Source organism: Acomys russatus, chromosome 12 (genome assembly GCF_903995435.1).
Source record: "Acomys russatus chromosome 12, mAcoRus1.1, whole genome shotgun sequence".
Classification (NCBI taxonomy): Eukaryota; Metazoa; Chordata; class Mammalia; order Rodentia; family Muridae; genus Acomys; species Acomys russatus.
In genome coordinates this window covers 26,935,476-27,001,262 of record NC_067148.1, presented here as the reverse complement: position 1 = coordinate 27,001,262, position 65,787 = coordinate 26,935,476, and the positions used below count along the sequence as shown (strand labels likewise).

General features: G+C 50.3%; 2 protein-coding genes across 2 annotated transcripts; both read left to right on the top strand.

Moving 5' to 3' along the window:
* The first annotated feature begins 9,814 nt into the window (after window positions 1-9,814).
* Wnt6 (Wnt family member 6) lies at window positions 9,815-23,922 on the top strand. Its single transcript, XM_051154075.1, has 4 exons — window positions 9,815-10,040; window positions 21,468-21,688; window positions 21,915-22,249; window positions 23,162-23,922. The coding sequence occupies exons 1-4, from the start codon at window positions 9,961-9,963 to the stop codon at window positions 23,621-23,623; spliced, it is 1,098 nt and encodes a 365-aa protein (XP_051010032.1). The 5' UTR covers window positions 9,815-9,960; the 3' UTR covers window positions 23,624-23,922.
* An 8,474-nt stretch (window positions 23,923-32,396) lies between these two features.
* Window positions 32,397-44,022, top strand: Wnt10a (Wnt family member 10A). Its single transcript, XM_051153719.1, has 4 exons — window positions 32,397-32,862; window positions 33,881-34,143; window positions 41,068-41,447; window positions 43,448-44,022. Exons 1-4 carry the CDS (start codon window positions 32,750-32,752, stop codon window positions 43,943-43,945), a joined length of 1,254 nt encoding a protein of 417 aa, XP_051009676.1. The 5' UTR covers window positions 32,397-32,749; the 3' UTR covers window positions 43,946-44,022.
* Window positions 44,023-65,787: the final 21,765 nt, after the last annotated feature.

The following is a 65,787-nucleotide window of genomic DNA, read 5'->3' as shown; positions in this document are numbered from 1 at the left end:
AAGGACACTTATCCTTGTGAGCTGACAATGTTCTCCTAATCAGTTCCCCCCCATTTATCTTTTTTCCTCCATTAAATAACTGATGCTTTGATAACAAAAATTAGCAAGGTTGGGGATGTGGCTCAGTTCATAGAGTCCTTGCCTACCATGTAAGAGGTCCTGTGTTCAAGTCTCAGCATTGCATAAGCCTGGAATGGTGATGCACACCTGTAATTCCAGTACTGGGGCTGTAACGGCAAGATGGACTAGGAGGCTCAAGGCCAGCCTTGACTACTTACTCAGTCTGGGCTATGTCAGACTTTGAAAAAAAAAAAAGCATCACATGTGGGACTCTTTTCATCACTTGACATTATTTTAAGTGAATGTTCCTGGTTCTAATACAATAAACATTTTTCACATTTTAAAGCCTATATAATATTCTCTCTCTCTATCTATCTATATCTATCTATCTATGTATCTATCATCTATCATCTCTGGTTTTTTAGTACAGGCTTTCTCTGTGAAGCCCTGACTGTCCTGGAACTTGCTCTGTAGAATAGACCGGTGCCCGTGTAATGCTCTACCAGGTGTCAGGCCATACTTGTGTATAAACATGGTTATTTCCAGCTATTCAAACATCCATAATGTACTCATAGTTACAATGCCACATATACACAGGTTTCCCCCTTTTGAATAACTTCTTTTTAGTATCAATTTGGAAGCCCTATGAGGTATCTGCTCACTGTGGGTGGCACAATCTCCAGAAAGCACAGTCATATTTACAGCTCCCCCCCCCCCCAACACACAAGGACTCTCTCCTCACCTTTCAGGCATTAGTATTGCAGCCTAAACTGCATTGCTAACCTTACACATTGGAGTTACTTCTAGATTCACCGTTTTCTGTCCTGTAGACAAGCTTTCAGTCTTTAAGGAACAGTGTGTCATTTGCCAGGAGATGGCGCTGTGGCGCTGTGCTACGACTTCGTGAGCACGCTGTTGAGAGTTAAGGAGGGGAGGGGTGTCTATGAGCCTGGAGAGGACACTGCCTAGGAATCTAGTGGGCTCTCCAGTTTGTCATCTAAGCTCAGATGACCTGGTTGGCTGAGAATACACTACTTTCTACTAAATTGCCTTGGGTTACCGTTCCTTGCAGGATGTCATCCCCTCTGTGGCAATTCGACAGCAGTTTGTATTTTGTTTTGTTTTTAAATTTTTTATTATTAATTTATTCTTGTTACATCTCAATGGTTATCCCATCCCTTGTGTCCTCCCATTCTTCCCTCCCTCCCCTTTTCCCTTTATTCCCCTCCCCTATGACTGTCCCTGAGGGGGATTTCCTCCCCCTGTATATGCTCATAGGGTATCAAGTCTCTTCTCGGTAACCTGCTCGACAGCAGTTTTAAAGTGTCACCCTCAGGCCAGAGACTCAGCTCATAGTCTCTAACACATAGCAAAGGGGAGAAACATATAGAAGAAAGCCCTTCTAGATGCTGCATTTTCTGCAAAGCAGAATGAAAGTGCTGTGGGTTGCTGGGAAATGGAGAGGTTGTTACTGACATCTAAAATCTTGAAGGAAGTTGGGCTTCGGGTCTGACTAAGAGCTACTTGTAAGGCCAGGACTCTTCCTGGAGACAAATGCAAGATAAGGCTGGGAGACAAGCAAGAGGCAAACTGGGATGGGGCGTGGAATGCCACGTTAAAGCACAGGTTGTATTTATTTGGCAAGCCAACCAGGGCCGATGAAAGCTTCACAGCAAGGAAGTCTTAGGCTGGTGTTTGGCTTCAGCAAAAGTGGCCTGGAGTGTAGCCCGCTTGGTATTTTTATTTTATTTTATTTTATTTTTTGTTGTTGTTGTTGTTGTTTGTTTTGTTCTGTTTGTTTGTTTCTTTTAAGACAGGGTTTCTCTGTGTAGCCTTGGCTGTCCTGGACTCACTTTGTAGACCAGGCTGGCCTCGAACTCACAGAGATCCACCTGCCTCTGCCTCCCGAGTGCTGGGATTAAAGGCATGCGCCACCATATCCGGTCTGCACTCAGTGGTGGTTTCTTCCTGCTTTCTAGAACACATTTTTATTATTGACCTCCCAGAGGAGTTAACAGGTCCATCTGTTTTCTGCCTCCTGAGGCAGCCCTTACCTTGGATTCCCTGAAACTGCCATGCTCTTTGTTTTCTGCCTGCAACCCCTCCTCTGTCTCCTCCACATCCTGGTCCCTCATTTAGCCATTATTGACCATCCTTCCTCAAGGCTACTTTCAGCCCTGTACTGTCCTCTGGGAAATCCAGGGTAATTGTACCTTACATCACAATGACTCAGCCCATATATCTAACTAATTGTACCCTACACACCTCTGCTCCGGATCCACATACCTAACTGCCTTGCCTGACAAATCCTCATGAATGTTTTGGAAGCATCTCGAATTCACATCCCAACTCTCCACACACACACCCCGCCCTCCCCCCCCCCCCACCCCCCGGGTGCTCCACCTTGCCAAATGTCAAGTGTTCCTTGTAGGATGAACAACACTAGCATCCATTCTGTTACGGGTTAAACCTCTGAGGCATCCTTGAGCTACCCTCCTGCTTTTTTTCATGGACTCTCCTGGGTCCACTCCAGGTCCTTGACTCTGGTCACAGTGTCCTCTCTTCCTTTTCCCTCCACCACAAACCCAGGTCAAAGCCACATTGTTTTTACAGGCAGCCACAGAACCTTGTAACTGGTCTTCTCACTCCCACTTGAGCTTTTCTCTGCTCCTGTCACCAAAGTGAGTGCCATAACCCATCTCTTCCCCTCCCCTTTCTCTCTGCCTTCCTTCCTTCCTTTCTTCTTCTTCTTTTTTTTTTTTTTTAGACAAGGTTTCTCTGTATAATAGTCCTGGCTATCCTGGACTCGCTTTGTTGACCTCGAAGTCACAGAGATCCACCTGCCTCTGCCTCCCGAGTGCTGGGACTAAAGGCGTGCACCACTATACCTGGCTATAACCCATCATTTCGAAGCATAGGACTGACCATGCCCTATTGCCCGAGTGAAATCTCCTATGTTGGTCACACCTCTTTTTACTCCTGTCACCTCACTGCTGGGGAACTTTGTTTAGTGTGGCCAAGTAGTGCAGAATGTATGTTGGAGGAGGAAGGGGTCACCTCTGGGCTTCTGGGAAAGCCAGAAGACACCTATGATCCTCAACCTCCTAACATTATCAAATGTTTCTCTACAGCGGTGCTTCTCCACCTATGGGTCAAGGCCCTTTGGGGGACCGAATGGCCCTTTCACAGGGATTACCCAAGACCATTAGAAAACACAGATATTTTTACATTCTAATTCATAACAGCAGCAAAATTGCAGTTACAAAGTAGCAACAAAATAGTTGGGCTCACTACAACATGAGGGACTGGGCTGTATTAAAAGGATTGTATGAGGAAAGTTGAGAATGACAGCTTTATAGAATACAGACAGGTCTCCTTAAAGGTCAGCTCTGTTTCCAGCTAAACCAGTCCCATGAGGCTCTTATATACTTGGTTCAAGGACCATGTAGAACTCTCAAAAGATTGTATATATTGAGGACTCAGGATATTTCTAGGCTAGGGGTGTGGTGTAGCATGAGGTCCTGGGTTCAAACCTCAGCACCACAAGAAAAGGTAAGAGAATGAATTTCTACCTTTGTGGCTTTCCTATTTATAGAAATAAATCTGACTATGTGTCTGTATAAACACACACACACACACACACACACACACACCTTTCCCCCAATGAACATAATGAGTAGAGAAAAGAGAATATAAAGAATGTAAAATTGCTTGCACATCGATGAAATGAGCTTCCATGAAAAAGACAGTCTTTTACTATAGATCTCTCTCCACAGGCTCTTAGAGATGCGACTGCCCCCTTCTTTCAACCCCAGAGCAACTGCCCCAGACTTATATGGCGGCCATTAGCTGCTTACAAGCTGCTTTGGCTCACCCTGATTACCAATGCTCGCCTTCACAAGGGCATGAAGTTTCTCTGCATCCACAAGACACTGTTCTTTGAATCTCGTGTCTTGAGCTAGTCATATGCAGCAGGATGCCCTCTTCAGCTCCTGAGCAGCCCCACCAGGGGGAAACATGAGATGATCCTTCCTCTATGCTGTGCTGTCTGTATGTTTTGTATGTTGTGTTTTGCAGGTTTAAAAAAAAAAAAAAAAACCCTTTATGACTATAAAGTACTCACCTGTGTGGGCTGTACCCATTCAGTTGTTCCACTCTTCATTTCAATGCAGTATACATTATACGAAATAGCCAGTTTATTACAAAACAAGTGAATGATGAAAGGGTTTTGAGCATTTTCATGAGGGACCAGGATGAGCTACGTGCTCAGTAGGTTAGATATACTGAATGCATTTTCCATGCAGGACATAATCAGGTGATAGAGGGTTTGTCTTACTTGTAATTTGCCTGTAATCTAAACACGCTCCTAAATACTATAACACAGCTTTGCATCTTTTGTTCTTTTTATGTGTCTCTTGAACTATGGAGATCTTACTTCATCTCCTTTTCTTCCCTTTGGCAATGGTTTTGACCTGTAAGTGTTTCACTACGTTTTTTGGTTTGTCTGGGTTATTTTTGTTTTGTTTTGTTTTGTTCGGTTGGCTGGTGTTTTGTTTTGAGACAGGGTTTCTCTGTATAACCTCCCTAGCTGTCCTGGAACTTTCTTTGCAGACCAGGCTAGCCTCAACCTCACAGAGATCTGCCTGTCTCTGCCTCCCAAGTGCTGGGGAAAATCACTACTTTTAAAACAATAATTTAAAAAAACCCACTTCCGTGATTAGCAAGGTTTTCTTGATCTGATAGCCCCAAATCCCTGTGGGCCTAGTTGCCTCCCAACTTTGTTTGCCACATCATCGCTTGTCCTCCCTCCGTGCTCCTAGAAGGAATTTTACAATGACTGTTCCCTGCTTAAAAATGCCCTTCTCGGGCTGGAGAGATGGCTCAGCGGTTAAGAACACTGACTGCTGTACCAGAGGTCCTGAGTTCAATTCCCAGCAACCACATGGTGGCTCACAACCATCTAAATGTGATCTGGTGCCCTCTTCTGGCCTGCAGGGGTACAAGCAGGCAAGATGCTGCATATGTAATAAATAAATAAATAAATCATTTTTAAAAAATGTCCTTCCCTCTAGATATTATCCTCTTAGACATTAGCGGGAGCATTCCTCTTTAGAGAAACCTCCCTATTTTCTCAGTGGCTCAAAAAATGAGTTGCTTCCTAGGTCCCCAGGTGCTGTCAAGGCTGTAGTCCCCCCCCTTCTTAAAAAGATGCCATAACTAGTCAGACTCGAGCGCAGGTGGCACCATTGTCTCCCCACTATCTAGTTTGGCTGCCCAGCACATAGTAGGCGTTGCCTGCTGCCAAGGTGAGAGAGCCAACCCCACCCAGTCCCAGAGGTACAACCAGGACAGAGGCTAGACTCTGGAGCTTTGACTGGGCTGCCTCCCACCTCCCAGTCAAAACCACAGCATCTGGACGGTGGGATGAAGCTTAGAGGTAACGTGCTTTCCTGAAACAGTTAAGGCCCTGAGTTCAAGCATCAAATCCACTATCATAAAAAACAAGGACAAAACAATGAAGAAGAAGGAAAAAAAAAAAACCAACCAAACAACAACAACAACAAAAACAAAAGGGAAAAATCATGCAGGTTTAAAGCAAGATGGCTGTAGAGGTTCACTGGAGCTAACCCTTCCTGTTGGTCAGCTGGGGTTGAACTAAGTGGAAGCCAGTGTTCCCATGGCGTCCCCCCAAATCCAGCCTCAGTGGGAAGCAGCTCATCTGTCCTCAGCCCCCACCTCCTATTTCAAGATTCTTGTAGGCAGGTTATTTCTCTCCCTGATTTGATTGGAGGCTTGGGAGAAAGGGTAGAGAGAGATAGAAAGAGGTAAGGTAGGTAAGCTCTGAAGTGAGAGGCAATCTTCTAGGAGTTGGGCCTCTGAGGCAGGTAGCACAAGGTGAAGGGTGGGCACACTCTTGGGCTACTAGGCAGGCTGTGGAAGCTGAATAAGAGAGCTGCCTGGGCTACCCAGAAGGAAAAGAAATGAGTCTCTCCTTCCTTTCTCTTTTTCCTTCCCTCTACCTCTCCAGAGGGCTGGCCTTTTCTCTCTCTGTTCTCCTGGGTCCCAGAGACCAAGAGCTGGTAGGAATTCACAAGGTTTATCGCCTTCCTGAAAATGAGAGTTAGATCCTATTGCTAGAGACACAGGGAAGAAGGGAAAAATGGAGGTTATTGGGAGGGGAAAGGTCACAGGCCGAAATTCCTGGGCTCCAGCAGCTTCAGTCATCCTGAGGAAAGAAGCTGGGGTGTGGGAGGGGGGGGACACTACAGAATGATTTAGAGACCAAATTCTGTACACTGGGGGGGGGGGTGGTGGTGGGATGGGTGGGTGAGACATGAAGACACAAAGTCAGTGAGAGAGAATCTAGTGGTGACAAAGCGCTCTGCTTTCGCCTGCAGCGGTTCTGATGTTATCTGTCTCCAGCTGCCTCTCTCCCCCTCCACAGTCCCCACCTCTGCCTTTCCTTCCTCTTCAACCCCACAGCCAGATACCCAAGTCTTCCCTGAAGGGTCTTTGCACCAGAGCTTAGAAGTGGAATTTACAAGTTCACAGCATTAGGGTGGAGGATGGTGGGTGAGGTAGAGGCTCCCAATGCCCACACTAACATCTCTCAACTCATGTTGCTCATTTCTACACTCCCACCATTTCTGTTTCAGTCTCATGAAGAAGTGTTTCTCTATATGAGCGTATATGCAGAGGTGCGCGGGCGCGCACGTGTGTGTGTGTGTGTGTGTGTGTGTGTGTGTGTATGTACATGGATGTGGTTGGCATAGAGGTCATCATGAATTTCAGCCCCAGCCAGCCCACCATCTGTACCTGCTCCTGAATATTAACTAGCATTGTGGTGGTGGGGGGAGGGGGGGAGGAGGAGGAGGAGGAGGACGAGGACGAGGGGGATGAGGAGACAAGGGTGTGGTTTTGGTGGGGTGGTCCATCTGATGGTATGTCTGAGTGTCTGTAGCTGTTTCTCTGTGTCTTTGTGTGTCTCAGTCCTCTGCTCTCTGGAAAAAAAATCTACTAAGGTAAACAGTAGTGACTTGAAACTTCCAGAATCTCCACACTCTGGTCTCTGAAGGCTTGAGGGGGTATAAAGATGAAAGTCACTGATCTGACTCTGTTCAGATAGCAGCCCAAAGGGCAAAGGGGAGCACCTGTAGGGAGATGCAAGGCAGGCAGGGTAATCCCAGAGCTCTGTTTTCTCTGATGACAAATACAAATACCTTGGGACTAAAGTTCTGGAATAGGGGCCCCAGAAGGTCTGCCTCCACCTTTGGTGTTCTGAGGCTTCTGCAAGCAATGCTTGGAGAGCCCAGGGATGCCTAAAGATTCTGCAAGATCTGGCTGGAGGAGCACATTGCAGGAGGGGAGGGGTGGGACCACATTTGTGTGTTTAGAGGAAAGGTGGGGGGGGGGCAGAAAGGCCGCCTGCGGGGGAGCAGGCTTCTTGGCAAACGCCCCAGTTTCCTGAGCTGATCCCTGCTCCCTGCCACTGCTCCCAATTCTGTTGTTTCAATAACATCATTTTTATCCACCCCACAGAGAGACAGTGTCTTAGGAGGGGGAGGTAAGGGGCAGAGCTAGGGCACGGGGGTGGGGGGGGGGGAGAGAGGTGGGATAACTGAGAAAGCCTGGGGTCTGGAATCAGCAAAGACTAGATTTGGGGCGCTCCCTCCTCAGGGGATCCCAGAGCCCAGGTCCCCTGATGACAAAGACAAATACATTAAAATTCTTGCCTCGGAGAAGAATGCAAGACAAGGGGAGTATTTCATAATCTGCAATAACAGTAGCAGGGTGGGGGTAAGGGCCTTGGAACTGAGGCACTGGCTCCCAGGGGGGCTGGTCATTGGCCACCTGCAGCCTCAAGAGACCCCCAATACATCCTAGCTGCCAGGTGGCACCAACTCTAGCCTCAGTAGTCACCCAGCCTGGTATACCTTCGAATGTGCCAAGTCCACTGGTATGATGGTGTCCACTGTGCTTGGCACCGACTAATACAAACGGGGCAGTGTATAAAATTGCTGTGCGCTGGAGCATTACAGTGTATTGGAATGGAAGGAGCAGTGGTTGGTCCATAATCTGGTAGAGCACTACTTCCTTCTCTCTCCTCCTCTTCTTCCCCTGAGTGCCCGCAGTCTTCAAAACTCGGTACCCAGGGCAAGGACTACACTGCTACACCTGTGACACCAGGGCTCCCAACTTAGAGCTCCCGGAAGATCCAAGGCCTTATCTTTGAGTCTAGGCTAAGGCTTCTCCATCCCTTTCCTCTACCATTCGTCTTCTTTGCCCTGATCTGCTGCATCTCCTGATGTAGGCATCCGTGGTCCTTCTCTCATGCCTGAGTTTCATCTTCACCCATTGGCCCCACTCGCCGGACCTTTCCTCTTCTTGCTCACCAGTGGTGTTTGTCTATTTTGGCAGCGTTCTTAGTTTCCACTTCGAAATTCCTCCCCACCCCAAACGACAAGGAACTTTCCCCTCTGGTGTGAAATTTCTGCCACATGGGCTCAAGGTCCTCTGTTTAAGGTTGATGGGCCCTTTAGATAGCGGTGGCAGGGAAATTGGCTCCTGCTTCGGAATGTCCCGCACCACCTGTCCCTCAGCACTTCTGGGGCACGTCGGGGGGCCTCTGCCCCAGGCCAGAGCAGCAGAGGCTGCCGCCCCGCTGCCAGCCGCTTGGCTTGATGAATGGAGCTGTCCCTCCTCCCCACGAGGCCTTTGATCTCCCCCCCTCCGTGGGAGGGGGTCAGGGGCATCAAAGACATTTTTGTGGCATTAGAGAATCAGATAAACGCCATCTCACCTGCAGCTGGCTTTCCCACCCCTTCTGCCGGGGCCAAGTTGGGGGAGGAACCCGAGGCAGGGACCCGCGGACAAGTGAGACCCAGTTACAGCCAGCGCTGACCCCTCTTCCCTAAGAAGTCTGCAACCTCGGCCCTCCGCCTCGCTTCAGAGTAGCGAATGCTGGAGCGCAGGCCCTGGAGAGGCTCCGCTTGCTGTCTTATCTCCCCTATACTGTCCGCCCCCGAACACCGGCTGGCCAAGGTTGCATGGCTAGGGAGCGAGAATCCAGGCCTCGGGTTCGCTCCCTTGCTGGGATAGAGGCTGGAGAAGGGGCAAATGAGTTGGCTATCCGCAAGAGAGTAACGCCTCCAAAGTGCGTTGGGCGGGCGGTGGGGATTGGACAGCCCTCTACCGAGCATCTCGCGCCCCCGGCCGACTTCCTCCCAGGCCCCCATCTGTATCTTCCTGCGTACTGTTCCCTCCCTCCAAACTCCCTCATTCCTGGGAAGTTTTCTCTCTTTACAGTCAACAAACCTGTCAAACGTCTCGCAGCCAGTCCCCCTTCCTCAGTTCCTCACCCCCCTTTACCCTTCTCTATGATTCTTCCCGCTCCTCCGTGCCCCTGGTCCGGGGTTGGCAGGGGACAAGCCCGCAGAAGCGAGGAGTAGGGCAGGCGGGCGGGTCCCGCACCCAGGAGCTCGCGCGGGCCCCGCCCCAGCACCCGGCTCCCGCCCTCCGCTGCGCTCTGCGCCTGCCGCCCCGGGGCGCACAGCTCCCTCCCAAGAGTCCCGCCGCCTGACTGTCGCAACTGCCACCCCCGTGGCCCCCCTGTCCCCCTCCCCCGCCCACGTTCCGGCCCCGCTCCCCTCCCACCCCCGCCCCCGGCTCTGATTTCTCTCTCCAGCAAGCTCCGCAGGAGACACAGGCGCTGGCGGCTGGGTCCGTTCTCCGCCTCCGCCGCGCCCTCCTCGCCCGAAATGGGCCCCCCCGCCGCCACCGCCGCCGCCGGAGCCCTAGTCTCTCGGTCGCTTTGCTTGTCCTGAAGCTCGGTGCCCGCGCGCCGGGGCTCACTCCGCAGCCTCACCGCCGCCCCCGCCAGATTGCGGTAGAACTCTCAGGATGCTGCCGCCCGTGCCCTCCCGCCTTGGGCTGCTGCTGCTGCTGCTCCTATGTCCCGCGCACGTCGGTGGACTGTGGTGGTGAGTGCTGAGTGACACTGTCCCGCGTGCAGCCTCAATCGCTAGAGGGTGGGGACACTAAGCTAGTCTTGGAACTCGCCACCGCGATCCTACTGCCTCTGCTTTCAGGCTGTACCCGCTCCAGGATCCCAGTTACCGGGCGGGCGGTTGCACCAGGACTCTTGCAGACAACTTTCCGGTCTCTGCCGGAGCATTTCTGAAGTGCCACTTTGACGCTCTCTAACCCTGGATATTCTATTGTGTTTCTTCCCCTGTGTTCTCCCTTCCCCCAAAGAAATGTGTCCAATTCACATCACCAAGGAATTGGCAGATAGGTAGGGAAGAGCTGCTGGACGTCATGCGATCCATAGCTAGAGATTGGGTGAAGGCGGGAGAAAGAGCGAGGAGGGCTCTGGAGCTGGATTTGGGGAAAAGACAGGAACAAGGTGGACAGAGTAAAACAGCTACCCCTCTCCCGCCGCTCCTGGCCTATAACTTCACCATTGCTGTCTGCTTCAGCGTGGGCGGGAGTGGAGGAAAAGGGGATGTAAATAGGGAAACTGAGTCAGGATTCTGACTTTCTTCACTGTACACTACCGCGCCCCCCCCCGCCCCCCGCAGCAAAAAAGACAGGAAGGAGATCCTGGAGGCCGGCCCTTCCAGACGTGGGAAGTAAATGTGTGGCGGTGGAGATGTGGGAACTGGGGCTTGGGAGGGGGGCGTCCTGCTGAAGCCAAATAGGGTCCTGGCCAGCCAAGGGATGAGGTAAATTCTCAGACTCGAATTCTGCGATTGGATTTAACTAGAGCAGACACCTAGACTTCGAAGGTTTCCAGAGCTCTGAGCCTTGAGGGGTAGGACAGGGGAAGGGAAGCTGGGGGGCCCGCCAGGACAGCTCAGATCCAAATCCTCAAGACTTTTTTTCCTCTTAGTTTTTAGAGCCACAAACACCCGCCCGGAATAGCTCAGTGTTCAGAGAGGAGGGATTTGGGCAGCAGTGCTGACAGATTAGCCAACCCTAAGAAAGTAAAGACTTCTATATTTGCATGTTCCCCTGTCATTGGCTGAATTCTTACCCTCTTGTCCCTCTCTCACCCGCCTTCGCTGCTTTGGACCCAGGGGTGGGGCAGGCCCATCCCTCTCTTCGACCGAGATTGAGTACTATGCCCACACAGGAAGCTGCTGGCTGCTATCCTTCCGTGATGCGGGAGAAACATCCTTGTGGGTGTCAGTGAGAGGGCAAACACAAGACCCAGGTTCGAGGTGGGGAATGTGCGCCTTTAGTTCTCGGTTTAGCGGCAATGTGGTACTTAGCAGCTTTGACAGACTTTAAATCTGTGGTCATGGGAGTGTCACTTTCCTATCCTGCCCTACAAACTCTCAGTTATTTATTTATTTATTTATTTATTTATTTATTTATTTATTTATTGTGTGTGTGTGTGTTTTTAAGACAAGGTTTCTCTTTGTAGCCTTGGCTGTCCTAGACTTGCTTTCTAGCCCAGGCTGGCCTCGAACTCATAGAGATCTACCTGCCTCTGCCTCCCTGAGCACTGGGATTAAAGACGTTAGCCTCCACGCCCGGCTTAAACTCCCAGTTTTAAAAGAACAATGCCCCTACCTGGCAGACTTGCCAGGTGTGGGAAGATCTATAACATGACCTGACATTAAGATCCTTTTCCGAAGCCGGGCATGGTGGCGCAGGCCTTTAACCCCAGCACTCTGGAGGCAGAGGCAGGCGGATCACTGTAAGTTTGAGGCCAGCCTGGTCTACAAAGTGAGTCCAGGGCAGCAAGGTTACACAGAGAAATCCTGTCTCAAAAAACCAAAAAAAAAAAAAAAAAAAAAAAAAAATCCTTTTCCCAATCCAGCTTCTCATCTCCTAGTTGCCCAAGGGATGAAAAGTGGGGTTACTTTAAAATCAGAATAAAGACTCAAAAAGTGGTAGCTGGCCAAGAGCTCTCTGTCTCCTCCCTCGCACACACCTTTCCTCATTTTACCCTTTCTTAAGATGTAGGACAGGGCTGTTCCTGCCTTCCTCATTGATCTAAATTATTCTTCCTTACAATTAAAATTGTAAGAATGTCCTTCCTTCTCCCACAGAGCTGTCATTCTGTCCGCCAACGGCTATACGTGTGCTCTCACCTGTGCTCTCACCTGTGCTCTCACTGTGCTCTCACCTGTGCTCTCACTGTGCTCTCACTGTGCTCTCACCTGTGCTCTCACTGTGCTCTCACTGTGCTCTCACCTGTGCTCTCACTGTGCTCTCACTGTGCTCTCACTGTGCTCTCACTGTGCTCTCACCTGTGCTCTCACTGTGCTCTCACTGTGCTCTCACCTGTGCTCTCACTGTGCTCTCACCTGTGCTCTCACTGTGCTCTGAGCACCGCGCAACTAACTACGCAGCTACTGCATTTAACTGTCAACTGTCTTCCCTGGGGTCTTTTTATTCTGTTTCTAGAAGGCAAAACCTTGTCTCAGAGTCTTAGAAGCCCAAGATAGTGTAGGTACTGGACACAGGTTTTTAATGGAGTGTTTCTTTCTGGGTTTGTGTCGGTGAGGATTCCTTTGTTCAGGAAGGACTGCTGGGTGGGAGCCAAGGCAACGGGAGAGGGGCCTGGGCCCGCTGGAGACTGACGCTGAAGTTGGGAATCAGGGAGTGGGGGAGGAGGGCAGGTGTGGGAGAACACAGGGGCCTTCATGGCCACAGCTGCAGTGGGGAGCTGAGTGAAGAGTGAGGGGCCAGGGTGATAAGGTGGCCAGGGAATGCTTCTCTCAGATGTGTCTCCGAGAGAACCTGCTCCCCCACCTGCCTTGGCCTCCTTTCTGTCTATTTCTGACACTTAATTCCTATGGTCTGAACCCAGGCTGACTTTCAACTGGGCTTATACTCCTGTTCTTTCATGGCCCTCTCAGGCCAGGCTCGGGCTGGTGGGTACACCCTGTTGGGTTGTTAGCCTGAGGTTCTTGACACTTTCTACCCTACCTCCCCTCTATAGCTGGGTTCTTCAGAAGTAGTGTCTAGGACCTGCTTTGCTGCCCTCTTCCTCTTCTTCTCAGAGGATGATGGCCAGCTTAGTAACTCCATGGGTGGCCGGGCAGTGGTGGCGCATGCTTTTAGTCCCAGCACTCAGGAAGCAGAGGCAGGTTGATTGCTGTGAGTTTGAGGCCGGTCTGGTCTACAAAGTGAGTCCAGGACAGTCAAGGCTACACAGAGAAACCCTGTCTGGGGAAAAAAAAAAAAAAAAAAAAAACCACACAAAACAAACAGAAAGAAAGAAACTCCATGGGTGGCCAAAAAAGCAATGTGACCTACAATAGCCACTTTCACAATCTAGCCATGATCAGGATCAGGACTGAAAGGATTTCAGGGTCTCTGAGTGACTTGACTGTCTAGGTCAGTAAAAGCCACTAAGAGAGGCTTCTGGAGGAGAGTGGCCCAGGCCTCGGATTGGCTCAGGAACAGAGCTCCTGGTTCCAAGGAAGTTTTTCTTCCACCTTTCTTTCCCCTCCACCACCTCCTCCCAATGCAATGCAAGATTTCTATTTTTAATTTTTCTTGTTTAGTTTTGAGACAGGGTCTTGCTATGTAGCAATGCATGCCTTCAAAACTGCCGCCAGCCTCTGTGTATCTCTCCAGTGTAACCATATCTTCGTGAATCTCAGAAGCCCAGATTCCAGGACACTGGCCAGGCCCTCTTGAGGTCATCTTGTCCAGCCCCTGCGGGGTGGGGTGGGGTGGGGTGGGCGGGGGGGGGGCGGAGGCATCCAACCTGTGCTCTGCCCTCCACCCAGGAACCCTATCCTGAGAATAAAGGCTGGAAAGAGGCTCTGGCTCCCGGGTTACAGGTCCTCCTCTTCCTCTTCTGATCCCAGCTCCTCACTCCACAACATCCGGTCCATCTTATTGATACCTTCAATCAGTGGTGGCAGAGAACAGCGCACTCTCATAGTAGAGCCAAACCAACCTCCCTCGTTCTTCTCTCTTCCTCTTTCCTCTCACTGTTTTATATTTTCTGTGACAGAAACTAACCCTGGTCCACTAGGAAGAAGCCGCCCAATCTACCCCCACCCATCTTACCTTGTTTCCCTCTTTGCAGGGGTGGGGGGTGAGGGCGGTGGGGGTGGGATGGGGTGGGGGGAAGAAACCGGAGCTAAAGGTCAAGGGCAGCCTCTCTGCTGACCCTACAAGGAGGCAAGGGAAGGGCCAGACCTTATCCTGGCACTCAGGTTTTCTAGCTGCCTCCTGCCATACCTTTGTGTGGCCATCCTGGTCCTGGTCATTAGGCCATCCTGTCTTTAACTGGGGCTCCTGACCCTTCGTGGTCAATGCTGATGCTGCTTCTCATCAAGCTCCAGAGGAGGGCTGGCTTGGGGGTTGGGTAGCCCTCTAGTCCCTTTTCCAGGCCTCAGCCTTGGCAGCTTCCCCTCCAGGGAGACAATGGGGCTGTGAGCAGAAAAAGGCAGGGGCAAAAGGAGGCTGGCTTGATCCCGGCCGGAGCATGCCCTGGGCCCACCAGAGTCCTGGCACTGTGACATTTCCTGGGGGGGGGGGGATGAGGCTCCCTCCTGCCCCATTCTCATCTGAAGCCAGGAGTTGGTGGCTGGAGGTCAGTGGGAGGCCCCATCATCAGGGCCCTGCAAGGGGGATTCCAGAATGTGTACTTTGATGGGGAAGTGCAGCTGTGGAGGGAATGGGGCAGGGCAGCAGCCAGCCCAGGCCAGCCAGCAGGAGGCCTCAGGGAACCAGATGCCTGCCTCCTGCAGACTGATGAGAGCGCCCCCTAGCCTGGTATTTCTTGGTCAGCTAGGAGCTTGTGAAGAGAAGTGTAGCCAGGAGGAGCTGCCTTTGGCTGGTTCTACTAACTCTGAGCCCTCTGTTTAATCTAGAGTTTGATCTAGAAAGGACTGAGTGGTAACCTAGTCTATTATGGTCACTGGTGAGGGTAAAAGGTCCAGGGACAGAAGGGGACTTGCCTGCATGTTGGGAGCTGAGAGTGAGGCTGAGTCCTGCCTCCTTTTCAGTGACCCCCTCCTTGTGTGCACTGGAATCAGGGTGAGAGCCGTGGCCTGCACTGGCCCCTTTGCTCCCTCATCCCACCCTCAGATGGGTGCTCTGCGTTCTACATGCGAGAGTAGGAGGGATGACAATTGCCATTGCCGACCAGCCATCCAGTGAAGGGAATTGGCCCCAAAACTTTGGCCAATGGGGAGCCCTTTTGTACAGTGAAGTCTGTCTGCGAAGGTAAAACCCGTGCCTCTTCTAAAAAAAAAAAAAAAAAAAAGGTAGAAGACAAAAGTGAGAGTAATGACGCAGAGAACCACATTTCTTCTGTGTGGGGAAGGGGAATGGGGGCTACAGGTGGGCAGTGGGGAGGCAGGGGTTAATGGGAGCTGGGGCATCTCAGGCTTTGATGTGGTGGTTGGGACGGGGGTAGGGACTGGGGGGAGGGGAGCAGTAATTACTGAGTTAGGAGTTAGACAGAGCAGGACAGGACAGGCGGGCGGGCACAGGCCCGGCAGCCTCAGCAGCCGTCAGGCAACATTTTTTCTGCCCCCTTTCCATCACCCACCTCCCCACCCCCACACCCCCCCACCCACAGCCCCAGGGCTCAGAGCTCCCTCTGCTGGCTCCTAGGAGGTGGGGTCAATTGAAGGCTCTTAGGAGGTAAGGAGTTGGGGGAGGGGATAGAGAGACTGGCTTGTGTGCTGCTATGAAAAGAGGTGAGGTACTCACGTGGTCTGTGGTCCCTTTAGCCTCAGTGATCTAGCTGGGCAAGGAGATAGGCCCTAGAGGGTGTTCTCGTCCCTGGGTAGGCTGAATGAAAAGAGAGACCTGGACAGACTGGACAGGAAAGACAGAGTTTTAGAGAAAGAACATTCTTGGGACTCCACACTTACCACCTACATCCTTACTGTTTGCCCTGCACTGATCAAGCCTAAGAATACAAGCTCTTGTTGGGAATCCACCCTCTTGTACAGGCCATTATACTTGGAGTGGGATTAAAATGATTCCCATTTTCCATCCGAGGAACTGAAGTTTAACTTTTATCATCCGTCCGACAAATATTAAGTGTGTTTCACGTGCCAGGGTCTCACTGCACATCACCCAAGCAAATGGCAGACTCCAGACCCAGCCAAGCCTGATCCTCAAAACCCTGAGTGTGCTCCACTGATGACACCGTGCCCACTTGTGGGATTCCTGCCTTTAACAAGACTTCTTTCTGATTGAGGAGACAAGACAAGGAATCATGCGGGCAGGACACACTCAGATGAGAGACAGCCAGAAGGTTGTTGCTGGGGCCAGGGCTGGTGCTCCTGGGACAAGAGGGAGCTGGGGGTGACATTGGCGAGGTGTTGGCTAAGGATGTTGTCATGACTTACAGTTGCAGAGGATGTGGCCTTGAGTCTAGAAATGTAGAGGTGTGGTCTGGGCTGGACTCAAAGCCCTGATAGCAGGGATGAGCTGTGTGGAACACGCTATGAGTGGACACTTGGGGTCTTCCTATGACTCAGGCAGCCATTTCTTTCAGTCCTGCTTTGGGTGTTGTCATTTTTTTTTAAACAGTATCAGTGATTAAACTCACAGCCTCAAGCATGCTATGCTAGGCAAGGATTCTATGACTGAACTTCTTATTTTTGAGATAGGGTCTTACTAAGTTTCCCAAACAGTCCTTGAGCTTGTGATCCTATCTCAGCTTCCTGAGTAGCTGGAATTATGGCTATGCACCACCAACTCAGCTCCTGTTGGTGGATATTTGCTGTTGTTGAGACATGGTCTCACAAAACTTGTTATCTAGACCAGGCTGACTTTTAATTCACAGAGATCTGCCATCTGCCTCTGCCATCCAAATGTTGGGATTAAAGGTGTATGCCACAATGCCTAGCTCTGTTTACATTTTAAAATTACCTAGCTTGTCTTGCAATAAGGACTCCTTCCAATAAGCGGCCAGTGACCGTCAACTTCACTTGTTTTGCTCACCTGTGTGACTGGAAAGTAGCTGAGGGGTCTAAGCTGGGTCTGACACTTTCTTCTACTCTCTGAATCCAGAGGTAAAAGAGTAAGCTGAGCCAAAAATCTGGGATCTCTGGGGCTCATGTCTGTAGACATTGCCTATAGTTGCCTGTCTGGCATCTGATGCCATCTTAAAAAAATTTATATATATATATATATATACATATATATATATATATACATATGTATATATATGTATACAGTGCTCTGTCTGTACATACACCTGCAGGCCAGAAGAGGGCATCAGATCACATTATAGATAGTTGTGAGCCACCATGTGGTTGCTGAGAATTGAACTCAGGACCTCTGGAAGAGCAGACAGTGCTCTTAACCTCTGAACCATCTCTCCAGCCCATCTGATGCCATCTTAATAGGCCATTGATGATGCATCAAGCATGATCCTTGAGGGAGAATTCTCAGTGCAGGCCAGGACAGTTAGAGTGGCCTGCTAAGCTGGTCCCTTCTTGTCTGTATGTTGAGTTCTTCTCAGGGCGAGCCATGTTCTCTGTACCCAGAAGTGGCAGTATGATTATATGCCAGAGCCTCCGGTCATCTATCTATTCCCTACCACCATGCACTCCAGGCTTTAAAATATATATATTGCCCTAAAAGTGTGCATCTTCTCTGGGCTAACCCCAGGTCAGCACTGATCCAGACTCCCCCCCAAAGCAAAGCTCATTATGTAAGGAAACAAAAGGGCAGGAAGCAAAGTAAGGGGGGGCGGGAGTAAAGAGGAGGGTGGAGAATTGTTCTTGAAGCAGAGTCAAGTATTTAAGATTTATTTATCATGTATACAGTATTCTGCCCACATGTATGCCACAAGAAGGCACCAAATCTCATTACAGATGGTCATGAACCACCATGTGGTTGCTAGGAATTGAACTTGGAACCTTTGGATGAACAGATGGTGCTCTTAACCTCTGAGCCATCTCTCCAGCCCCCAGAGTCAAGTATTGACTACCGAAGAGTGGAACACTTCTTACATCAATTCGTCTTTTTCATTGTTCTTTTTCCTGAAGCCCATAGAGGCAACTGACTTGTCTGGAATGGCTCAGCCTGACAAAAACCAGGGCCAGAGGTAGGGCCGGGTAGTTTGCTCAATGACCCCTGTCTTTTCTGGAGTCTTCATTTCCTATGCATTTAGGATGGGAGTGAGGACAGAAGGGCAGGGAACAGCTGGTCCCTTGGGATTCTAGTGTTATCACTGCCCATCCCTCCTTCTGACCAGCTGGTAAACAGGACTAGTTCCCAGGAAGTCAGCCAGCCCCTCAACCCTGTGAAGGGCCAGCCCCACCTCCTGGGGGCTTTGCCTTTCTATTCTTTCCTATCTGTAGCCCCTGGGAAGCAGACAAGGTCAAGAAGGTTTTGCAGTTCTCCCTTGCGGGCCCTCAACTTTTTCCTGCTTTGCTATGGGGTGGGGGCAGCGCGGGGGTGGTGGTAGGACAGAGTGACCTTGGGAAGATAAATCCAGTCAACCTTGGGAAAATAGGGAGTGTGCAGAGGGCAGGGGTGGGCTGGGGGTGGGGCTGGGGAACTTAGCAGTCTGGGCTATGGAGATGGGGAAGGAGAGTTTTCAGAACCCCACAAGGTCAGGAAGAGTTAAAGTGTGCAGGTGGTAGAAGGGGAACTGAAGAGCTGCAGAGAGGCCTGCTTCACTCCTCTCATCTCAGGGGGAAAGAAAATGTTTGAGGCTATGACACGAGGAGTCACGAAATGATACCAGGTCCATCAATGGGCCCTGGACTCAAGGCGGGGGGGGGGGTGGGGAGGCTCGTGACTCATTCAGTTAGACACATATGTAAAGTACCCATTGCCATTATATAGCTGTAGCTATTCATCTATAATGTAGAATTCACGACATGCAAGTTTTCAGAATAAACATTGCAGGGATATGAATTGGGTACCAGAAAGCTTCCAGAGAAGATAAAGGGAAAAAAAAAAAAAAAAAAAAAAAAAAAAAAAAAAAAAAGATAGAAGAAGAAAGTTGTCCCAACACTGAGGGACAATATTATCAACCTACCCTGAACAACCATGCTGGAAAGCACTCAAGTCCAAATTCCTTTTTAATGAGGTAGATAAGTGGACATATTTATTAATAAAGATGTGTGCAGAAGGATAAGACTGAATTCTTTTTGCAGTGCAATTTTCAGTCTAGACCCTGATATAAAGAAGGGGACACAGACACAGAATGGAAAAAGAGCCAGTGGGGGAATACTGGTCTCAGTTGGGAGCACAGTAGACAGATAGGTGGATGAACAGATAGAGACTGATCAGTTCTCCCAGGTCACTAGGCCATTGGAAGCAGGTTTGGTCTGTCCTACTCCTGGCTCACCCACTGCTCAGTACTCCATCGGTTCCTTCTCTGGGGCTGAGGGAGGCATATGGTTTAGGGTTATTGGCGTTTGGAGCTCAGAGCTCAGTAGAAAAGAACCTCTACTATGTGTTTCTGCTGAGAAAGGATGCTTGATCCCTGAACTATTTAAGTAAGGATGTCAGCGACCTAATCTTCTCTCTCTCTCTCTCTCTCTCTCTGTGTGTGTGTGTGTGTGTGTGTGTGTGTGTGTGTGTGTGTGTGTGGATGGGTCGGTGGGGAGAGAAAGAGAGAGAGAGAGAGAGAGAGAGAGAGAGAGAGAGAGGAGAATGTGTATAAGCCAGAAATCTGTAAAAGAAAAAAAAAAAGAAAAGAAAAAGAAAAAAGAACCGCCCCCCCAAAAAAAGACGAGAAGACGAGGCTTCCACATCTTTCTGCAAACATTTCTCCGAGCACCTCATCTTCAGCACTGAGAGTTTTACCTTAAGACCTAAATTCCTCCCGCTGCTATTTAAGACCATTACATCTCCGGACATGCCTGGGCAGCCTGTGCTTGTGGAGCAGATGGGGACACTGGGGCGGGTATGCATGGAAGCAAAGCTGAGAAGTAGGCCACCCTGACCTTTCACACTCTTCTGCCAACATTTCCCTTTACATTTTATACTCCGGTGCCTCCTGTGTGCCAACTTCCCCCACCCCCCACATCTGTCTTTCTCTGCTCTCTGCAGAAGGGTTTTTGAATGGTCTCAAATTAACCTCTGTAGCTCTGCCCACATATCCCTTCAAGCCTGAGTTCTCAGCTATGTTCAAATAGGAGCCATCTGATTCAAGTGGTTTCCCCCCAGGTGTGAATTCCTGGCTGACAACCTATGGAAAGCAAGTGGCAGCTCTCTTCTCAGGTGGAATGAAGGTGGGCCGGGTAAAGAGGCTGCTGACAGCGAGCAGAACTTTCCATCAAGTCTTACCCACCAAACCAAACATCACCTCCCTCCATGCCCCAAGTTGGTTATGTCACCCTAGCACACAGGGCTTGGCTTGATGCCATCTCTTCTCTCTCTCTCTCTCTCTCTGAAAGCCAGCTACCCTGGAGCAAGAGACAGGTCAGCATCACCAATTTGCCAACAATGCTGAGGAGCGAAGTTTCCAGCTGCTTCCTCCAGGCAGCTGTTTAGTTCAGAAGAACAGGGGGCAGCAGGATAAAGGGAGCCACCTCAGCCATCTAAGCTACATTTTCTCATTTTACAGAAAAAGTTGAAGTAAAAGGGAGGGCGTGGCTTTTTTCAGAGGCTCTCTTCGCTAGGCATTCTAACACCTCATGGCTGTTTTGTCCTTCAGATGGCCTCTGCTTTGTGCTGGGGCTGTCCAGGTTGCAGCCCGCCAAGGCCACGCCCTTCCTGATACTGTCTACTTTTCTTTAGAATACTTTCTTTATGAAACATGCTTCTCCCCTCCCCTTGGACAGCTTTTTGATCTTTCTTCTGCTAATTTCTTCCTTGTCCCCCTTTTGGGCTAGGCCCATTGAATTTTAACCTTGGCCTCCCTAGCGCCAGCTACCTTCACCTTGAGTGAAGTTCATATGCAGGCTTATTAAGATGTACACAGAGGGATAAGACTGAATTCTTGTTGCAATGCACTTTTCAGTCTAGACTTTAGTAGAGAGGAGACATGTTGGGATTCTGCTTCAGTCTGCCTACCTATGATGTCATCGCCTACCTGCTATGGGGGCGTGGCCCTGCCCAGGACTATATAAGAGGACAGACTGCCCTCTTAGCTCCCTCTTACTCTTTCTCTCTTTCCCTTCTCTTCCTCTGCCTCTGTCTCTCTGGGGTACCCCTCCCCCTTTCCTTCTCTCCCCATGCTCATTTAATAAACTCCTCTATAACATAATATCTTATGCCTTATATATTATCTTATTGCCTTATATATTATATTTTTAATTATAAAAGGACACAGACATGGAATGGAAAGAGAACCAGAGGGACACTATCAGTCTCAGATGGGAGAGACTCCTGCAGCAGCTGGCTGTGGGCTGAGTGGGGCTGGCTCCATCTTCTCTGCCCCACCCCCACCCCAGGCCTTTTGTATTTTGGGAGGTACACTCCTGACCTGAAGTTCTGCTTCCCAGGGCCGTGGGCAGCCCCCTGGTCATGGATCCTACCAGCATCTGCAGGAAGGCCAGGCGGTTGGCAGGACGGCAGGCTGAACTGTGCCAGGCGGAGCCGGAAGTAGTGGCAGAGCTTGCCCGGGGCGCGAGGCTGGGGGTCCGAGAATGTCAGTTCCAGTTCCGTTTCCGACGCTGGAACTGCTCCAGTCACAGCAAGGCCTTTGGGCGCGTCCTGCAGCAGGGTTAGTGTGAGAGGGGCCACGGAGGGAGGTGCTTTCTCCTTGCTAGAGGGAGCAAATTTGGGAAGGCTGCTTGAACCCCATCTCCTGATTTACCCCTAGGCACTCTGCCCACCTTGCCTCTCCACACCTAGGTGACTCAGGTGACTCAGGACAGGTCCTGGGGGACCCTACTTCCCATCTAAAGTACTGGACACTCACTGGCCTCTGCTCTCTTCTCCCTCTGCAGACATTCGAGAGACAGCCTTCGTGTTTGCAATTACGGCAGCCGGTGCCAGCCATGCGGTCACTCAGGCCTGTTCCATGGGTGAGCTCCTACAGTGTGGTTGCCAAGCACCCCGAGGGCGGGCACCACCTAGGCCATCTGGCCTTCTGGGCACTCCTGGACCTCCAGGGCCAACGGGCTCTCCAGATGCTAGCTCAGCCTGGGAGTGGGGAGGCTGCGGAGATGACGTGGACTTCGGGGATGAGAAGTCAAGGCTCTTCATGGATGCGCAACACAAGCGAGGACGTGGAGACATCCGTGCACTGGTGCAATTGCACAACAACGAGGCGGGCAGGCTGGTGAGTATGGGCAGAAGAAGTAGGTGTCATGCATGAGTGTGGAAGTGCAGGTGTGCAAGAGAGAGTGTGGGTGGCAGAGTGTGAGTGGCAGCATATTTGTAGTAGCATGCACACAAGTAAAGGTGTGGATGTGTAGCAAGCAGGCTGTCTGTGTGTGGACCACAAGTCCAGTAGGAAGTCAGTAGAGGCCAGGCCAGCCCAGACCCCTGCCTCAGACCAGCAAACAAGGAAGAAGATTACGGGGTTGTGTTCTCTGTAGTGCGTTCAGATGGCCCCTCCTACATCCTATGTCTCCGCTCTAGAGCAGTCGAGGAACATCCCTCCACATATTCTGTGTCCTTTAGGGTTCAGCCCCTGAGGCGTCAGGCAGACAGGGAGGAGGGGGCCTGGGAGAGGAATGTCCGGACAGGCCCACATACCTGTTGAGAGGATTGGGGAGGGGTGACAGACAGACGCTCAGGCGGCTGGCTGTGTCTGCTCAGCTCTGCCTGGGGCCGCGAGGGGCAGGAATGAGGAGGCTGGGTTGGCAAGAGGGTTAGGCTGCGACAGCTGCGACTTCTCCCAGCTCCGAAGAGTGGAGTATCTCACCACTGCGTCCGTCCGTTCTATTCTCTCCCACTCCCTGGCTTCGGACCCTGGAATCTTTGCTCTATCTACTATTCCCACTCTCTTACTCTTCCATCTTTTCATTCTTCTTTCTGAGCTGACGTTTTCTTGATTTCCGTCTTCTAAACTTGTGCCTGCCTGCCTACGTGTCTGCCTGCCTGTTTTTCTTCCTTCCTTCCTTTCTTCTTTTCTTGCTTCCTCGCCTCCTCTCCCCACTTCTGCACCCTTTGCTTTCTGTCAATCCCCCGTTTCTCTTCGTCCCGCCCCTCGCGCCCCCCCCCCCCCCCCCGCCTTCTGCTCCTTCAGGCAGTGCGGAGCCACACGCGCACCGAGTGTAAGTGCCACGGGCTTTCGGGTTCATGCGCGCTGCGCACCTGCTGGCAGAAGCTGCCTCCGTTCCGCGAGGTGGGCGCACGGCTGCTCGAGCGCTTCCACGGCGCATCTCGCGTTATGGGCACCAACGACGGCAAAGCCCTGCTGCCTGCGGTCCGCACGCTCAAGCCTCCGGGCCGAGCCGACCTCCTCTATGCCGCCGACTCGCCCGATTTCTGCGCCCCCAACCGGCGCACAGGGTCGCCTGGTACACGCGGCCGCGCCTGCAACAGTAGTGCCCCGGACCTCAGCGGCTGCGACCTGTTATGCTGCGGTCGCGGACACCGCCAGGAGAGCGTACAACTCGAGGAGAACTGCCTGTGCCGCTTCCACTGGTGCTGCGTGGTGCAGTGTCACCGCTGTCGTGTGCGCAAGGAGCTCAGCCTGTGCCTCTGACCCGCCGCCTGCCTCCGAACTGGGCAGAGCAGGTTCTAAGCAATCTGCAGGACCACTGGATTCCAGCAGGGGGCGCTGTCTGGACCCAGCTGCTCCCTAGGAAAAGTACATATCTAAAGCCTTGGGGAACTATAGGGGCCAGAAACTTGGGGTTTATACCTAACCACGAAGGTCTGAGGACCCTGCCCCTCCAGCATTCCCCAGAAAGGCTTTCTGCTAGTTTCTGCGGGAAACTAAGCAGGCTCTCCCTCCCCTTGGTCTCCCAGATGGAAATTAAAAAAAAAAAAAAAAAAAAAAAAGCCAGACTCTGGCCTCTGGAGATGGTACTCCTCAGAATTACTGGGGTGGATGGGTGAGTTTAATATCAATAAAGACATTTAAACCCACAGTTTGAGAGGAGGTAGTCCTAGAGGGCCAGGATATGGAAGGAAGTCTGTCCTCCAGAACTAGCATTTCAGCCTGACTCTATCAATTCCACGCACCTCGGGACAGGGCGGGGTGATGGAGGGCTACTGAAAACCTTGTCTCTCTCTTTTGGAACACTTTTTCATTCTTATCCACCCCAAGCTCTTGAATCCTGAGAACTAGTGATTCCACTTTAAAGGCACATAAAGGGCCCTGAGGCTTGAGTACTGTGTACAGTTGTCAGGCCTTTGTGTTAATGTTTTAGGGCATTATGTCTGTTTCTGTGACTCCTGAGGAAATCAAGGGTAGACTTTTGGCATCATGAGATTAAAGCTCTTTATAAACTGTAAAACACAGTGAAACTACTTGTGAGGAACACCTGTTTTTATTACCATCAAAACTAACCACCCATCAGTTCTGTTCCCTGCTGGGAGATCACTCAATCAGGTAAAGTGTTCCTTTTGTAAGGGCTGGCCCTGAGTTCCACCCCTGGAACTCACATTAAAAAGCCCAACATGGGCTGGGCATGGCGGCACACACCTTTAATCCCAGCACTCAGGGGGCAGAGGCAGGTGGATCAGTATGAGTTCAAGGCCAGCCTGGTCTACAAAGTGAGTCCAGGACAGCCAAGGCTACACAGAGAAACCCTGTCTTGAAGAGAAAAAAAAAAAAAAACCCACAAAACAAAAAGGAGAGAGAAAGGCCCAACATGGTGGTGCCTTGTTTTGTTTTGTTTTTTGAGACAGGGCTTCTCTATGGAGCCTTGACTATCCTAGACTTGCTTTGTAGACCCAGCTGGCCTCGAACTCATGGAGAGATCCACCTGCCTCTGCCTCCTGGAGTGCTGGGATCACAGGTGTGTGCCGGCGCACTGCGCATGATGGTACACTTTTAATCCCAGCACTGGGGAGAGGGAGACAGAAGGATTGCTGGGGCTAGCTGGCTAGCCTGCTGATTTTCCAAGCAGTGAAAGACTGTCTCAAAAGGCTTGGGGCCTTCCAGATGAGCAATAGATAAAGGTGGGTGCTGCCCCTGAGCCTCGTGGCCTGAATTTGATCCCCAGATCCAGCGCAATAGAGGGAGAAAACAGATTCTTGCAATATATAAGAATAAGTGTATAATAGCTTCAAAAGACAACACATACACACACATGCACGCACACACACATGCACGCACACACACATACACACCATGTAGAATGACCAACACGGTGTTTCTAATCACAGTCAGAGCAAACTAGTTTGTCCCAGGATCTTATTTGTACCCGATTCTGCTCAGGAAGTTGATTTCGAGGGGTTAGAGGACACGTGGGTAGTTCTGGATGCTCTAGAGATGAGGCTTGTGCCTTCATCTTCAAGCCAAGGGAATGGGATGTGCAGCCCAGCGACGGAATATTCTCCCAGGGAGAATGCTGCAACTGGGAGGTGACTCTTCTTCCCTCCAGCTAAGCAGGAAAAGATATGAGCTTTTGATTCAGATAACTGAGTTTGAAGCCAAAGTGACGCCGGCCAGTGTGGCCCTGCTTCTCTACCTGTGGGGTCTTTATTTCAATTATCCACTGCTAGCAGGGCGCAGTAGCCCATGCCTGCAATCCCAGCACTCTGGGAAGCTGAGGCAGGCAGAACCCTGTGAGTCCAAGGCCAGCTTGGTTTACAAAGTGAATTCAGGACAGCCAGGGCTACAGAGAAACTCTGTCTTGGAAACAACGACAATGACATAATAATAAAATAAAATGAACAACTATTCATTGTTAATGTAGCAGCAACCTCAAAGTAACTACTCGACATTCTTTTTTGGACCGCTATGCATCAGGACCCAGCTTGGTTCGTATGGAAGACTATATGCAGAGTGGCTGGGGTCACACTGCTAGAAGATGTGCTGGTGTGTGTGGGGTGGGTTCTTAACGGTTTTGTTTCCATGCCCAAGGACTCAGCATTTCTCCAACACTTTCTTCTCCCTGTGGCTATCATGGGCTTTCTTCCATCATGGTGGCCTGAAGATAGAAAGACTTTGAGAAAAGACAGTGTGTCAAGCCTCCAAGCAGAGTTGTTTTTTTTTTTTTTTTTCTCCCAAGAGTTTAGCCACTGTTGTCACTCTCCTTTGGTTGGACCAGATCACAGAGTCTGCCGAAGTTTACAGACAGGAAGTAGACTGCCTAACAGTGGGAGGAAAGACAGAGACTTTGCAGCCATCTTGACCCACCCCCTCCCCCACCTTAGGAGGACTGTTGGGAGGGCTTCTTTCTTCTTGAGATATGAAAAACATCCAAAAGTCCGGCAATTGACACATAAGGCATATCATGTGTATGTTTCATAAAGGGCAGTTGGTGTGAGAGCGGGGACAGAGAGCTGCCGGCTTGCAGGCACTGGGCAGCTCCGGCTGCAACGAAGACATCCAACTTTCAGACTAGGCTGAAGAGACGTGCAGAATTTAGTCTGAATTCAGCCACAGCTGAGTTGAATGTACCGACTTCAGCAATCTCGTTACAGGTTTCTTCTTTGTCCCTCTTCTCGTCCCTCAGTCCCCTACATCTACTGCTGCAGCTCACTATGTCTACCATCTTTTTCTCTCCCCTTGTACATTTTCTCTATATGACAGCTTTGTGACTACATGCTTAGGACTGATGATTTTTTTTAAAAAAACGATTTATTTATTATGTATACAGTGTTTTGCCTGCATGTACACCTGCACGCCAGAAGAGGGCACCAGATCTCACTATAGGTGGTTGTGAGCCACCCTGTGGTTTCTGGGAATCGAACTCAGGACCTTTGGAAGAGCAGACAGTGCTCTTAACCTCTGAGTCAACTCTTCAGCCCCTGACTTTTTTTTTTTTCCAAGACAGGGTTTCCCTTTATAGCCCTGGCTGGCCTGGACTCCCTTTGTAGATCAGCCTGGCCTTGAACTCACTGTGATCCACCTGCCTCTGCCTCCTAAGAGGTGGGATTAAAGGTGTGCATCACCACTGGCCAGCTGATGATTTGTTTTTGTTTTTCGAGTCAGGGTTTCTCTGTGTAGTCTTGGCTGTCCTAGACTTGCTTTGTATACCAGTCTGGCCTTGAACTCACAGCGATCTACCTGCCTCTGCCTGAGATTATAAGGCATGTGCCACCACTCCTAGCTGATTTTTTTTTTCAAGAGAGGGGTGTCCCGGAGAAATTGCTCAGTGGTTAAGAGTACTTGTTGCTCTTCCAGAGGATCCAGGTTCAGTTTCCAGCATCCATGCAGTGGCTCACAATCATTCCTTAACTCCAGCTCCAGAGGACCAGGCACCATTTTTTGGCTTTGCAGGCACCAGGCATCCACATGGTGCTCAAACATACATCCAGGTAAAACATGAGTTCCCATTAAATTTTGGTTTTGTTTCTGATTTCTTTTTTCTTTCCCTGAGATAGGATTTCTCTGTGTAACATCTCTGGCTGTCCTAGAACTAGCTCTGTAATCCAGGCTGGACTCGATTCAAAAAAATTTTTTTAGCCTCCTCAATGATAGTCCCCAAAAAAGATACTCACTAGTTCAGCCCTGGCCATTTGTTCATCTCTGAACCAATAATACTGCCCAGGGAGAGATGCTACTATGTATGCCCCATTGGCAGACTCTTAAGACCACAGTGAACGGGGGTACAGAATGGGAGTACAGAGTTCTTTAAACAGAATAGAGGAAGGGATCCTCGGGACAGACTCTACTGGTGACCTCCAGTATGTCCATCAACTCCCAGGGTGCCCTTCAACCACTGGATCTGGGCTGTGCCCTCAAACATCATGGTAGGCAGGGGATATCAGGCTGTGGAAGAAGAAAGGGGCATTTGTGGTTTCCTTTCTGTCTCTCCTGGCTCTCTTCCATCAATTGCCTGAGCTTCGTGGAGAATTTGAGCTCAGAACTTCCTGACCTAAGCAGACCCTAGCTTCTCAAATGGGAGTGTAGAAATGGCTTGAAGGGGCACGCAGAGAAGATACCTCTGAGGGGCGGGGCTTATAGTCACAGATCTGCCTTCCCCTAGAGCTTGGGGTGGTAGTGGTGCTGCTGTTCCTCCCCTCTCCTCCCCTCCCTTTTCCTTCCCTCTCCATTCCCGTCCCCTCCCTTGTCTCTCCCTTTCCTCTGCCCTCCTTTCCTTCTCCCTTCCCCAGTGCAGACCCAAAGCCTAGTGTAGGCTGTGCTAGTCACCTAGGAACTGACAGTGACCGCCCAGCCCCCGCGCCTTTTCAATCTCTTGAGCTTCTCAAATAGACCGCCAGAGGGCGTGCAGAGTCCAACTTCTCTATTGACCGAGAGCTGCAGGAGGAGCAGGACATCTGGAGAATCCAAGAGTTGAAAGCCTCGGTAGTAGGACCCATGAACAGCTTGGGTCAAACCGCTAGGGTTTCAGGCTGTCTGGGACTTCTAGACTGACCAGACCTAGGTCTGGAACTTCAGTCTATGAGTCTCTACTGAGATGAGATGGGTGACATCGAGGTATCATCCTATACAAAAAGCAGACTGGGGCTGGAGAAATGGCTCAGAGGTTAAAAGCACTGTCTGTTCTCCCAAAGGTCCTGAGTTCAATTCCCAGCAACCACATGGTGGCTCACAACCATCTACAATAAGATCTGGTGCCCTCTTCTGGCCTGAAGGCACACATTCAGGCAGAATACTGTGAAAATTAAAAAAAAAAAAAATGCAGACTGGAGTAAATGATGTGAACCGACCCCACTCCAAGCATTTCAAAAGGAAGGTAAGATGTAGTTTTTGTTTTTGTTTTAAGGCTTTGGTTAAGTCATCTAAACAGCTAACGTGTCTGCCTCAGTGACCTGATCACAAAATTGGGCTGAAAGCTTTTTGGCAGATGGTAAGAGTATGCTGCAGACTACAATCTTTAGGGGAGGGGGTTTGAGACAGTGTTTTTCTGTGGAGCCCTGGCTGTCTGGAACTGGTTCTATATTCCAGGCTGGCCTGGAACTTAGAGATGCGGCTGATTCTGCCTCCCTAGTGCTGGGATTAAAGGCATGCGCCACCGTGCCCAGCTGGAACTGCAGTTGAGTTGCCAGTCACATAGCAGGGATCTGCCTTCTACTACCAAGTCCCACAAGGGCCTCGGCACTCCCTAGCTTGAGGGGTGATAATGCCGAACAGGAGGCGTGGATGGAGGTCAGGAGTCTACTCCTCTTTAAGCTTCTGTGTTCTTGAGCACTGCTGCTTGAGAAACAGGGTGAGAGACAGCACTGGGGGGGGGGTGCCTCCCCTCCCATGGCTTACCCAGCTGCTCAGCCTCAGGCACTGGCAAAGTCCCCTGCTGGCTGAGGGGTGGGGGACATGTAGAACTTAGACAAAAGGGAAAAGCACAGAGGCACCCCAGATGTGTGTGTGTGTGTGTGTGTGTGTGTGTGTGTGTGTGTGTATGTGTGTGTCCCCAAATCAAGAAAAGGCAGAATACAGGCAGATGGGCCAGGAGGTTGAGGGGAGGGCCTAGGATGAGTCTGAGGCCAAGGGCTCCCAGCCCATTTCTCTTTCCCTTTGAGAGCCACACCTTAGGAATCTGGGGACATGGGAGGAGCAAGCTACTTCTCCTTACCTTGCTGGAGGCAGGCTCCACAGGATGGAGGACCCTTTATCCATCTAGAGTGTCTTTCTATCGCCTCTTCACCAAGCTCAGCTTCGCCAGCCAGCGGAGCATCAAGAGGGAGCAGGACTGGACTGGGCTAAGCTGGGGCTAACTGAGGGTCCCACCTGTTCCCACCCTGGGCCTCCCTCAGCCCTCCCTCTGTGAGACCTCCCCCAGAGTCGCCACAGCTGGAACCATTCTCTCACTGCCTTTCATCCTCCTGGCTTTCCACCCCCACCCTCAGTGGCCCCTGTAATTGTGGTCTCTGGCAGGCGGCTGCGGGGGCTGGGGCTGGGCTGAGGGCCAGGGCCCAGGGCAGGTCTGAGGTGGAGACTGGGGGCTGCTGGTGTCGGTAGAGGTTGGGCCGTGACATGGGTCATCCAGGTTAAGGCCCTTTGTCTTTCGGTCTTGGTCTACACATAGGCCAGAACCTGTCACTTAACACACTTGGACGTTGCTAGGCCTCATGACTTCAGGCCAGACCCAGGATGGGGGAATAGGCTTCAGGCATTGGTATTTGCCTTCTAGAATCTCCAAAGGGAGGAGAGGGAATCCTTCTTTGTCTGCTGCACTTCTGTTTCATGAACAGCATGAGCCCTGCAGCAGAGACCCTTCCTTTCTCTCCCCCAGAAGAAGCTGAAAGGAACCCTGAATAGCCACTCTTCCAGGCCAACAGCAAAGGTAGTCTCCCCTAAGCATCTGGGAGATGAATAGGAACGCAGATCCCCGATCCAGTGCCTTGAGGCCTAGAATCAGTATTCCCACACTATTCTACCTCAGGGGATACATATGCTGCTTCAAGGGTGGTGAACATTAAGGTGAGCACTGGATGGGGAGCAAAGAGATCTGCATCTTGAGTATGGCCTCCTTGCCTGGGTTGGGTGGGGGTCTATTCCTAAACTACTCTGGGCTTTAGTTTCCCCAAGAGCCAATCAAAGTGTGGCTCTCCAGCCTGCAGATGCCCATCCTTGGCTTGTGCCTCCTTCCCTACTGCAGTGTCAAGTGGGGGGGGGGCGAGGAGGTTGGGAGGGAGTTGGGGTGGGGAGAGTGAGGGTTGGGGGGTTTGGGGGCACCCCTGTTCCTGCAGCACCACGGTCTGCTTGGGAGAGAGTTAGGAGGGCAGGGGTGGCTAGGGTCAAACCAGGCTCTGGTGACACAGGCTGCTTCCTGCCCCCGGCTGTTTTCCTGCTGTCCAGCCAGGCTGCTCCCTCACTGTCCCACCCCAACCCCCCCCAAGCTCTTAATTCCTGACAGCTGCCTGCCTTGGCTGCAGGCAGAGACGAGGGAAGGAGGGGGAGTGTGTCACCCACCAGCCTGCAGCCCTTCAGGCCACCCCCACCACCTGACAGTCTTGGGGGCAAGAAAGGCACCTCCTTTCTAATTTTCCAAGGAAGGTCAATTCCTGGAATGGGCCCCTTCTGTCTCTGGGCCCAGAGGCTATGACAGTTTTGTTCTTAAGCCAGGAGGGGGCTCTCTTCAGAGAGAGAGGGGGCCACAGGACATGAGGGATGTGGGTGCGTAGAATAAATAGGAGACTTGTGCCCATTTCACAGAGGATGATTTGGAGGACACTCCAGGAGTCAGACTCACTGTCTGGACCCAGATAAGAAGCAGGACCAGCCAGAGCCCTTTCCATGGTCACAGACACATGCTCTACACAGAGCAGGGGACTAGTGTTCAACCAGGGCTGTGAGGGAAGCAAAGGAGCCCAGAGGAGCATTTAGACAGCCTGTATAAGACCAGGACCAGGGCCAGGGCACATCTCAAAGCATCCCTGGCCAACAAGGAGCTACTCTCAGTGTAGGGAGCACAGCTAGTGTGGTGGGAGTCAGGGCAATGAAATCCAGGTTAGATCTTTAGCCGTTTGCTGTTATACATTACATGACCCTCTCTGGGCCTCCGTATTTTCTTGTGAAATAAAAGGGAGGGGGAGGGGCTAATAAAATGTTCTGACTGCACATTCCTGAATTAGAAGGTTCTCTATTACCTGCTCCCAGTTAGAGGCATCTCAAGGCACCTAAGTCCCAAAAAAAAGCATTTACTAGAGTTCTGATCCTTTTGCCTTCGGCAACACACTGACTGTATGAGGTGGGCCCAGTAACTCATTTCATAAAGGGGCAGAAGGCAACTTCAGGTACACCTGTGGAAGGTCACAGAGCAAAGCAGGAGAAAAGTCAGATGCTGCTAAACCCCTTCCTGGGAAACACACACACACACACACACACACACACACACACACACACACACACACACACACACACACACACCTCTGTCTCTCTAGGCAAGCTGGGGGAAGTCCCTCCTGAAGCAGAAAGGCAAAACGGAGGGGCCCCAGCTTCTCCCCTCCAGCCCCGCAGGTGTGTGCTGAGGTGGGGGTGGGACACTCCCCTGCAGCTGTGTCTCAGCTTCAGTGAGGCACACACAGCTCAGGTTAACACTCAGACCAGTGCCCGGACATCTCCGGGTGTTTTTGGTGCCAATAGCCAAGCCGCCAGTACTTCTCTTTCCTTCACCCTCTGCACGCGCTCCCTTCCACCCTTTACCCGCCCCCCCCCCACCGCGTGCCAGTCCTAAGTGGCCTCAGTGGCCTGGGGACCCGAGCTCGCCACCCTTGTCGTGACGTCACTTGGGGTAGAACCCAAAGACACCACATGGAGGGGGGAGCAGAACTCCCGAGCCAGGACAGTCACTCTCCAGGCGGTGGGGCTGGGCCAGACAGTACCGCCCCCACCGCGCCCGCCTCGTACACCCTGGGGAGCTCAGGCTTGCAGCGCAGCGCTGGGGGTCGGGGTGCTCCCCAGTACCTCAGCATCAAGTCCCCAGCCCGCTGTTCCTCCGGGGGCCCCCCCTTACCCTCTAGAGGCACCAGGAATTGTCGCAAGGGGCCCTCGGGAAATTCCCTGGACCCCAGTGCCAGGAGGTGCCCGGTTCGCCCGCTCCCCATCCACCCCCCCCGAGGGCGGTGCCCGGGGGCGCTGCCCCATGGAGCGGGGAGGCGGGCGCCTTCTGCTGCGGGAGCCGTGACCTGAGTAGGAGCTGTGTGTCGCAGCCGCCCCACCCCTGCCGATCATGCGCCGGCGACCCTGGTTTACCAGTCCCACTGGGCTGTGAGCCCCCTACTCCCGGCCTGTCACGGCCCACGCGCCATGGGCAGCGCCCACCCTCGCCCCTGGCTGCGGCTCCCACCCGGGCCCCAGCCGCGGCCTGAGCTCTGGGCGCTCCTGTTCTTCCTACTGCTGCTGGCTGCCGCTGTGCCCAGGTGAGCCCTCACCTCATGCTCCGCCCTCTTGAAGAGCTAGGACCCCCAGGGCCCTGCTCGGGTGCTCTTGCCGGGGAAGGGATCCTGAAATGAGCGGGGAGAAAGGGTCACAGAAAAGCGCTTGTGTCCAATCAAAGATAGTGAGCTACCTCCAAGGAAGAGGTTGGACTGGTGACAGGATATGGGCAGTCCAGGTCGAGATAGGGAAGTGCCCAGGTGAGTGATGGTAACTAGTTCAGGAGGTGGGTATTGGGGGAGGGGGTAAAATAAATGCCAATTAGGAGTTTTTTTCCACCCTGGGGGCAATGCACCCCCATTCCAAGAATAAGTTCAAACTGCCTCATTCCACCTTGCAATTCATCCTAGAGAGGAGCAAGAACAGAGGGTTTGGAGGGGGGTTCCCCATTTCAGGTGGGGGTCAAGTGAGAGACTGATATTAAAAGCTTCTCTCCCTCTCCCTCTCTCTCCCTCTCTCTCTCTCTCTCTCTCTCTCTCTCTCTCTCTCTCTCTCTCTGTGTGTGTGTGTGTGTGTGAAGCTGAGTTTGGCAACCAGCAGTTTGCATAAATATACACGTGCTAGAGCTTATGGGCCAGTGTGTGAGGACAAGCGTATGTGTGAGTGTGCCTCTGTGGGTGTGTATCTGTAACTGTCTGATGAAGTGTATGTCAAGGGCTCTGGGTTTCTGCTTCCACTATCATGTGTGCAGAGGTGTGTCTGAAGAAATGCCAGTTGCTGAAACACTGCTTTGGGGTAGGCTCCCAGGGCACCCTTTGAGGCATCTGTGCCTGGGAATGAACTAAAATACTGACTGAGTATGTGCATTTACCTCCATGGGTGTGCAGCTGGGTGGGTCATGTTGGAATGGATGAGGAGAGGCATGTAGTCCTGGGCCCAACTTTAAGAACCAGGAGCTGGGGCTAGAATGATTATGGCCTGTAGGACAGAGTGTGTGTTATTAAACAGGCTCTCACAGCCTCCCAACAAAATGCTTATCCACTCCACCCCATATGCCTGCAGGTCAGCACCCAACGACATCCTGGGCCTCCGCCTACCCCCAGAGCCTGTGCTCAACGCCAACACGGTGTGCCTGACATTGCCTGGCCTGAGCCGGCGGCAGATGGAGGTGTGCGTGCGTCACCCTGACGTGGCCGCCTCTGCTATCCAGGGCATCCAGATCGCCATCCACGAGTGCCAGCATCAGTTCCGGGACCAGCGCTGGAACTGTTCCAGCCTGGAAACTCGGAACAAAGTTCCCTACGAGAGCCCCATCTTCAGCAGAGGTAGCTGCCCCTCCTTCCAAACTCCCATTCTTCCCACTCAGAACCCGTACCCCATAACTGCTAGCTATCCCTAGTGAACTCTCAAGGTGATAGCTTCTTAGATCCCTATATCTGCAAACCATGTTGCTGTCTGGTCTCAGAAAAGTATCCGGAATTGGGCCCCCGCCCCGAAACATGGACCAGAAGCGCCTCTGATTGGGGGTGGCAGGTTCCACGACTGAGATTTAGACTGTTGGCTTATCCCTCTCTGTTATGTGGCTCATGATTCCGACCCAGAGCATCCTTAGCACCTTCCTCAATCACCCTTTACGTAGTTAGCAAGCGACCTTAAGGGACCTTAAGGGTCCCAGCCTGTGTGTCATTCTCACCGCCCCCCCACCCCCCACCTCCCCGCAAACCCTCTCTGAATCAGAACACTGATCTGTGAAGAGTGGCTCTTGCCGGACAAGCTTAACAGCCTTGTCAACCCGTCCCTTCTCCCCTCCCCCTGCGGCCCCCCCCCCCCCACGCAATGCAGTGCTCTGAGGAAGCCTGTCCTTCCTCCCCAACTTCTGGATGACCCAGGCCCACCTAGACAATCTCTAGAACGGTTAAACTGTGGGAGGCAGGTAGTTTGTTACTTGCTTCAACTCCCACTCACCACCTAGCTGAGGCCTTGAATCAGGTCTCTGGGGCAAGATTGCTGCTTGGATTTGTCTAGGTGGGTTTTCTTCTCTCAGCAGCTTGTCAGGACAGCGTGGGGGACCTAGTAGCCCTGGCTTCTTAGGGTTAGAGAGACTCTAGTTGGTAGTGGAGGAGGAGGAGGAGGAGGAAGAGGAGGAGGAGGAGGAAGAGTATATAGACTTAGTGCCTCGGGTATCTGCGGGGAGCAAGGCGTTAATGGACCCAACTTCAGAAAGAATCTAACCAGGTTTTTCCCTTTCCAGTAAGACCTCTTGGGGTTTGCACCCCTTGGGCCTCCAAGTTAGGGGCCACCTCAGCCTCCCCCTGCTCAACCCCAGGCCGCTGCCCCGCCCCTGCGCGCTCCCTCCTGCCTCCCCCGCGCGCCTGGGGCGCTGTTTCTACCCGGCCGAGCCCAGCCCGACGCGTGTGGCGGCATGCAGCCGCTAACTAATCCCCGCGGGCCGCGGCAGACTGCTCCGCGCTGCTCTCTGAGAGCACTCCCGCCCTCCTTTCTTGCTCCCGCTCGCGTCTCTCCCGCCCCGCACAATCATATCACCATCCCTTCTTGCTAGCTGGGGGGGGGGGCGGCGGGGGGATGCCGCAAGTGATCCCCTCTCCCCGCCGCAGGCCTGCTCCACTCCCTCTGCAAGATATCACCCACCCCTCACCACCCGCTCTGCTCGCTGACACCAAGTGGCAGACAGGTCTCAGCATCTTCCAGGCTCTGGCTGGGCTAGGCCGGTGCTCACCGCCTCCGAACCACCCTCTGCCACCCTCGGGTTGCTAGGTCACGTATGCTGCATTTCTTCCTGGCCTGCTTCTTCAGTTTCTGCACACTGGCGGTTCGGGCAGGCTTGAAGGGTCTTTCCCTTGCCATCACCAGAGAGGCTAGCCGGAGCGAACTCTTCAGTTCTCTCCTTAGCCTCAGTGTCCCCCCACTAGCCCTGATCTCTCTAGTATGAATCTAGGCAGGCGTCCCTGATAGGGTCCCAGTCAGGCCACTGCCACCTAGTGAAGCTGCTAAGGTCTTTGAAGGTTAGGGGCGAGTTTGGAACGATAGAGCCGCACGGGTTTGGCGCAGGGCCAGGTGCTCTGGGTTCACCTGCAGTTTAATAAGCGGGAGGTGAGCTGGGGGGGGGGGTGGACGCTGGGGAGAGAGGTTAGGGGTGGAGGGGGAGACTTGCCAGGGCTAGCCAGGGCGGGGCGGCACCCAGTGCTGAGAGGGGGCGGGGCTGTGGCTCCTGGACTCCGCCAGCCAGTGGGGCTGGGTTCCTTCGCTAGGCCTAGGAACCCCGCCCTACCTTGGTGGCTTCTGCCCCACCCCCACCCCTTACCCGTTGCAACACCTCATTTCTACCTCTCCCTCCTTAGTGGGGACGGCTCTGGGCTTTTGGAAAGACAATTGCCATTCTCCCAACCCCTTTTGCCTCACCACTGCGACTGAGCCTGCCTTCATATCTGGTTAGGTCCACCCTCCTTCTCCTTCCGGGCTCATTTTCTAGTACATTTTGGTCCTCTTCTCTAGGACTAATTAACTAAATTTGAACCCCACCAGCCAACTCTTGGTGGCGGCCAGCCCCTGGCTCCGTGGTTCCTTCCTCTATCTCATTCTGATCAGCCTGGCTCTACACACACACACACACACACACACACACACACACACACACACACCCCAATATCCTATCAGGGGCAGGACCCTCTGATCCAGCCTGCTAAGAAGGTTCTTTTAAAACATATTCTGCCATTAATAATTCCAGGGACTGCTGAGGGTGGGTGGGTGGGTGGGTTCCTTAGGCTTTTCTATGGCACTGCCGTTACTGCCACACTATCCTCCTGAAAACTTCCCAGAGATAGGTTGAGAGTTTGAAGAAGTAAAGAGAGAAAAGATACAAAGAGGGGCAAACCTGAGAATGTAACTAGGCCTTATCTAGCCAAAGGGAGACACTGCAAAGCAGAGGGAAAGTGGGGGACAGGCATGGGAGTCTCCAAGGGCCTTGACAGAGTTAGGAAAAAAAATTGTAAGAGGGCTCTAAAATGGTACTAGCTTCTTGGCACATCCCCAAGGGCAACCACGTCCTAGTGTCAAGGGTTCTGGTAACCCTCAATTGAATCTTATACTATGAACCAGACAGGTTCCCTAACAGTGGATGAACAGAGAACCCCTCTATCTGTCCCTTCGGAGGTGATAAAAAGGAGATTTGAGGAAGGATATGGTGGCAGCGGGGACTGGGCTTAAGTCCTGGTGTGCCAGGAATGAGAGACCAGAGGGGCCAGGTGAGGATAGGGTGGTCCAGGGAGCTGGTCCAGGGAGCTGCTTCCAGTAAGGCTATTTGGAATGGATGGAAAGAAGGGGCCTGAGGCCCCACAGCAAGCCAGGATCCCTGCCCAGGAAAGTCCAGCAGTTTAAGTAGCCAGAGTCTGTGTTGAAATGTTTCTTTCTCTCCCCATTGTTTCAGAGAGTCATGGTTTTAAGAGCAGGCGGTCAGCCTTTGGGAAAAATGTAGTGGCACTCAGGGAAACGAAGGCACAGATAATCATATCTCAGGGTCATCAAAGCCCTTGTATTCTGATGACATCCCAATAAATTACCCAACATGTATTAAGCACTTCATACGTGTTGGGCATTGTACTAAGATATTGGATCCATGTTTTAGGGTCCTCAAACGGTGCCCACTTGTTAGGTCCCATTATTATCTTTACAAGTGAAGCTAAGAGATATGTCATCAGTCATACAGACTATAAATGAGTGAGAAAGCCAGGACTCTGCTCAGTCCACCTGACTTTAAAGTGCCTAATCCTCTCCTATACTGCCTCTCGAGCTACAAGGCCAACATGAATGCCCACCATGTTCCCAGAGGTGAGCTGGAGCAATGCACACGTGTACGCCAAGTACTCCAAGAAGTGAAGTGCACACACCTATGTTGGTATGAACACATCCACTCTGTATTGTGCCCATATGCACACATCTCTCTCTCTCTCTCTCTCTCTCTCTCTCTCTCTCTCTCTCTCTCTCTCTCTCCCCCCCCACCCCTCTTTAGGAGCATGCATAGATTATTTGCAAGCAGTGAATGGCAACCAGACCTCTTTTCTTTCCTCTTCCCTCTATGACTTGAATGGGCAGAGCTTAAGCTGTCCTGGCCCCTCCTTGTTCCCACTGGCCCCTAAATCATCTTCCCTTCATACTCCTCCGTCCTCCAAACTTACTCCCTCAGCCCCCTTCCTGGCTGGTTGGCTGCAGCCTATAGTAGCAGCTGACTCCACTTAGATGCTGGCAGTCTCTGTCTCAGATCAAAGGCAGGGCGGCTAATTGTGCATCTTAACAAGCCCCCCACCCCACCCCAAGCTCCGGGGCAGCCCAGCTGGCCATGGCCCCACCCTTTTCCCCCTCCAGCTGGCCAGATGGCATAGTGCCTGCATCTGCCCCAGACAGTTGGGGCCAAGACCGAAACTGGGGCCCTGAATGGGAGCTGGGGCAGGCCCAGTGGGCAGGACTTCTCTGAGCATGGATGCTTAGAGTAAAGGATGACCATGCATGCCCTGCTCCCCTCTACACGTGGCTGTGAGAGCTGTCAGAAACATGAAGTAGTGTAGGGAAGGCATCTTAAACGGCATGGGGTAGAGGTTCTCTAAGTTTGTGAGTTGCACTCCTCCCCCCCAGATTCTTCCATGCCTTTCTTAACCACGACAAAACCTTGAAGATGTAGTTGCCCCCCGAATATCCCTCTAGACTTGATGCCAAGTATGTACAGAGTTATAGAAACTGAAATTAAGGATATATGGGTTTCTTTCTTAGCGGGAGGATTCGGTAGAGCTCATGTCCCTCAGCATTTGGTGGCCCTGGGAACTGGGAGAGTTAAGAGGGGGCTCAGCTCCATAATCTGTAACCTTGGGATTTCCCAGTTTGTTGTAGTGTGTGTGTGTGTGTGTGTGTGTGTGTGTGTGTGTGTGTGTTGGGATGTGTGTTGGGGAGGGGGGAATGAGGATGAAGTCTAGGCTGTCTCTGGAGGTCTGAGTATTGCCATGTGTCCTAAAGCAGGCAGGATAATGACTCTGCCAGCAACGAGGCATGCTTAGAGCTCTAAAGATAAAAGGCAGGGGATAAGTGCAGGGTGCATGTCCTGGAGTTTTGGGTCTACCCTTTACCCTTAGGCTCCTCCAGCTCACAGCAGTTTCTGCTCCCCCGAAGCCTGTGCCAAGTCCTAGCATCCTCTTTGAAGGCAACAGATCAATCTTCATCTCCTCCTGTCTGGTCCTCCTAGTGAGGCTCCTGTTACCAGGATGTCATGAGCTAGAAAGAGACCATGAAGAGGGGGAATCTATTTCGTAGGCTTTCACTAATCCAAACGATTTGTTTTAGACGTGGGTTGTGAGCTTCTAGGCTCTGTCTTTGATCAGAGTAAAACAAACAAACAAGCAAAAAATGATGTAAAAAATGTAGCAAAATTGAACGAGATCAGACAGCAAGAAGAACTCCTCAATAGCAGCAGTGTTTATGTAGAGATTACTATGGTTAAGACATCACTCCAAGTACTTTAAATTTAATAACTCATTCAATTCTTGGAACAACAATTGGCTAGATAATAACAACACTTGTTTGCAGAGAAGGAAACTGAGGCACAAGAAGATTAAGTCACTTGGTCAAGGTCATATTAACAGCTGGCCAGTAGAAGAGCCAAGATCTGAAACCCTGGCGATATGATGGCAGAAATCAGATCTTAGCTGCTAAAGAGCCCTTGGGATCATTATTATAATTTGTCTTGGCAAGAAAAGGATATAGCTTATGGTGCAGCCGGTGAGGCTTAGAGCAGGAATGGGAGAGGGGTTTGGTTCTGCCCAGTCCCAGATAGCTCTCTAGAGCTTGTAAGGCCTCTGAAAGCATGTCCTCCCAGTCTTTGATGCTGGGGCAGGGATATTTTGTCATTTCTTGGGACTCTCTGAATATTTTCCAAGGTCATCACCCTCCCGCCACATTCTGGGTTTCTTCCACAGGGAGGGATCCATGGCACAGGTGGTAGATTCTCACCTTTTGTGGGGCTGTTCTTCCTGGCTTCTCTCATTGCCTGTCCTCACCAGGGTCCAGAGACTAGCTGCAGCCCTGCTCCAAAAGCTGCTTCTAGCTTGTCCTTTCTCAATGGAGACTAAGCCAGAAGTAGCCTGCAGCTCTGAGAGCTGGACCTACCTCTTTGAATAGGTCTCCCTGGTTCAGGTCCAGGAGGACCCTCTCAAGACATGGCTCAGGCTGGTATGCCCAAAAGGAAAGCACTGGCCCCAAATAGGCTCTGGGCCAGGCCAGCACATCTCAGGGCTCAATCAGAGAGAATTCTTTTGCCCTCTAACCCTCTAATGAAAACCAGAATCTATCTGTCTTCCCACTCAGTTTGCAGCCCTGCGACAATGTGCCAGATGCCACTTAGGACATTGGTTTCACCTGTACCAACATTTCAGATGTTTCCAGCAGACCAAGACAGGACATAGGCAAGGTGGCCAGGATAGGAGAGGGTACTCACTTCTGCTTTCAGCCATGTTCTGTGGACCAGGGTTAAAAACCATCGGGGTGAGGGCAGGGGTGTGTGTTCCAGGCTGGGCTTGAAGTGAGCATACAGCAAGCAGCTCACAATCTGGGGTAGGGTACATTAAAGGCAGATGATCTGGTCTTATCCTCCTGTCCATTGGCATCTCCTGGGGTCTGGCATTCCATCACTTGTAATTCATTCCTTGGCTTAAACTTCACCCTCTTTCCCCCAGGCTATTTAAAAATGGCAGGTATCACCGTGAAAGGTAATAGATTAAGTGTCTAATCTGAAAAAGAATGTGTTTGCCAGGCACTTTCTGCCCTGGAGGAGAGATCTAGACATATAAATTCCAAGCTTGCTAAGGAGGTGTTAATGAAAAAGGAAAGAGGGTTTAATCCCACCCTTTCTGTCTCCCCACTTCCTGCCCCAGGGACTGAATCTCACGGACTGCTAGTAAGCCATCTATTGGTCAACTCTATCCCTAGCACACATACCCCTTGGTTTGTTTGTTTGTTTGTTTTTTCCTGGTCTCTTGCCACAGATTTTCTTTTTCCTTAATGATTTATTATCTTTTATATGTACTGGTATTTTGCTTTTTGTATGTCTGTGTGAAGGTGTCAGATCCTGAGGAACTAGAGTTCAGATAGTTGCAAGCTGTCATTTGTGTGCCAGGAATTGAACACTGGTCCTTTGGAAGAGCAGCCAGTGCTCTTAAACGCTGAGCCATCTCTCCAACTCCTTGCCACAGGTTTTCGAGAGAGTGCCTTCGCCTACGCCATAGCAGCTGCAGGGGTAGTACACGCAGTGTCCAACGCGTGCGCCCTGGGTAAACTGAAGGCTTGCGGTTGTGACGCCTCCAGGCGCGGGGACGAAGAGGCCTTCCGTCGGAAGCTGCACCGCCTGCAGCTGGACGCTTTGCAGCGCGGTAAGGGCCTGAGCCACGGGGTCCCAGAACACCCTGCCCTGCCTCCTGCCAGCCCAGGCCTGCAGGACTCCTGGGAGTGGGGTGGCTGCAGCCCGGATGTGGGCTTCGGAGAACGCTTCTCCAAGGACTTTCTGGACTCCCGGGAGCCTCACAGAGACATCCATGCACGCATGAGACTCCACAACAACCGTGTCGGCAGGCAGGTGAGAGTTACCGTCAAGCCCCAGCACCTAAGCGGGCTCCATATCCACTCGGGTAGCCCCCCTCTTCTAAGAATCACTCTGTTTTCCAAGCTCAGTAACCTCACAGCCCTCTGGTAGTCCATCCTACCACTGTGCACTGAGCACCCGCTGTGGGCCTGGGAAACAGGGTTGAAACTGCCTTTGCATGGCCCCCTCTGGAACAGCTTGCTCCTCTATTTTCTCTGATGACCAAGAGAGAAAGAAATAGGCTGGTAGTCAGGTCCTGGGCTACCACAGTTTCCTTCCCGTTAGACTGCAGACTGAGGGCCTTTGTTACAGCTTCCTACCTTCTTTTTCCTTTTTCTGGGATGCTCACATTACCTTAAACTTCCTTCGTGTAAAAATAACAGCACTAAAACAAAACAAACAAAAACCAAACAAGACACACATGGGCACATAAACACAGAAGCAAGGAAAGAAACAATAGATTGAATTTATCAAACCTTCCTATGCGGTGGGCATTTGTCCTGAGCTCTCAGCCTCCTTGCTGCAGGTACCTATGATGTTGACACTCCTAATAACCACGTGCTCAGATAGGGAAACCAAAGCACAGAATGACTATGAGACTTGCTTGGGTTGGGAAAGTGGTAGAGAGGCAGGCTCTATCCCCAGGCAACAGAGCTCACATCTCAGCCCTTTAACGGCAGCCAGCAGCCAGCAGCCAGCAGCCAGCAGCCAGGAGCCAGCAGTTCTGTACTGGGGCCTCCTCTGGATCCTTCCATGTCTGCGCAACCCTCCCTGGTTCCTGGCTTCCTCTCTCACTATCCTCTTCTCCCACTTGGCCTCTTAGCCCACTCCAGTTCATCTTCACTCTCCACAGCAGAGTCAGCGATTTCCATCTTGACTTAAGAGTGAAGGTGAGCTGAGGCACAGGCTTGTTTATCCTGGGGTCTCGTCCAACTCCCACCAGCCATGCCCTGTGCAGGGCGGGGAGGGGGTGGGGGGGGGAAGGCTCCTTTCCCAAGCTCCTGATACCATCCCAGCCCAGACCTACAGTGCCTCCTCCTTGTCCTTGTTAAACTGGTTAATTAATGGCTGCAACCTGTGGGAAGCAGATGTTCTGGAGCTGTTGGCCTAGGGAAGCTTTGGTGTGGGGTGGGGGTGGGGGCAGGGTGGGTTTCCACATGATGCTGACACCATAGGCTATGCATGCAGGCTGTACTATAGCCCTCCCAGACTTAAGGCCTTCTTGACCAGTTTTGAAGACCTCATATCCTTGCTTTCTTTGAAAGAGAGAGAGAGAGAGAGAGAGAGAGAGAGAGAGAGAGAGAGAGAGAGATCAACTTCCAGTTGGGGTGTCTGGTGAGGGCAACACTAAGGGATTCTTTGGAAGGACACTATTATAGAACAAGTGAGTGGCAAGCAGGCCTCTCTTAGAGACCCAGGAACTTGTCTGCTCGGCCGGCCGGTGGTGCTCACAGTTTGGCCGTCTGGGTCCTGTTCTGCACTCAGGGAATGCTTTGTCACCTGTTATCACCCAGTATAAACAAAGTAAGCGCCAGTTGGTATAACAGGAGGGGGATGTCTCCTTAGTTCCTGTCCCCCACCCCCACCCCACCCCAGGCTCCCTGCAAAGACCTGCAGGGCACAGATGAGGGGGGTAGTTGTAGAAGGGGGCCTCTCTCACTCACTGCCTGGAGGGGAGCCAAAGGCTTTGGGGTTGGGATGTAGGGAAGCAGGCGCTTCGGTACTCCAAGGAAAGGAGAGGGAATTTCCCTCAAGATCTGGGATCCTCAGGGCTCAGGAGGCAAGAACCCCAGGCCCAAGGGGGGTTGTTTAAAAGGCTGGCAAGGAAGGAGGGAATTCCCCCAGGGCCTAGCCAGATAGGAGGTTGGTGGGAGGGCTGCAGAAGAGCGGGAAGAAGTTCTGAGTCCTCAGTGTTTGCTTCTGTACAATGGAGTGGGTGGGCGGGCTGGGGCACTGGATGTCAGCCCCATCCCCCTCGGTGCCTCCTTTTGCAGGCGGTGATGGAGAACATGCGGCGAAAGTGCAAGTGCCACGGCACCTCAGGCAGCTGCCAGCTCAAGACGTGCTGGCAGGTGACGCCAGAGTTCCGCGCGGTGGGGGCGCTGCTTCGCAACCGCTTCCACCGAGCCACGCTCATCCGGCCACACAACCGCAACGGTGGCCAGCTAGAGCCAGGCACAGCGGGGGCACCCTCGCCAGCACCGGGCACTCAAGGGCTGCGCCGCAGGGCCAGCCACTCCGATCTGGTGTACTTTGAGAAGTCGCCCGACTTCTGTGAGCGCGAGCCGCGCCTGGACTCGGCGGGCACTGTGGGCCGCCTGTGCAATAAGAGCAGCACGGGCCCCGACGGCTGCGGCAGCATGTGCTGTGGCCGCGGTCACAACATCCTGCGCCAGACGCGCAGCGAGCGCTGCCACTGCCGTTTCCACTGGTGCTGCTTCGTGGTCTGCGAAGAATGCCGCATCACCGAGTGGGTCAGTGTCTGCAAGTGAGGGGGCTCAAGTTCCCCTGGGTCTCAAGAAAGACTCTCCACCTGGTGCCTGGCTTCTGCCGCCAACGATCTGCCTTGGCTCCCGAGAGAGGCGGTTGGCTCTTACAGCCCTGAGGGTCTGCAATCACCAGACAGTCCAGACACACCTCTGCTCACTTCTATGGGTTCCTCTCTTCTTGCTCCTAGCTCAGACAGCTGGAGGTGATGCTGGAGAGAGCCCCACACCCTAGGATAACATGTCACCAAAGCAGTACGATGTGGCAGGCCTGACTCCTGTCGTCTTTTTCCCCTCCCCCAAGACTGGCCGGCGGCGCGGTGAAGCTGACGGGCACCAGGGAAGAACACTAAAATGAAGAAATGGACACAATCAGTCTGACGTGGTTCTATAAAGGCTCAGACACCCCTCCTCCACAGGCGTCATTCGTTTAACAGATATTTATTTTGCACTCTCTTTGTGGCACTCTCTGGGGAAAAGAGAAGGCTTCTGGAGTTTACAGGCTGACTAAGGGAGGTGGACAATAAACCAGTAAACACACATACACAAGGTGATTCCAGGCAATGCTATGGGCTGTGGAGCAAATCAAGCAGGGCACTGGGTATATATGCTGGTTTGTGGGAAATGGAGCCCTTTCTGCTAAAACTGTCAGCCAGGAAGACTTCTGAGCTGTCATATACAAGCTGAAACCTGCAAGGTAAGAAAGAGCCACACAGAGATGAGGAAGGGCTTTCCAGACAGGCTACAGGAACTCAAAGCTCTGCGGGGAGTGAGCCCTCCACCTGTTGGAGGAACAGCAGAGCAGCCTTGTGTCAAGGGCTAATAGGAGACCTCAGAGGAAGGGGCAGCCATAAGAACTGGGTTTTATTTTAGAAGGGTCTGCAGAGAATCTTAAGCAGGCAACAGTTGTGTTCTGATTCCCACATGTATGGGAATCTGGCTGGAATTGGAATGGAGGTGAGAGATAGCCAGGAAGCAGGTGATAGGGACAACGACTAATACCGAGCCGAGGCTTGGATTGGATGACAGCGGTAGAAATGCCTGGAAGGAATGGGGCCCAGGGATCCCGAGCCCTTAATGCCAGAACTCTAACCGCCCACTTCGTACCTGAGCCCTTTGCCACAAGCCGGGACGAGTGGCTGTGCCCAGCAGCAACCGATGGCAGAGACAGGAGGCACTCTGAGAGAAGTAATCCTGGGCAAGACCTAGCTCAACCCAGCTTAGTGCCCCAGGGAGCAGGTGGGGCCAGGAGGTGCGGCTGGGCTGGGAATAAGGTGGTGGGGGAGGGCAGCAGACTCAGCGTCTGGAGCTGGCCTCTGGAGTCCTAGCAGGAAAGCTGGGGGTGGATAGAGGGCCTTCTCCAGCCCCTTATTCCTCCAGAGCCCCAGCTCAAGGCATCACTTAGCAGGTCGAGACTCCTCCCTGGGACATCGCTGAGCTAGAATTTGGACCCATGTTTGTATTCACTTTGGCAGACCCTAGGGATCTCGGGCAGAACACAGGTTTATCTACCTCATCCAGGCCTCCTATTGCTCAGTTAGTGACCTTGCTGGATGCTTCCATTTACCGCCTAATAGCATAACTAGACACAGACAAAGTCTTGTTCCAAAGGCCAGTTTACACAGAGCTCTCTCCCCCACCCCACCCCTGCCATATTTCCTTGCCCCTGTGAGGGGTGACTCTGAAATGATGCATCTCTGTTGACCTTCCAGAAGGAGGAAGACTAGGCCCACTAGATGCCTCTTAGCTCCCCGCCCTTTAACAGCTGCGTTTCAGCAGCTCCTAGGCATGCTTGAGGCATGAAGCTCTCTCAGGTGCTCAGTTCTGCTGCCTCAGTGGAGAACATGTCGATCCCCCCCCCCCCCCGCGCGCAGCCCTACAGGCAGGTGGGTGAGAGTCTCTCCCAAGCAGACAGACACACCTGCCTCATTCCTTTCCTCTTGTTCATCCTGGAGAGAACTGTAGGGGATGGGTTCCCCCCTTCTTCCCTCCCATCCTAGGGAGGAAGAGAGATGTGCTGGGGGAATTGGAGGGTGGAGGCATAGTCCTGTTGCTAGCACCATCCACCACAGCATTAGGCTTGAGCCCACCCTCTGCCTTTCAGAGCTTGGGGGAGTGAGCATTATAGGATGGCTTTTGGAAATAAGGCGGAAGGAAACAACACACTACAAAACATGCTGCCTGGAGTGAGGGCAGGCCAAAGTCAGGGCAAGGGACTGGACAAAGAGCTATAACGGAGCGCCAGTGGGCAGAATCAGTGGGCCCCATAACAGCAGAGTGGCCCATGGGACTCCATAAAATCCCTTAAAGGGAGATGTGGAAAGATAGGCACTGAACTGAGCTTTATGCACACTGGCTGACTGGCACAGTGGGAATAAGGCACTGGCTGGAAATAAGTGGAAATGGTCTGAAATTAATGGAAGCTTAGAACAAAGGTGGACTGGAGAACTGGGGAATCTCTAGGGGTGAAATTTGGAACGGGAACAGATCACTCCGAGGGAGGAAAAAAAAAAAAAAACCCAAACCAAAAAACCCTCCCTTGTCCCCTGCACTTTTGCCCTGCGGGACGCTAGATTATTCTTAAGCAGAACTGCGTGGGGTCTAATGTCTCAAAAGGAGGCAGGTAGGGAACTAACAGCAAATGCGGCTGATGGACACAGTGCTGGGGTTAAAGGTCAGGGACAAACAGCTCGCTGGAGTGGCATGAGAACCCTGGTACCAAGCTTTTCAGTTGCTCGAGGGGACCTAAAGGGAAAGGCCAGCTGCACAGTACCTGAGTGAGAAGCAAGGTCAAGGGCACCATTCAGGAACTCCCTTCCTTTTCCTGAATTAATGCGCCCCCAGCTAGCCTCCGGTAGGGGGCCTTCCACTCTGGAGAGTGGCCAGGCCCCAGTCACAGCCCCCCTCCTCCCTTTCCAAACCCCCCCTCTCATGTGGTTGCCGGCAGCTGCCTGCGGTCGCCCTATCCCTAGCGCTCAAGGCACGGGGACTTTCCAACAGGGGAAAAAATGACTTAATGAGAGTGGGAGCCGGGGGCGGGAGGGACAGGTCCCTGTAATCACAGCTCCACTGTGGGGCCTGCGTACCTCCTGGTCCTTACCCAGCTTCCTGCTGCCAGCGCCCGCCTTGGCTTCTGTTAGGGGAGGGGGGGAAGGCTGGCGACAGGGAGATTCCTTTTCAGGTGCCAGGCTCTCTGGGGCTCTTAGGCTGATTTTTTTTCTCCCCTGAGCTGCTTGAGAACGGATTCTGGGACACCCCAGAATCCCTCTCTGGATCCTGTCCAGAGAGTCTTTTGCTGGTGAACTACAAGAGTAAGGGGTACCAAAGAGAGAACTCTTTGCTGTTCCGAGACTGCGCACTTCGCAACGCCCCCGGTTGCTGTGGCAACCAGGGCAGCCGAGGTGTGTCCGCGGGCCTGGGAGGTGCTCCCCCGCCCCCCCTTTCTCTGCGGCCCTCCGGGCCAGGCCCCTCTGCTGTGGTGCGCGGGGGTGGGGGTGTGCCGTTACCATGGCAAGGGTGAGCTAGGAGGGCACATTCTTCCCCAGGGTGGGAGCGCCCTGGGGACACAAGAAGGGGGGTGACGGAGGGTGGGGTGGGGAGGCATAGAGGGGAGCAGAGGATGGTCAGAACTAGGGAGGAGTATCCGACAAGATGAACCAGGGTTTCTGAGGTTGGGATGGCGGTGTTTGGAATCAGTCCTCTCCCTTTCTCCAGCTCTTCTGAGGTGCCTTCCTCCTCCTCCTGTACCCTTCTTGGGGTTCAAAGCCTCCAGGCCTCCATTTCCAAGCGTCTAAGGAAGGGGACTTCCAACAATCGACCAAACCCTTTATGGCTATTCCATGTCAAGCCTGTCTTGCTCCACTCTCAGTAGCGCTGAAGACTAGACTGAGAGCCACTGCCCTGCAATTAAGCCCCTCGCCTGCCCCTGTGTCACCCTCAATGCCTGACCCAGTCTGCTGCCAATTACAGCTTTGTGCTTGCAGGAATACCTTAGGGACCCGGGAGAGGCCGGGAGTGGGGACAGCAAGCAAATCAAGAGGGTGAGATCCTGGGGGATGTCCTTGACCCCAGGGTCCTCATCTGGAACTTCAAGCTGCAGCCTTGTTGTGTGTGTTGTGTTGCAATGTCTGAGATCCAAGGCCGTGTGTACTCAAAAAGTTCAAGGCCTATTCTGTTTTCCACCGCAGGCTGCCGCGTGGGTCTCTCCTGGACCTGTGCCCTGACCGATGGACCCAGCTTGGCTTTGCTGAGCCAACCACAGGGCAGCCGCCGGCAAATAACTGTTTTGTAGAAATCACAAAAACAGCGCCCTCTTTAGGTAGGAGGGTCCCTCTTTTTTGTCCGGCAATGAAAAGCAATCGGGGGTGTGCTGAGAGAGGATTGACATTGGAGCGTTCTGCCACCACCCTGTCGCCTGCCATTCCTTCTCTCCCTATCCTGCGGTAAAGAAAGCTTCGCGCCTCCTGCAGTCCAGCTACTCACATCTGGTTGGCAGCTGGGAACCGCCCACCACAAACTACTGAGGGCACGGCGCCCTCTGTTGGTACCTAGTGGCAAAGCACCAGCTTTCCGGCCTGCGTCTCTGGGGCAGAGGATCCAGGGTTTTGCTCCTAATGCCTGGTCTCCAGTTCCACTCATTCCGTGTCGTTTGCCTGGGGAAAACTCCCACACTCTGACTTGCATCGCTCCAAAATCCTACTCCTCCCCCCAAGATCTTGCTGACCCTCTCTGTTCTGCCAGCATGTGTATGCCTAAAACCCATTCATTCTGGTGACCTCGCTTCTCCGAACCTCACAGGGTCACAAGCTGACTTCAGTTTCTGCGACCTGTCATTCTACACCCCACGATCACTTCTTGCTTAACGTAAAAGTCCTAAATTAGGAATATGGTTATATAAATACTACCTGTTTGCTCAATGGGATTCCTTGCAGTATCCTTTAAACATGAGATGGTTGAAGTATATTTAGTGGCTGATTTAATGATTTCATATTTACTCTCCACTGGAGAAGGATACATTATAAAAAGAAAGCACAGAGCAAGGTTGCCTTTTAGTGTAAGAAAACAGGACAAGGGCATTCAAGAGCTTAATTATTTTGGATGAGGGATTATAGATGATTTAAAGTATGTCTACTACTTATCTGCATGTTTTGTTTATGTAAAATAAGCCTATTTTACTTGGTCTTAGTAATAATCTTACATACTGAATATTTTGGTCCAAAAATGAGCATCACATATTTTTGAAAAGGTTTAAAACACTCTAGAGGTAGAGGCAAGTAGATATCTATGAGTTCTAGGCCAGCCAAGGCTACATAGAGAACCTTGGGTTTTTTGTTTGTTTTTGTTTTGTTTTGTTTTGTATGTATGTGCAGTGGTCCATGGACGCCAGAAGAGGGCATCAGTCTCCTAAAGCTGGAGTTAGAGGCAGTTGTGAACCACCCAACATGAATGCTTGGACCTAAACTCAGGTCCTCTCGAAAAGCAATACTTGCTCCTAATAACTGAGCTGTCTCTCCAGCCCCATATTTTGTTATTAGAATACACCAAATTTTTGAGCAGGGGAGGGGGTGGTGACACATACTTTTAATCTTAACACTTGGGAGGCAGAGGCAGATGAATGTCTGTGAGTTAGAGACCAGCCTGGTCTACAGAATGAGTTCCAGGACAGCCAGGGGTACAGAGAAAAACCCTGTCTCGAGAAACGAAAAACCAAAACCAAATTTTGGAAAGAGTCTTTGTAAAACTAGGAATTGGGAGACCAGACCTACTAGGAAGAATGAGTATGATTATGTTATTAAGATTTTTCTGCCAGGCGTGGTGGCACACTCCTTTAATCCCAGCACCCGGGAGGCAGAGGCAGGAGAGTCTCTGTGAGTTCAAGGGCAGCCTGGTCTACAAAGTGAGTCCAGGACAGCCAAGGCTACACAGAGAAACCCTGTCTCAAAAAACAAACAAACAAAAAAAGATTTTCTTTAAAAAAAAAAAAATCCAAAATTTTGTGGGACTAGAAAGATGGCTCGGCAGTTAAGAACACTTGCTGCTCTTGCAGAGGACATAGGTTTAGCTCCCAGAACTCACATAATGGTTCACAGTCATCTGTAAATCCAGTTCCAGGGGATCTGACACCCTCTTTTGGCCTTTGTGGGCCACAGGCACGCACATGGTGTACATACACACATGCAGTCAAAATACTTATATGCAGAAAATAAATCTATTTTTTTTGTGCGTGTAGGGTTTTTTGTTTGTTTGTTTGTTTTTTGTTTTTGAGACAACGTTTCTCTGTGTAGCCCTGTATATCTTGGAACTCATTCTGTATTTCTGTCTGGCCTTGAACTCCCTACTGTTGAGATTAAAGATGTGTGTTGCCGCATTATACCTAACAAAACTAAAAAAACAAACAATCAGCCAACACCCCCAAATCCTAACAGTTTGTTATGGGAACAGGTGTCCAGTCTCATAGAAACCAAAACCAAGAAGTTGTTAGAAAGGTCTTTGTGGTGGTTTGATGGAGGCACGGCCTTGTTGGAGGAGGACGTGTGCTGCTAGGGGTGGGCTTTGAGGTTTCAGAAACTCAGTCAAGTCACCCCCACCCCTGCTGCTTGTGGGTCAGGATGTAGAACTCTCAGCTCCTTCTCCAGCACAGTGTTTGACTGTGTAGCCGCCTTGCTTTCAGCCATGAGGATAATGGACTAAACTTCTGAACTGTAAGCCAGCCCCAGTCAAATGTTTTCCTTCATAAAAGTCGCCATGGTCCTGGTGCGTCTTCCCAGCAGTAGAACCCTAAATAAGACAGTACTTAAGTGTGTATGTACCCAGTGTTGTCTGTGGGTGGGATGATGGAATTATTATTTCCCACTGTGAGACTTATGTATGAAGATGCTGCCACAATGGACAGCACAGAACATTGGCCAAAAGTCTTAATACTTTCTTCTTGTTCTTCACTCTTTTTGGTCACTGCACCAACGTGCATCGCATTCCCTCTCTTGTGACCCTTTAGGTGGGTTTGGATATCATTCTGCCTGGCTTTCCTCTCACCCTTCTCTGACTCTGGGATTGTTTACTCCTTTGCCTGTTCGCACTCTCCAGACACTGGGGATTGAATCCAGAAATTTTACAAATACTAGGTGAGGGCTCCACTACTGAGCTACATTGCCAGCCCTACATTTGCCTTTGGGAATCATCTGAAAGACACAGAAATGTTAGAACAGTTGCGCAGAGAATGCTCGCCTTATTCCTGAGCCACACGAACAAGGCTGCCCACATGTAACCTTATCCCTGGTGAGTTAGGGTGTGTGTTCTACAAATAGACAGTCTCCTTCTAACCTGATTCAGTGCTCCCAGTCAGGAAATTGAGCATTGCTGCATCAACGCTGCCCAACTCCCAGCTCTTATCAGACTTCCGTCATTTGGGCCAATGCTACCCTTTGTAACAAAGGATCTAGTTCAGAATTGTTCATCACATTGAATTTTGTCTTTCTAGTGTCCTTCCATCTGACATAATTACAAAGTGTGACTTTCATGACCTGGACAATTTAGAAGATTACAGGCAAATTGTAGATTTGCCTGTTGTTTCTTCATGGTTAGATGTGGGTTTTGCATCTTTGGTAACAATACTGCAGATGTTAAATTTTTCCCTCATTGCCCCGTTATTTATTCTGATGCTTAAAATTCCCTCAACTTGTTCCATCTGCCAAGCTAGCTTCTGTTTCTGTAAATTCCTTGAGCACTTCCTTGTTTTATGGCCTGGTATTTTCTCTGCCCCAGACATTTTGACAAGCAACCTCTATATCTCTTGATGAAAGATGAAACTGGTATTTGCGTTCCAGCTAAGCTCACTCTTCTTCAGGTACCATTGCCTCCAGAACTCTCGGTGGACAGTGTTAGGAAATATGCTTTATTATATAAACAATTATCTCTGTGTCTGTCTGTCTATCATCTATCCACGCAGACGATCTATTGACCATCACTGACGCATGTAGAAAACAGTGGCTTCACCTTTAATTCACCCTCAGAACACAGTTTGTCTTCATTTTCTCTTTTTTCCCTTTTGTATTTTTTCTTCCCTTCATCCACTTCCCTTGCAGACATTATGTTCCTCCATGTTGAATTTGAAGACCCTTTGCTCTCCCATGGTGTCCCCTTTGCCTACAACATGGCTGGGTCCCACCTATGTCACGACTTTTGTATGAAATGATTCAAAAAGAAAGGGGGCAAAAGCTGAAAACAATTCCGTTCTCTTTCGGAGCTTTTGGGAAATTCCTTAATCCTTTCCATTTGGTAAGTGACATCAGCTTTTCCAGATCTTTGTGTTGAAAACTCTGGTGTCATAGAGGCCTTCATTTTGCTGACATTTCATACCGAGTCCTTCACAGTTAACTGTTTATTGCCTGGCTTGTCGCTCTTTGCTGAAAAATTCCACTAAAGCTTGGACTCCCTTTTGTTTGTGTGTGCATGCTTGTAGGGTCTGTGTTTCTAACTTGAGGAATGTAACTGAGCACATAGTAGAGGCTCAATAAACGTGGTTGAATAAATGAACATCTATAGGAATGATTGCTAATCTCTGCCTTTCGCCCAGCTGTCCTTCTTAAGATCTTTTTTGAAATTCTACCTGCCAGCCAGATGGTTTGTGATGGGTGCATAGCTCTCCAAAGCAAGCTTTATTAATGCAGATTCACTGTTTAGTGTGTATTTGTTCATCAAAAACTGAGCCCCCCCCCCTCTTTGTTGTTGTTTTGTTTTATGAGACAGGGTTTCTCTGTGTATCCCTGTCTGTCCTGGACTCACTTTGTAGATCAGGCTGGCCTCTAACTCACAGAGGTCTGCCTGCCTCTGCCTCCCAGGCATGGTGCCCAGCTTGCTCCTATTTTTTATGCCTCTCAATCCCTAGTATTCAACAGACTCTTAATATTTGATGAATAAATTAGTGCCTATCTTCTTCAAGCCAGGTACTTCCTCCTGTAAATGGCTTCTCTTTGCAACATCATCTTCCCAGCTATCCAGTCTCACAATTGCTATCACCTTGGACTTTCCTACCTGTTTCCTGTGTTTAAATCACTGGTCCTCCTACTCCCAAGGTCAACACTCTCTAGACTCCTCCTCAGACATTACAACTGCCCCTTCCTTTTCTTCCTTGTCAGCTCATCTCCATTAGAACTTTCTGCTTTCCTCTTCTGTAAAGTACATGCCATTTCCTCTCACTGATGATTCCAATAGATCTTTGTACTAATTAAGGCTCTTAATTGCAGACAACAGAGACAGACTCTGATTCACTTACGAGGAAGAAGAGAGAATACCCTGAATGACATTGAGTGACTCCTAGAATTGACAGGAAGACTCAAGAATCAGGTGCCCGGGCTATAGTTGTCACTCAGTTGGTAGAGTGTTTGCCCAGCAGACCCGAAGACCTGGCTTGTCTAGCACCACACAAAACTGTGTATAATGGTGCATGTCTGAAATACCAGGACTTGGGAGGCAGAGGTAGGAAGATCAGAAGTTCAAGGTCAGCCTGAGCCATGCTGGGATAGATGAGAATCTGTTTTAAAAGCAAACAAGCAAACAAAGTAAATCTATCTTGAGAAGTAGATAGGAGCTGAAAGAAAATCTTCAACCAAGTCCTGCCTCAGGAAGAGACTGGGTAGGGGGCCATAGCTGCTGTGCTCCAAGAGTTGTCATCCCTCAAACAGCTACCACAGCTCTGACAGGTTGTTGCTGCTTCTGAGGTCAATTATAAAGTTTGATGACTCTGTGAGTCGCTTTGTAAAGATCCAGGCTTCTGAGGAGGAGCATTGGTTTGACTGTGACCTCCCTGCCAAGGGTCAGGGGACAAGGATCAGATTTCCCCTAAGGCTCACACTAAGAGAATTCCCTAGCTATACACACACCCACACATGGGCACTGGAGTGTGCCATTGGGATCCTCCACCATCTACCACGGTCATTCTCATTTTTCTCCCTTGCACACAATGTTCCACGGAAGCACAGCAGTGTGTCACTCCCCAAGCTGTCCCTCCCACCTCAGTCCTGTCAGCAGCTGTTCTCCAATGCTGATCCCCTGTGGCCCATGCTCCACCCCTATGTCCTGTCTCCTCTGTTTGGGATCCGGGCTGATCCTAGACTTTGTGGTCCATCTATGGGGGGGGCAGGGTTGGATTCATTTTATCTCTTACTACCCCCATGACCTGGGACACAATACCTTTTTTGACCTCCCTATGTGCATCTGCTATATGGAAGTAAAAGCACCCATCTCCCAGAATTTTTATTCTCCCCCCCTCTCTCTGTCTCTCTCTCTCTCTGTCTCTCTGTCTCTGTCTGTCTCTGTCTCTCTACCTCTCTGTCTCTGTCTCTGTCTCTCTGTCAGAGAAGAACTTGGTGGGGTTGATTCTTTCTTTCAACCTTTGGGTAGGTTCTTGGGATCAATCTCAGGTCATTAGGCTTGTAGCACTGGGCAAACACTTTTACCTGCTGAGACATCTCACCAGTCCCCTACCTGGAATTTTTTTCTTTTAAATTAGAAAGACTTTATATTTGTGGGTGTTTTGCTTGCATTCATGTCTGTGCACTACTTGAGTGCCTGGAAGGGGGCACAAGATCCCCTGGAACTAGAGTTACAGACATTGTAAGCCATGATGTAGGTGCTGGGAATTGAACCTGGGTCCTCTGCAAGAGCAGACAGTGCTCTTAACTATAAGCCACCTCTTCACCCTGCCCACGTCGCAAGGTCACTATGTAGTTCAAGATGGCCAAGAACTCTCAGGCCTCCTGCGTTAGTTGTCTGAGCCCTGGAACCGCAGGCGCATCCTTCCACACTCAGCTTACAATTATTCTGTGGATCAGTTCTACCAAAAGGGCTTCATTCATCTCCACACACATTCGGGTTTGTATTAAGTGGGATTCCTAAGGTCTTGACATTTAAAATAATATTTATTTACTTTTGGTTTTTCAAGAGAGGGTTTCTCTGTGTAGCCTTGGCTGTCATGGACTTTGTAGAGCAGGCTGGTCTTGAACTCACAGACATCTACCTGCCTCTGTCTCCCTGAGTGCTGGCATTAAAGGCATGCGCATCACTATGCCTAGGTGGTCTCAACACTTATAAAGAACATGATTTATATGAATATTTACATTTCTGGGGGCCCTGTTTTCATCCGTGTCTTATAGGTTTAATGGCATCTGTATAATGGGACTTCTTGACAAAGCTATTTTGTTTTGTCAGGCAACACAGCCTCCTCCTGGTGTGCAGATTCTTGAACCATACCCTCTAAGCTGCACGGCACCAGGAATCTTTTGGATGTTCCATATATTTAGGGTCTCGGATTGAGCAGTCATGTATAGTGGGGTGGGAGACTATGGCAAGCAGCAGACTGCTGGCAGGAACAGCAGCAGCACCCCCTCCGCCTCCAGCTCATCAGTAAGAGAATGAGGCCTTGGGGGAGGGGGTGGGGGCGTAGGTGGGGGTGGGGGTGGGGGATAGGGGGTAGGGGTAGGGAGAAGAGCAGAGGCACACAGGACACAGCAGATGGAAGAAGAATCTTACTTGGGATCTCATGAGGCTGGGTGTGGCCGTCCTATCAGTCATGCCCAGCAGATGAGTTGAGAATAAGATATTTAAAGCGGAGCTGGAGAGACCGTTCAGCGGTTAAGAGCACTGACTGTTCTTCCAGAGGTCCTGAGTTCAATTCCCAGCAACCACATGGTGGCTCACAACTATCTATTTTTTTATTTTTTAAAAGATTTATTTATTTATTTATATACAGTGTTCAGCCTGCATGTACACCTGCACTCCAGAAGAGGACATCAGATCCCATTGTAGATGGTTGTGTGCCACCATGTGGTTGCTGAAAATTGAACTCAGGACCTCTGGAAGAGCAGCCAGTGCTTTTAACCTCTGAGCCAACTCTTTAGCCCCTCACCACCATCTATAATATGATCTGATGCTCTCTTCTGGCATGAAGGTGTACATGCAGGCAGAACATTGTATACATTAAAAAAAAAAGATATTTAAAGTGGCTGGGCATGGTCATCCCCCGTAGATGAGTAGAGAATAAGATATTTAAAGTATCTGGTCATGGTGGCACACAGCTGTAGGCTGTAATTCCAGCACTCGAGAGGCAGGTGGATTGCTGTGAGTTCGAGGCTAGCCTGGTCTACAAAGCAAGTCCACGACAGCCAAGGCTAACACAGAGAGATCCTGTCTGAGAAAAAAAAAAGATATTTAAAATGTTTTCTCGCCTCCAATGGGCAGAAGAAGGACACAGGAGCAGGAGGAGGGGAGCAGAGAGCACTAACCCGTCTCAGAGAGGCAGGAGGAGATACTGAGGCCGGTTAGCAGGCCTGTCCACTTGAAAGACCACTCCCCTGGCCCACTTCCTTCTAAAGACAGGACACACAGGGAGATCTTGGAAGCTACAGAAGGGTGCACCCGATAGGATTCCCGTTAAATCCTACAACAGCAGGCAGAACAAATCTATATTAGAAGGCAAGGCAATGGTTACCGTTGCAGGGCGAGGAGTGACTAGAAGGGGACACAGCGTGTGCTAGGAAGTGATATGACTGTAAATACTGTGCTCATTTTGTGTAACCTTAGACACTCTTAAGATTTGCACACTTTTCTGTATGTTGTTTTAGTGATGTTAATACGAAACTGTTTGGGGGAAACAATATAGTTATGTCCCTCTGCAAGCTCTTTGAAGTGACACCAGATCTGAGAAGAGCTGAGGGGGGTTGGAGGTGACGACCAGCTGGTGTCTGGCCAGATTTATTTTATCTCCTCTTAACATTCATTCACTTGTGGCTTTAGCTCTTCCCACACAAAGTACAACACGGGAGGGGAGACAAAAAGAATTAATAGCGGTAGTCGCCATTTATTGAGAGCTTACTATGGAAAAAACGAGTGTTCCTCTAACCTAATCATTCGATGATAAATTATTATTCCATGTATCGGCTGAAGAACAAAGCTCAGGTTAAGCACGCTATTCACAGCTGCACAGCAAAACGCACAGGGATTTTCATGTGTTTCCTGAGGCCGTGGGGACCCAAATCTGGGCAACAGCTTTCCCTAGAAACCCAAAAGGTGGAGAGAGCTGTTGACAATTGCTGTACTATAGAAATGAGGTCTTAGAGCTGAGGTGGGACAAAGTTTAACTTTTGGCAGCAGTTGGCCTCTGGGAGCCTTATTTGCCCAGTTCCATAACAAGAGTAGGGAAGAAAAAAAAAAAAAAATCATGCATTTATCCAGGAGTTACAGAGGATAGAGACCAGTGTAATGTACCCAAAGCGCAAGTGTGACCTTTGTTTTCAGGTCACCGCCAAACAAGGCACTTCGTCCTTGTCCCTTGCCTTCTGATGCGAATCTTTAGGGCTAGTTGTACTCTGAAATGAACCAAAGGCTTTAGTAACCTTGTCCGCGCTAATACGAAACGGTCCAAGGAAAGGCTGCGACCCCAGGAACAAACAGCAGGGGAGGGCGCTGACCCGGGTTGACTCTGACAGGCGAGAACACTCGCTATCGCGAGATCTAGCGAGAGCTCCGGCTCCGGGTGCGGAAGTGAGAGGCAGGGCCCCGTTTGAAAGTTGGCGGGAGCCCGGCGTAGGTCGGCAGGAGTCTGGATCGCCGCTCTAGTGGAGCTGGATCTGCGGAGGCCCGGGTGTTCATATTTGTATACAATTAGTAAAATGTAGATAGTCCAAATCTATTGCCACTGCTGAGTTCGAAATCTGTGGGCATTGGAGTGGCTTTATGGGCGGTTCAGAGGAGGGACTACTCTAGATTTGAGTTTAGTGGGATGTATTTATGTAGCTCGTTTGCATATGTAGTTTTACTAGTGGCCAGGATAGAAATGGCCTAGAGGGACAGACTCTAATTCACACTGCACTGAATTATGAACTTGATTTGAATATGCCAGAGGTCCTTTGGACCTAGGGCACCCAACATCAGAAGAAATGGGAAATATAAAAGATAATCTACTGCACAAAATAATACGAAATTCCTGACCTCATATCATTAAAAAAAAAAAAAAAAAAGAAGTTTGAAAAGGATTTACCCCCAAAGTAACAACTGTTCTGAAATAATAATCCAAACTTGCAATTCCATATATTCCCACCTCATCTTTACTGTTTTGGTTACCGTGGGAGATTGTGGTCCAAAACTTAGGAAACTCAGGAAATAATTTATCATTTAAAATGTTTAAAAAGTCTTTGACAACTTTTTACATGTTCTGGCTGTTTTGCGTGTGTGTCACACAAGCTAGAATCATTTTAGAAGAGGGAACCTCAACTGAGAAAATGTCCCCACCAGATGAGCATATTTTCTAGATTGTTGATTGATGGGGGTGGGGGTGGGGGTTCACTTGGGCTTAGTGGTTCTAGGTGCTGTAAAAAAGCAGGCTGTGGCTCACGTCTGTAATCCCAACACACTGGGAGGAAGAGGCAGGCGGATGGCTGTGAGTTGGAGGCCAGCCTAGTCTACAAAGTGCATCCAGGACAGCCAAGGCTATACAGAGAGACCCTGCCTTCAAAACAAAACAAAAGAACAACAAAACAAACAAAGAGAAAAAAAAGAAAGTAGGTTGAGCAAGCCATAAGATACAAATTTAAGTAGCGTCCCTTCATTGCCTCTGCTTCAGCTCCTGTCTTCTGGTTCCCGCCTTGGCTTTCCCTGATGATGGACTGACTACAAGCTATAAGATGAAATAAACTCTTTCCTCCCCAAGATGCCTTTGTCTTTTTTTTTTTTTTTTTTTAAATCACAGCAATAGAAATACTAAGAATCATGAATATAATGGTTTTTTTGTTTGTTTGTTTTTTGTTTTTGTTTTTTGTTGTTTTTTGTTTGTTTGTTTGTTTTGAGACAGGGTTTTTCTGTGTAGCCTTCACTGTCTTGGACTCGCCTTGTAGACCAGGCTGGCCTCGAACTCACAGCGATCAGCCTGCCTCTGCCTCCCAAGTGCTTGGATTAAAGGCGTGCCCCACCACGCCCGGCAAATATAATGTATTTTTATCACCCACACCCCATCCCCCTCTCATATCCCTCTTTCTGGAACTTTTCCACAAATCTCTCTCCCGCTTTCATATCTTAAAAACAAAACAAAACAAAACAAAAACCACAATGATTTTAGTTAGGGTTATCTTCATGTGTGCGGTAAGGGTTATGTACTGGATTATGGTCAGTTTACCACTGGCTACTGTGGCCAAATTAATTAAAGGAAGCGATTTATTTATTAAAGCAAGCTTTTATTATTTCTATACATAGGCTGTCTTCCCCCCTAAGGTGAGGCCCAAGAGGTCAGCATTGGACATGGGGAAGATAAAGTCTTTATAGCTCAGGGGTAGGGGCTTCCAAATGGGGGATTTATCAGGAAAATAAGTGGGGTTACAGAAGCAGTTCGTAAGAAGTTAATCATAACCAAAGGTACATAAAACAACCTTTTGAAATGACAGGGTTGCAAGATGGTTGTGCTTTGAGTAAAAATAGCCCAGAGGAGTGGCACTTTTAGGAGGTGTGGCCTTGTTGGAGTGGGTGTGGCTTTGTTGGAGTGAGTATGTCACTAGGGGTGGGGTGGGGGGGTGGGGTGAGGGTGGGGTGGGGTTTGAGTTCTTAGATGCTTAAGCCTGACCCAGTGTCTCCCCTTGCTGCCTGCAGATGTGGATGTAAAACTCTCCGCTCCACATCTGCCTGCGTTCAGCCATACTTCCCGCCATGCCAATAATGGAATAAACTTCTGAATTATAGGTCAGCCCCAATTAAATGTTTCCTTACAAGAGTTACTGTCTCTTCACAGCAATAGAAACTAACAAGACAATGGTCATATCAACTTTTTAAAACAAAGAAATGGTTGCTGTTTCCTGAAAAAGGCAATACAGAACCATTTGTGGTTAAGGTTACAAGTGAGGCATAGCCCAATCTTTGAGAAACAGATTTAATCAAACAAGAATGAGCTCACATTGCCTTTACTTTAAGATGGCTTTCAAGCCTAAGACAAAGGCAGGCTGGTTCATCACCACATACTCCCACCCTAAGAAAAATGACACCACCACCCCTCCTAGTAGCCACCAACTGCCAGCAGCTCCTCAGGAGTGGGGGCAGGAGCTCATGTGTTTCTCCTTTACATGTGCTGTAATGTTGATGGGCCCCATTTTGTGCAGGTGTGAGTTCATGAATGAAACAGCTATGTCATGTCTAGAAGATAGCATCTCACAGCACCCCTCAAGAACATTTTTCCAGCTTCCTCTTCTGCAGTGTGTCCTAAGCCTTTGGGGGTGGAGGTGGGGGTAGTAATGTAGATGTCTCCTTTAGGCATGAGCACTCAGCAATCCCTTATTCTAGCACTGGTGACCAGTTATGAGTCTTGGCATTAATTGCACACCATAGAAAGAAGCTTCTGTGACTGAGGCTATGAGCAGTTCTAACCTGTGGTGTGCTGGATAGTTTTATATCAACCTGACACAAGCTAGAGCCATCAGAGAAGAGGGAGCCTCAATTGAGAAAATGCCTCCATAAGATCCAGATGTAAAGCATTTTCTTAATTCATGATTGATACGGGTGGAGGGGGGTAAAAGGAACTTTTATTCTCCTCAGATAATTGTTGTCTTGCAGGCACTGCTAACCTAGGCTAGTTCTGGAAGCTTCTGGCCTCTGTACATTCTATCCTAGGTCTAGAATGTTTTCGGCCTCTGAGACTTACTGTTTAACAAGCTCACCTTTACTCGTTCTTTCTGAGCTCATAGCTGGCTGGTTCAATTCAGCTATTCTGGCTCAAATTCCTCTCCCAACTGACTTATTCAATCGGCTTCTCTCTCAACCCTTGAATTTCTCTGTTTGGGCTCAGACTAACTCCAGCAATCTGGCTCCTTCTCATTCTCGGGTTCATTCGGTCTTCACCTGAGTCTAGTTTGTTCTATCTCTTTTACTGTGCCCGCAAAACTGCCTCCTGGCTCTCTCTCTGCATTGCCCATTAAGTAGCTTCCCTTCCCTTTCCTCCTGTGAGTTAGGCATATCCTATTCTGTCTACTATTCTCTGACTTGTCACTTTCTTTTTCTGACACTCAATTAGACATCACTTTCAAACATGGGTGGTTCCGTCTACAAACTAACTTTACCTTCATTGTTTGGGATTAAAGGCATGCACCACCCTGCCTGGAACTAAGCTTTGCTTTACCTGAAACTTCTTAGCCTTGAACTCAGATCTGCTTGCCTCTGTCTCCTGGATTAAAGCTATGTTTATATTCCAGCCGGATCACACAGACCTAGATAGTCTTTGGATGTGATCTCTTGCCAGAGCTGAATGTTCTGAATTAAATATCTTCTATAGGAGGGCCCAGGCCATTGTGGGCAGGCACACCCCTGGGCTGGTGGTCCTGGGTTCCATAAGAAAACCAGTAAATAGCATCACTTTACAGCTTCTGCATTAGCTCCTGCCTTGTCCTGCCTTGTTGAGAGAATATCTTGTGTATTGTGAGAAAGCATCATCTGTCAATAAAAATCTGAATGCCTATAGCTTAAGCAGGAAATAGGAAGTGGGACACCCGGCAGGCAGAAAGGATTGTAGGGTAGAGCAAGGATCAGGAGATTCAACTGAGAAGGTGTGAAGAGGACAGACACACCACACCTGACCACAGGGAACCAGCCAAGTGGCAAAAGGTAGATTAGCATAATGGGTTGTTTTAAGTTATGAGCTAATCAGAGAAGAGCCTAGCTCTACGGCCTAGGTATTTGTTAATAATATTTTGAGTCTCATGGGTCATCATTCTGGGATCTTGGGGCTGGGAGGAAAAACCCCTCCTGTAACACTGACTTCCTTCAGTGATGAACAATGAAAGGGAGGTATAAGGCAAATAAAAAAACTCTTTCCTCCTGTGCTTTGGTCACGGTGTTTCATCACAACAATGTTATTCCTAACTAAGTCATAAGGATATAAGCAAATATAAACTAACGTTTAGAAGGTTGTTTGATGTGTCCTTTTCACAAAGCAACAATAGTAGGTTCCCTCCTAGGGGCTATGACTTCCTAGCCATGGTCTTGATTAGGTTAAAGGTATCAAGCATAAATTTTCCCCCTGTGGAGGGAACCTCAAATCCAATTGGACAGAAGTTGGTTGTCTCATAATGTTCATACCATGATTTCACTAATAGGAAATGCATTGTTTTTTGTTTGCTTATTCTTTTTTTTTTTTTTTTTTTTTTTTTTTGAGACAGGCTTTCCCTGTGTATCCCTTGGCTGTCCTACAACTCGCCCTACGGTTCAGGCTGGCCTCAAAGCCACAGAGATTTGCCTGCCTCTGCCTGCCTCCCAAGTGCTCGGAGGCACCACTATTGTTTGACTGAGAAACCTATAGTTTCAAATAACTCTTAGTAGTTCTATTATTAGCTGTTAGTATCTTTTTGGTGCTACTAATCTGTTGGCTGGGGTCCTTTTATTCTACCCAGATAGCAATTGTGGTTAGAAATGTGTGGTGACAAATGCTTATAAATTCCAGTATTGGGAAGTAGAGGCAGGAGGCTTAAGGCCAGCTTTATCTACAAAGCGAATTTGAAGCCAGCCTAGGGTACGTGGAACCTATCTAAGAAGAAGAAGAGGAAGAGGAAGAGAAAGGAAAATAAATGCATGAATAAATTGAGAGCTAGTGAAGAAGAAACATCATTTCCGTGCTGGCGATCGCTGGCCTTTAAGCACTCAAGGTCTAGGGCCTGGACTCCAAAGAGCTCTAAGCCCTGAGAGCTAGGGACCTGTTCCAGAATTAGAATCCAGAGATTTATGGCTCTGGGCACATCTTGAAGGCTTAATGTTCTGGCTTTTAAGCCCTGGCATTTGGCAGCCATTGTAAACTGTTGACTTTAGCAGCCACGAGAGTCAGGGATGGGCAGCCATGAGCTGTTGAAAGCAGTGGCTGCTGTTTTCTGAACAGGCCTTAGGTGCTACGACCCTTAAGCTCCACAGTCATGAGTGTCACACCCCTGGAACGAGGGTGTTGAGACCCTTGACCCTTAAAACTTGGCTGTTCCCTAGTGACTAGGGCCTGCAGCTTCTTGCCCTGAAGCTTTTGTCAGCCCTCAACACCTCCACTTCCTGTAGTTTCCGGCCTGGCCGCTATCTAGAACTCTAGCTGCCTCCTCAGGGCTATTGCTTCTGCGGCTGCTACAACTGCTGTGGCCATTAAGACCTCTCTGCTGCCACTTCCGTCCTCCTCTCTTTGTGTTATGAGATCAGCTTATTTTATTAATTATAAAGATCAAAAGTAGGCAAGAAAAGGCCACTGGAGGGAAGCTGCTTGTTGGGCCTAGTGGCATAGGCAGCAGAATCTACTGAGCAATTCACACAGTTAGTCTAAGGGCCTGCTTAGGTAGCTAGAAAGAGGCCTGCTAGTTAGTTACTTTCTTCCTTCTTAGCTAAATACCTAGTAGAAACAGGGGTTTAATTTGGCATTATCACAAGCAGGAAGGCAGGCCACAGTGGCTCTCCCGTGACAGGTTATGGGGTAGGCTTGTTCATGTGGCTACCAACCAGAAAGCAGAGAGTGATCCTGGAAGTCAGGCTGGCCTGGAACTCCCAAAGACCCACCACCCATCTGCCAACCCACTTCAACCAGTCAGCCTAACTCTTAAAGATTCTAGAACATAACACAATAGTGCCAGCAGCTAAGATCAGATGTGAAAAAAAAAAAAAAAAAAAAACATGAACCTCTGGGGGATATGTCAGATTCAGACCGCACGGGAGCATGGCGAGGCTGTCTGTGCCTGTTATGGCAGTCCTTCATCCAAACTCGGCCGCATTTGCATCAGTCACAGCAACCCCTGATAAAAAGAGAGGGCTACATTTGTGCCATCGTCCTTTTGCTATTCCACCAGGGCAAATGCCTTCTTCAGACCCGAGTGGAAATGGCTGAAGGGTCATTTAGAGTTCGCCAAGGTTTGTGATGGCAACAAGTCTGGGGCACGCGGTTTTTGAGGCAGTCACAAATAGGTTACAGTGCCTTCTAGAGTGGCTTTGTCTTGTCAGCAGCAAACAGACCTGGCTGCCAAGCAGCTTCCTCAAGGGAAGTATTCAGAGTAGCGGGTGGATCTCTGTGAGTTCGAGGCCAGCCTGGTCTACAGGGTGAGTTCCAGGCCAGCCAGGGGCTACACAGAGAAAACCTGTAAAAAAAAAAAAAAAAAAAAAAAAAGGTTAGCTTTCACATTTGTATCTGCTTTCGTATTTTTGTGCTTATATTCTGTGTCCTTCCCTCCCCCCCCCTTGAGGCAGTTTCTCTGTGCAGGCCTGGCTGTCCTAGAACTTGGTCTATACAAGTGTGTGCCACCATGCCACACATGTGTTTGTATTCCTTTTCTTTTTTTCTCTCTTTTACTTTCTTTTCTTTTCTTTTTTCTTTGTTTTTAGGTGGGGAGTTCAAGACAGGGTTTCTCTGTAACTTGCCAGGACAGCCACCATCACCTGGCTGTATTTATATTCTGTTTTCCTTAAGGAGCTCATTGAAATCCTGTGCGTTCTGGCCTCACAAAATCTAGATCTCTCCTTGCATGGTGGTCCCCTCCAGATAGCTCTCCTAGAACAACCCAGGGAAGTTACACTGCTTGCCCATGGTTTTGCCTGTGGCTGAAAAAAACAAAACAAAACAAAAACAACAACAACAAAAAAAAACCAACCCAAAAACCTCAACTAGAAACCAGTCTTTTCAATTCTCAGTTCAGACATTTAGTAACACGGTGGCAAGCACCTTTCTCTAGAACCTTCCCCCACTGTCTACGTGTCCTGTGTTGGGTTCTAGGTGGCCCGTCCTTCTGAATGAGAGACCTAGTAAAGTTACAAGGGAACACAACACGTGTGTTTCTGTGACGTCATCCATGTCCCAATGGCTTTTCTTGTCTTTCTTTCTCCTCCAGCGAAGGAAGGCATCTGGTGGGAACTGAGAACTACGAATCCTCCCTCCGTGAGGGCAAGCGGTTCTTGAACAGACTCAGAATGGACCGGTGAGCCGGCTGGGCGTGAATATGCATGGGAACACGTCTTTGCTAATTTTTAAGCCAAGTGTATTTTGGGCCTGTTTCCCTGGAGACGAGGGGCAGAAGGAAAGGCCTTATTAAGAGTAGTATAGTTTTGCTGGTGACACTTGCTTTCCAGCCCTCCCCAGTCAGCCCCAGGCTCCACCTGGACCCGCTTTTTCCAAGGTCACTAACTTCTTTGTTGAAGAGTCCAACTTTTTAAGCCCCCATCTTTACCAGCTTTCTCCTGCTGTCAGTGTTCTTTTCAAATGTAAATGCGATCCACCTTCTTTTAAAACCCTTCTGTAGCTCCTCGCTGATTTTACAGCCAGACTGAAACAATTGAATACAGACTCTGAGTGTCATCGAGTCCACACATCGAGCTTTCTTTCCTCTGGTGAACCGATGATGAACCGTGCTCTTCCCTGCCACAGGGGCTTTTGCATGCGTTTCTTCAAGCACTGTTTTATTTAAATTCACCGTTCGTCACACTTTGTTTTGGTATATGAAATTAAAACAGTAGAGTCAAGGCCTGGTAAGACTCTGGGTAAAAACATTTGCAACCAAGTCTGATAACTGGACATGCATCCCCAAGACCCACAGGGTGGAAGGAGGGAGCTGACTATCTCGTTCTCACATACAAATGAACAGATGAATAAAAGAAAAAAAAAAAAAAAAACAGGCAAAATTCGTATCACTTTGACATTTTCTATCTATAGTGTTTGGTTTTCTAAAACGTTCTTTTATTTCTGTAAACATTCTCTCTCCCTCCCTCCCTCCCTCCCTCCCTCCTTCCCTCCCCTCCTCCCCCCCCCCCCCCCTCTGTTTCTCTCTCTCCCTGGTCCTATTTCTTCCTTTAAATGTTGGCAAAGGCCATCTGAGGTT

Excerpts from the sequence above, each read along its gene's own strand:
- Wnt6 (XM_051154075.1), top strand. The coding sequence starts at position 9,961 with ATGCTGCCGCCCGTGCCCTCCCGCCTTGGGCTGCTGCTGCTGCTGCTC. Across the intron at positions 10,041-21,467 it reads CACGTCGGTGGACTGTGGTG|GGCCGTGGGCAGCCCCCTGG; the intron begins GTGAGTGCTGAG and ends TCTGCTTCCCAG. Across the intron at positions 22,250-23,161 it reads ACAACGAGGCGGGCAGGCTG|GCAGTGCGGAGCCACACGCG; the intron begins GTGAGTATGGGC and ends CTGCTCCTTCAG.
- Wnt10a (XM_051153719.1), top strand. The coding sequence starts at position 32,750 with ATGGGCAGCGCCCACCCTCGCCCCTGGCTGCGGCTCCCACCCGGGCCC. Across the intron at positions 32,863-33,880 it reads CTGGCTGCCGCTGTGCCCAG|GTCAGCACCCAACGACATCC; the intron begins GTGAGCCCTCAC and ends ATATGCCTGCAG. Across the intron at positions 41,448-43,447 it reads ACAACCGTGTCGGCAGGCAG|GCGGTGATGGAGAACATGCG; the intron begins GTGAGAGTTACC and ends CTCCTTTTGCAG.